This window comes from Dendrobates tinctorius, unplaced genomic scaffold, assembly GCF_039654945.1.
Source record: "Dendrobates tinctorius isolate UK_male_01 unplaced genomic scaffold, ASM3965494v1 ptg000347l, whole genome shotgun sequence".
NCBI lineage: Eukaryota > Metazoa > Chordata > Amphibia > Anura > Dendrobatidae > Dendrobates > Dendrobates tinctorius.
Genome location: NW_027362013.1, coordinates 99,007 through 166,577, shown reverse-complemented (window position 1 = coordinate 166,577; position 67,571 = coordinate 99,007). Strand labels below are relative to the sequence as shown.

Genomic DNA, 67,571 nt, shown 5'->3' with positions numbered 1-67,571 from the left:
GAAGTCATCTTGCGAATTTGTTTTCTTCCGGCGCCGCTCTGCAATCCTGGACACTTGCCGGAGCTTTTTAGTGGTGTTGTTATGCCAGGGTTGTCTGTTGATACGTCGCATTCTGCCATGAACGAGAGGGGCAACCGCGTCAATAGCTGATGCGAGAGTGGCATTGTAGAAAGCAGTGGCACTGTGTGTCATGGAGTGAGGATATAGATGCCAGTGGTAGAATAGAGTCAGCACGTGGGTATCTAGGTGCGCAAGGTTTCAGCGGGGGTGCGCAGGTTGCTGGACCTAGGTGCCTGGTGAGGAGGACAGGGATGAGAAAGTGAGTAGATGGTGGTCAGATAGAGGGAGAGGGGAGGTGGTGAAGTTAGAAAGAGAGCAGAGATGGGTGAAGACCAGGTCTAATGTGTGTCCGTCTGTGTGGGTGGCTGAGAAGGACCACTGAGTAAGTCCAAAGGATGAAGTAAGGGACAGGAGTTTGGAGGCTGCTGACTGAAGGGTATCAGTTGGGATGTTGAAGTCACCCATGATGATAGTGTGGGTGTCAGTTGAAAGAAAATGAAGAAGCCAGGTAGAGAATTGGTCAATGAAGGCAGTGGTCGGGCCTGGAGGTCGGTATATGACAGTCACTTGGAGGTTGGAGGGAGAGTAGATGCGGACAGAGTGGACTTCAAAAGAGGGGAGGATTAGGGAGGGAAGAGGTGGGATTGGGTTGAAGGTGCAGTTGGAAGAAAGGAGAAGACCCACTCCTCCACCGTGTCTGTTGGCAGGGCGAGGAGTGTGGGTGAAGTGGAGGCCGCCGTAACACAGCGCAGCAGCGGAGGCGGTGTCAGAGGATGTCAGCCATGTTTCTGTGAGGCCGAGGAAGGCAAGATTGCAAGAGAGAAAGAAGTCATGAATCACATGGAGCTTATTGCAGATGGAGCGGGCATTCCAAAGTGCTCCCGAGAGAGGGAGCAGGGGGTTGAGTGTCAATGGCACAGGTTTTAAGTTGGAAAGATTGCGTTAGTTCTTATTAGATAGGGAGTGATAGGAAGGGGTAGTAATGGGGGGTATGAGCTGTGGGGGTCCAGGATTGGGAGATATGTCACCAGCAGTGAGGAGAAGCAGAGAAAGGGAGAGCAGATGGGAGAAGGAGAGTGGGCAGCTTGTTTTATGTTTCATTCAGACAGATTTGAGATTGAGTAGCAGTTCAGCAGAGGAGGTCAGGTGGGGAGGGAAGAGGGAAGGGGAGATGATTATTTGGTTAGAGGGTGCTGGGGTTTGGGGATAGTGAAGGAGAGTGAGGATTAAAGGAGCAGACAATGTGAGGGCATATGTAAACATGGTGATGAAATAAGATAGGTTAAGAAAAGCTAAGTCCAAGTAATAAGAAGGGCTTACTCAGCAGACATACCCAAAAGGGACAGGTAGTGTGGGGTCCTGACTCCTGCCGAGAATAGCTGCCGTAGTAATAACTGCATGTTCAGATACTTATGCTCCAGGGAGACACACATGCCTGACCCGCACACATGCCCCCCTAGGCGGCATCTGAATATATAGGACTGAGTAGAGGATCAGGTGAGAGTGAGAATCAAAGGCACAGGGCCTGGCTACATCCATATGCTAGTAACACCTTACACCTGATAACATCTCTACTGGCCCCAACATGGCTGGACAGCAGTAAGTATTGAGTTCAATGCAACAAATGAATTTAGCAAACATTCAGTAGGCACTGTTAGATACCATTAAATGAAAGGTTGCACTAGATGACAGCAAACAGGGAATGTAGCAGGAGCAGAGATTGTACCATTAAATGAAAGGATTACATAGAAGCCACTTGTAGTTGGAGGCAGGACTATAACTTGTTCTTCTTGTTTGGGGGAAAGAATAGAGAGAAGAAAAACTGGGCATGTGCAGTAGTTCTCTGCGGCTCCCATGCCCAAGATACTCAGCCCCGCAGTGTGAATAAATCATAAGCGACTGTGGGGCGGGATCTCTGGCAGCACGTCCACCTCAGGTGCGATAGCCAGGCCATGAAGTGATGTGAGAGAACAGGCAGCGCTAACTGCGCATGCCCAAGAAAATATATTACAGCGCAGGCGCCAGCATTTGAATTTAACACAGAGGAGGCGGAGCAAAGACATAAGGAGGAAATGAATGATGGATGCGAGGCATCGGTGTCAGAGGGGGAAAGACCTGCCCCCTGGTCAAAATTCTGGTATGTCTGACTAATTTTAAAAACTCTTATTTCGGCGGTGGAAGGGACGCTAAATAAAAGAGCCACCTTGACATAATGCAGCATTAGTGCTGCACAAGGTGGCTCTTTTACTTAAAAACGCCTGGGGGGGTGACAGGTTCCCTTTAAGAGCCCACTCGGCTAGAGTGGTATCAACCTCCTGGGCCAAGAGGGTTGGGGGCATCAGTAGACCAAATTTTTAAGGCTTCAACTTGGGCTAGGCTTAATACATTTTGCAGTCATTACAAATTAGACATGTTATCTAGCTAACAGACTGCTTTTGGGAGAAAAGTTCTCCAGGCAGTAATCCCACCCTGAGGAGGTACTTTGGTATTCTCCATGGTGCTGTCAGGAGGGACGTCCTGGAAAATAGGTATTAGACCTACCGGCAATTATGTTTCCAGGACAACGACGGTAAACACACCAGTAAACAAGCAAAATCTTGGTTCCAGTCCAACAAAATTGAGGTTTTGGAGCGGCCAGCCCAATTCCCAGACCTTAATCTGATAGAACATTTGTGGGGTGACATCAAAAATGCCGTTTCTGAGGCAAAGCCAACAAATACCAAAAAATTGTGGGACGTAGTCCAAGCATCCTGGGCTGGAATAACAGCTGTCAGGGGCCAGAAGTTGGTTGACTCTATGCAACATAGATGTGAAGCAGGTGTATAAAAGTGTGAGTATACAACTAAATATTAGGTTACTGATTCACAGGAATGCTAAATCCACAAAAACAATACATATTGTGACTTTGTAAAGACAATTGCAGACGCTGCTATTTTTTAGAACAGCACAATGTTCATTTTTTTGCTATTTTCAGTAAAGTTGTTAAAATTATCTACATTTCTCTTCATGTTTTAAATTCGAAAACAATGTGCAATATTCCCAATGCTGGAAATAAAAACTAGTATGAAGATTTTGTGCATAACTCATGTTTTTGAACACACTGCTATTATTTTGAACACTACTGTATTGGGGTCGCTGACTTGGTGCAAATCTGCCCCTCTGGGAACGTTTTATACACATATTTTTTATATGGTCGAGATTGTAAGATTCATTTAAGAAATTATTAGTTTTAATACAAATTAATTTTAACTACAATTTACATAAACATATAGTTATCAGAAAGTTTTTTTTAGATATACTGTCACTATTCAAATGGAAAAAATACTATTGATAAAATCTTACCATAAGACCTACAGACCCATCCTTATGAATGCCTGTCACCTGCCCGTTTGGTAGAATATCCCATGGGATCAATTTATGCTATTAAATCCATTACACTAAAGGGAATCCTACCTGATAGACCCCTTTTGACTTCTAGAAGGGGAAGAAATTTAAAAGACCATCTCGTGAGAAGTCACTATGTGGCTAAATCCACTAACCCTTTTTGTGCCAGGCCCCAGAGGTGGGGATGTTATCCATGTGGCTCATGTCTGGCCTGCCAAAATATTGTTAGGGCAACCACCTTTAAGGCGGCCGATGGTGGTATGGAATACCATATCACAAATTATATCTCTTGCAGTACCACACATGTGGTATATTATGCCACATGTGCATGTGACTTGATCTATGTGGGACTCACCTCTAGGGAGCTTCGCATGAGGGTTAGGGAGCATGTAAGGGACATAAGGGTGGCAAAGGAGATCTCAGATATTGCAATATTGAAGACTATCCCTCGGCACTTTAAGCAAGTCCATAATTGCAATCCACGGACATTTAAAGTGAAAGGGATTGACAAAGTACATCTTGGGACTAGGGGTGGAGATTATAAGAAGATCTTAGCCCAGCTGGAGTGTCGGTGGATAGTCACTTTAGGGTCCATGACACCTCATGGACTCAATGAGAAATTATCCTTTGCCCCCTTTTTGTAGTGTTAATATGTCTTTCTGGCTTTTTATATATGTATATATAAGGTGTTTTTCGTTCTTGTTTTTAATTGCTGTTTTTATTTTAATTTTTTTAGTGTACAATTAATATGAATCCTTGTACGTATTGCGGGGTTTATCCTGGGTGCACGAATCGGAATCGTGGAGTGGAGGGTGGAGAAACTCTTATGTGGAACCCTTTTGTATGCTGGATATGGAGTTTAAGAAGAGGGAAGAAAGTTCTCTCAGGTTTTATACTGACCTTTTTCCATGCAGACCTTGCAGAGCCATTTGTGTGTTGTTTATTATTTTTTGTGTTTTAATTTAATGTTTGGATATATAGCATATTAAATGGTATCTTGATTAGATGAGATGACATGTTGCACTCTTTTGATATAAAGATCAGTAATGAAATTGATTATGGGCTATGCCCTAATTGATGTTATACTATTTATGAGTAAATATGTGCTTTGGTCACATTTGGATATCAATGTATGGTGCTTTTTATATTAATAGTTATAATTGCATATATCTAGACTTTTCTGTCATATGTTTAATATTGTTTTGTTGTTTTTTTCTTTCGTAAATCACAATGGCTGTTAAACATATTTTACGTGGGTTCGGTGAATCACGTTAATTTTGTTTGTGGAAGATTGTGGTTTTGTATGGCCATTGGTATCAGTGTTGAACTCTCCTCCTTTTTTCCTTCCTTCCCTCTCTCCTGTTTCCCTTCCTTTTCCCTTTTGTGCCTCCTTGTAGGCCGTGTTATTCTATTCTGCCCTTCCCTCTGCCAATATCAGAGATGGCCGCCGCGGGGTTGCGCATGCGCGGCTTGTCCTGTCTTGAGCGGGCGTCCCGGAAGGCGTCAGTATATCTGGGCTGGGACAATGACGTCAGGAGAGTGGCACCTCTCCTTGTCCCTCCCACAGATTATGACGGCCGGAAGTGACGTTCCGCGATTGGGGCCGGCCTCTCATGCGCTCACATCCTCCCGCGGCGATGCTAATTCCGGACACCTGTGCCATACATATTTTATCCCCCGCACACGCAACAGCACCACATATGCCCCCCGATGAAGCCCAGTGCGAAACGTGCGTAGGGGCTCTGGGGACTGGACACCCCGCACACATACCTCCCTTATGGGTAAGTTTGGTGACTAACTTTTTCTCTGTCCATTTTCCTTGCACACAGCATGTTGATGGAAGCCTCTGTATGAATTCCCTATGCCTTTTGGTAGTAACTTTGCTTTAATAGATGGCCATATGTGAGACTTTGCGGCATGGGCATGGGTCTTTAGGCAGTTTTTGGACAATTCTTTGTACCATTGTACTCACCATATATGTGCGGCGATTCCATTCCTCTGTGTCATTCACTTTCCCTGATCATTTTTGATTGTACTTTTTAATGTACTTGTTTTGCTATTGTACTAATAAAGAGTTAATATTTTTGATACTATAATATAACTGCCTTGTTGAATTTTTTGGCGTTACACTCCATTTCTATATAGGTTCATATACTTCCATGGGAGTTGCCTCCTTATTTAGCCATTCTTGAACGTTCTTTTTTCTAGATAGAAAAAGTATTATGTTCATTGATATGTTGGATTGTGTCAAATTTAAATCCATAGACAGCCTCTTCTGACCTTAGCACTCCGGTATCTCTAGTATTAGATCAGATAGACATGGTGGACAGCAGTGTGAGCAGTCTCCTCTTTCTGAATGAACCCTGGTATCTCCAGTGTAAGATCACATAGATAGGACACACACAAGTTTTAGTGGCCTTTTCTTACCGCAGCACCTCTGGGATCTCCAGTAGTATTAGTGGAGCACATCTTCCTATACATGAAGGAGGGCGCAGCGTCCTGCTGCACATGCTCGCAGGTACCTGTCCTCACATTCTAGGACAGGTTTCTGTCAGTTTAAGAGGATGGCAGCCATTTTAATTTTGTAGTGATTACCTCCTTAGACAAAATTATTATGATTTGATAATTAAAGGGAACCTGTCACCTCTTTTTGCCTCTATAAAAATGTGGCCACCGCCATTCAGGGCTTAGGCTGGGTTCACATTGCGTTAGGGTCAATCCGCTAGCGCTTTCCGTTAGCGTCGCAAACACTATCTAACGCATCCGTTAGCACAGCCATTGACCGCAATGTTAATAACGCATACTAACGCATGCCGAAATCGGCATGCATTAGCAAGTATGCGTTATTTCCTAACGCACCCTCGAACGCTGCTTGCAGCGTTTTTGGGTGCATTGGCATTAACACACAGCGAATGGACCCTTTCACTGTGCATAGGAATGTATGGGCTAACGCATGGTAGCGCTAGGTACCGGAGCGTTACCATGCGTTAATGCATACAGTTAGCGCTATGGCGCTAAAGATTCCAAAAATGACATAAGCATTAGCGCATCCATTTAACGGATTTGTTAAACGGATGCCCTAACGCAATGTGAACCTAGCCTTATCTGCAGTATTCTATAATGCTGTAGATAAGCTCTCAGTCCGACCTGAAAGATAAGAAAAATAAGTTTTACTATACTCATCCGGGGAGGCGGTCCATTGCAGGCCGGTCTAATGGGTGTCGCAGGTCTAGGTCCGGCACCTCCCATCTTCATGCGATGTCGTCCTCCTGCTTGCTTTGTGTCGCACTCCTGCGCAGGTGTAACTCTCTGCCCTGTTGAGGGCAGAGCAAAGTACTGCAGTGCGCAGGCGCTGGGCCTCTCTGACCTTTCCCGGTGCCTGTGCACTGCAGTACTTTGCTCTGCCCTTAGCAGGGCAGAGAAGTACGCCTGTGCTGGAGCTCAATGCCGGGGAGCTAAGAATCAAGCAGGAGGGCGGCGTCACAAGAAGATGGGAGGCGCCGGACCCGGACTGCGACACCCATAAGACCAGACCGCATCGGACAGACCCACTGTAAGTATAATAAAACTTATTTTTCTTATCTTGCAGGTCGGACCGGGGGCTTATCTACAGCATTATAGAATGCAATTTTCAAACTTTGAATTTTAATGCCCTTAGATCACAGAGATATATCACACAAAATAGTTAACGGATAACATTTCCCACATGTCTACTTTACATCAGCACAATATTGGAGCCAAAAAAATTTTATCTTAAGAAGTTATAAGGGTTAAAAGTTCACCAGCGATTTCTCATTTTTACAGCAAAATTTGCAAAACCATTTTTTTAGGGACCATATCTGATTTGAAGTCCCTTTAGGGGCCTATACGATAGAAGATACCCAAAAGTGACATCATTCTAAAAACTGTATACCTCAATGTGCTTAAAGCCACATTCAAGAAGTTTATTAACCCTTCAGATGCTTCACAGGAATTTGTGGAATGTGGAAAAAAAATGAACATTTAACTTTTTTCACAAAAAACTTTTTTATTTTTACAAGGGTAGCAGGAAAAACTGGACCCCAACATTTGTTGTGTAATTCCTCCTGAACATGCTGATACCCCATATGAGGGAGAAAACTACTCTCTGCGTGCATGGCAGAGATCGGAAGGGAAGGAGCGTCATTTGACTTTTTGAAAGTAAAATTTCTTGGAATCCTTAACAGACATCATGTTTCATTTAGAAAGCCCCTGATGTGCCTAAACAGTGGAAACCCCCCACAATTGACCACATTTTGGAAAGTAGACCCCTCAAGGAATGTATTTAGCTGTGTGGTGAGCATATTGAAGACCAGGTACTTCACAGAAGCTAATAACCTTGAGCCATGAAAATAAAAAAAAATCACATTTTCCCCACAAAAATGTTATTTTGGCCACAAATTTAGCATTTTCATAAGGGTAACAGGAGAGATTGCACCATACAATTTGTTGTGTAATTGCTCCTGAGTACGCCCATACCCCAAATGTGGGGGAATACTATGTTTGAGGCACAGTGCAAAGCTCAGAAGGGAAGAAGCGCCATATTGGAGTTCAGATTTTGCTGGAATGGTTTGAGGGTGCCATGTCACATTGGCAGAGCGTAAGTACTGTGAAGGATAAATTTCAGCTCACCTTTAGTAAGTTCATGAGAACTGATTGAAAGCTCCGAGCACGGACACGTCTCTGCCAAGACGTATATGGAAGTCCAGAAAAGAAAAGAAAGGTCCAGCTCCAGGAGATAAAATCCAGAAATTTTGATTGAATCATGAATAAAAACAGATTCATGGCTGCTGTGATCAAATATCGGCAAACAAATTGAGTTACCGCGTGGGGATATTTCCAAAGATCTCTGTACGTGTATTGTAACTACACAATAGGTGGTTACTGTCCTCCCAGCAGGCTGCTTAACACCACTATTCATTTGAGTATTGGCGCCAGTGGACTCCTTTTCTTTCTGATATCTTATTCCATTTGCCTATATATTTCTCACATCTTTCAGCTAACTTGGCTTTTACCAACTATGTACAAGTTACTTGCTCCTGCCCATAGAGCTTCATGTATAATGATCTTTGTGATACACTTTATTCAAAATCAATTTGGCGATGTCCCTTGATCTATTACTTTACAGGTGCATCTCACAAAATTAGAATATCATCAAAAAGTTAATTTATTTCAGTTCTTCAATACAAAAAGTGAAACTCATATATTATATAGAGTCATTACACACAGAGTGATCTATTTCACGTGTTTATTTCTGTTAATGTTGATGATGATGGCTTACAGCCAGTGAAAACCCAAAAGTCATTATCTCAGGAAATTAGAATACTTTATAACACCAGCTTCAAAAAATTATTTTAAAATCCAAAATGTTGGCCTACTGAAGTGTACTGTATGTATACTACATGCACTGAATATTTGGTCGGGGCTCCTGTGGCATCAATTACTGCATCAATAACAATAATAATCTTTATTTATATAGCGCCAACATATTCCGCAGCGCTTTGCAGCTTAACAGTTTCAAAACACAAGTCATAAATAATGCGGCGTGGTATGGATGTGATCAGCCTGTGGCACTGCTGAGGTGTTATGGAAGCCCAGGTTGCTTTGATAGCAGCCTTCAGCTCATCTGCATTGTTGGGTCTGGTGTCTCTCATCTTCCTCTTGATAATACCCCATAGGTCAGGCGAGTTTGCTGGCCAACCAAGCACAGTGATACTGTTGTTTATAAACCAGGTATTGGTACTGCTATCAAAGCAACCTGGGCTTCCATAACCCCTCAGCGGTGCCACAGGCTGATCGCTTCCATGCCACGCCGCATTGATGCAGTAATTGATGCAAAAGGAGCCCCGACCAAGTATTGAGTGCATTTACTGAACATACATTTCAGTAGGCCAACATTTTTGATTTTAAAATCATTTTTCAAGCTGGTGTTATAAAGTATTCTAATTTACTGAGATAATGACTTTTGGGTTTTCATTGGCTGTAAGCCATAATCATCAACACTAACAGAAATAAACACATGAAATAGATCACTCTGTGTGTAATGACTCTATATATGAGTTTAACTTTTTGTACTGAGGAACTGAAATAAATGAACTTTTTGATGATATTCTAATTTTGTGAGAAGCTCCTGTATATGCAGTCATGGATCATTGCAGCCATTATTGCCATCTATACCATCCTTTCTGTTTAGTTTTATTTTTTTGTCTGCTTGGGTCTCTTATTCCTTTTTTTAATGGCTTTTCAATAAAGTTTTCTAATATTTTATATGTATTCCCTATCTGGCATTTTTTATTTCCGTCATTTTCTATTTGCGTTATTATCTTAGGACAGGATATTTTGCTGCTTCTTCGCTCTGTAGGTTTAGCATTTTTTAATAGTAAACTTTGCAAACAGTGAAATAAATGATCTATGGTGAAAAAACACGTGAGGTGCAAAATATGTCCAATATTTCCCATAATATGACGCAGCGCATCATTAGGGTATGTTCACCATTGGCGTTAGTTCAGCACTAAGATTCTATCACAAGATTCCATTATGACATCACTGGTGATTCTTGGCCATTGTGACATCACAGCTCAGTCACTACTTCTAGAATGTACACTGGGTCACCGGCGCCATTTTTGGTTCTATAGTGACTGAGAGCATTTGTAATTTTTCACTATGGCTGAATTACTTTTGGAAAATCATCAGGTACAAGCACTGTGGGAGATTGTTATCAATAATCGCCCGGACATTGTGCTTCTACCACCCGATGGCGTCCTCAGCTTCACTCACCAGCTGGTGCTGGAGCTAGTAAGGGATTGCCTGAGGAAACACCGACAACGTCGTCTAACGTCAGAGTATCTGACGGATTTATGTCACAACATCAGGACATTACTTCTCCAGGTAAATGGCGGACGCTCCGCACAAAACTTCTCCATAATCACAGAGAATAATGGTGGGAGAGAAGCTTCTTCTTTCCTCCAATATAAAACACGACGAGTCCCCAGATATGGAGTCGTTGTATCTGCAGAGAGGAGCAGATGTCACATACAATGGCCGCCCCCATTATGTCCCTTCTCATAATCTCAGGATTTTATTTTTTCTTCTTTATAGGCTGAAATAAAATATCAAAATGGAGATTTGGCTTTTCTTAAAGAACTGGCCGAAGAAGTCCTGTGTGTAATAGAATGTCCGACCCGCCCATTGGATCAACCGGTAAGGACCCATCCAGGGTCATGCATAGAAATCATGGGCCCCATAGCAGAAGTCGACAAAGTTGCCCTCTAAACACAGTATGATACCCCGGGGATTTCTAAGATACCAACATCCAGACGCATAGTTTGATGACCCTACATTACCCCCCATTCCACAAAGTATAATACCCCACAGTGACCCCAGCACAGTATAATGGCCCTTACTCCTCTCCACACAGTATAATGGCCCCTGCAGAACCCTAATACACAGTATGATAGCCCCAACATAACCCTCCATATTGTATAATGGCCTCATCATAGACCTCTAAATAGTATAATGGCCAACGTATCGCCCCGTAAACTCTTTTAGGGCCCCGAAACAGGGCCCCCACTGTCAATTGACAGCTCCCACTTCCATCATTGCTTTCAACTGTATCCGAATCCAGGATGCGTAGTCTGCCACATTTACTGGTACGCCACTGGACTGGTACGCCACTGCACCTTCATCCTCTCTATCTTCTACGGATCACCAGTTACATATGGCAAGATCTGGTGTTACATTTTACAGGACTCCCTGTCAGTCCCTGGGCTTTTCTACCCAATCTAAGAGCATTCGTATGTATTGGGGCAGAGACCCTGATTCCAGCGATGTATCACTTACTTTATTGGGTGCAAAAATTGTGAGTCTTCTATGCTGCAGATCTAGCAGTGCTCTGAATGCTGATCTCTGCATAACACCGCACATACCACTGATTGGCAGCTTTCTGTGTACACTGTGTATAGACAGAAAGCTGCAAATCATTGATGGGGCAGGGTTACAGAGAACAATGGGACTACATGACACAATATAGCTAGTCCTTTTGTGACATTCTTCTGCTGATAAAACACTGATTTTATTGAAATACCAGCACATGGCATATTAAGTAACGCAGCTGGAATCAGGGTCTCTACTCCTACAACATGCTGCTCTTACATTACATAGAAAATCCTGCTGACAGATTTCTATTAAGTTCTTGCCTGTGTGATCTTTCGTATTATCCAGCACTTTACAATAATACCGGTGTATAGAGGATCTCCCTTATATTACATCCATGAGGAACGTCCGGCTTGTATCGTCCCCTACATCGCATCAGTGTAAATCGGCTGGGACATAATATAGGAGAAGATTTTACATCCTGAGATGTTTTCCTGCAGCTTCTATATCTTAATGTAATTTCTTATTCTTTTTTAGGACGTGATCAGATCATTGATCCCGGCAGGAGAGCCGCGTATGAGCGACTATGAGACATCTACACTGATCGGCAGTGGAGCTTTTGGGTGAGATTTCTGTTCCCATAATCCCCATTTCTCAGGGTTCCCTATGACAATGCTGCTGCCTCTGTGCTCTGCCATTTAGTGTTATCATAGGGAAACGATCAGAGTCCACATCACTGTCCACATCTCAATGTCACTATTCAGCTCAGTTATACACAGCTGAGCGACCAGATCTGTAACAAATCAGTCTGTAAGGAAAGGGATGATATAATACATTACACCCACCGGTCCTAGACCTCATCTGCTCTAATGCTGCCGCCTCCACCTCAGCTTCCCCGTCCTCCGCACCGATCTTCTGAGTTTTTTGGGTCCCATTATGAAGCTTAGAATAGTGATTGGCTGCACAGGGTCACGTGAGGGGTGACACGATACTGACGCCAATGACATCTGCACCCTCACCCTCCACCATGACCATGTGAGTCCGATCACTGACCTCAGCAGCAGAAGGGAGGACAACCAAAGACTGGCGCAGAGGACGGAGGACTTGACTCCTTCACTCCCATTTATTCTGCCTTAGGGTGTGGAGAACATAATAAGCGTCTTCTTCCAGCAAATAGAGAACTTTCAATTTACACCAATTTACAGTATATTTGGACTGAATCGTATCTACTGGTCGGTTATAGTGAATCTGCCCAAGATGAGTTTCAGTAGATTCTCTCATCTATAATGTGACCTGGGTGAGGGTCCGGCAGACGCGGCATTGTGCAGACCCCCATAGGTGATCTATGTAGTGTTAATTCATGGATTTCTAGTGATGGCCGGACTGCTGGTATTAAACATTAGTACAAAAGATCATATAATGACTTGTATATACAGACTGTTAATAAGGGTTCATTATAAACCATGGATTCTCTTTCTCTCCAGGTCCGTCCACTTAGTGCGCCATAAAGAATCACAACAGATCTTCGCTATGAAGAAAATGGCCAAGAGGAACCTGGATACTCCACAGAAAGTGGAATGGGCCTATCTGGAGAGGGACATCTTAGCAATCGCAGATTGTCCCTTTGTGGTCTCCATGCTCTGCTCCTTCCCCACTAAATCTCACCTGTGTATGGTCATGGAGTATGTAGGAGGTAGGACACGTACATTGTATTATATTCAGCCCAGTCTGCTGACATCTTATCACCTCTCATATCATTAAGACTTGTCCTCGTGGACGGTTACATCCCCACACAGCATTTACTCACTTCTCATCATACATCGTGGTGATCTGCTGTATAAACCCCTCACCGGTCATATTTCCTTTCTTCTATAGGTGGAGACTGTGGGACCCTTCTAAGCACCAGAGGTCCTTTATCTGTCCCGTTGGGCCGCTTGTACTTTGCAGAAGCGGTCCTTGGTGTGGAATACCTGCATAGTTGCGGTGTGGTGCACAGAGACCTGAAGCCGGATAAGTAAGTGAATACCTGTAGTGTAGTAAAGAGGGAGAGTTATCATTTATTATCTCACAGTCTGTGAGACTAAACCCATCTTCTCTTTCACAGCCTCCTGATAACGTCTTCCGGACACATAAAAATCACCGATTTCGGGCTGTCAAAATTTGGTCTAATGATATCAAACACCAACATCTACAAGGAATCAGCAGAGGACATCAGCAGAGAGTTCCAGGACCGTGAGGTTGGCGTTACTTACAAGAACTCAGCTAGTTCTTTATAAAACTCATCACAGTACTGTCTCTTCTCTACGTTCTTCATTTCTAGAGAACTTTTCCATTGATGCTATCTTCTTTCTTTGTGTTTTCATGGAGAGAACTTGTAATAACTACAGTATAGTTTCATCAATCTGATCTTTTTTTCCATTGGTTTCCAGGTCTGTGGCACCCTATATTACACAGCCCCCGAGGTCATCCTGAAACAAGGCTATGGAAGACCTGTTGACTGGTGGGCAATGGGGATCATCCTTCATGAATTTCTTCTGGGATGTGTACCATTTGATGAAGATTCCCTGAATAAGCTATATAAAAATGTTCTTCTTGGTAAGTAGAATAATGTAATAATTTTTGACTGTTTATATTGGTTTAGTTATTTCTTTTGCTTTATATTGCAGTTCATTAAAGAGGTTTTATTTTCTATAACTTTCCATACAACAGGAGACATAGTTTGGGATTGTGACGGCGCTCCTCCCCTGGATGCTCAGAACATCATCACTGAGCTGCTCAGAACAAATCCTGAGCATAGACTTGGGACAGGTAACAGAAATAATAGAGTTAATATTTAGTTGTTACACCAAGGACATATCGCTCATGTCTATGAGGATCAGCTCTTCTCTATCTGCTCTTCCAATTCTTCATCTCCACACTAAGACTTTCAGTCATTTTCCTTCATGTCGGCTCTGTTATATCATTAGGTCAGATTATGATATACTGCTCAGATATGGAGCAGTGGCTGACAATATCGGCATCACTTTTGTTTTTCATTTTCCAGGAGGAGCATTTCAGATCAAGGATCATCCATTCCTTAATGACTTAGACTTTGACAACCTCCTAAGTCAGAAGCCGGAGTATGTCCCTCAGCTTTTATCAGACATGGACACCAGCTGCTTCATCAGTAAGTAGAATGAGACATCATATAGACTACGTGTCTGATTGTCTCCTATTCCCTAATATGTGACCATTGGTTCCCTTCAATATTAGTGATAAATGGAGACTGTGTTATACTGACAACCTCTAATAACACTTCATTACTTATGTCTTGTAGATAACTCTGATATAAACAACCAGCTGGTCTCACAGGATGAGGAGGACACTAGTGTGGACAATGAGAGTCTTGACTTTCTAAATTTTATGTCATCTTCTGAAAGGCATGCTAAAGTAAGTGTGTGATCAATAAATCCAAGTTAGGTAAAAAAATATTTAAGAGTAAAAACAATATTTCATATCTTATTGTTGTCCTCATTTAGCTCTCTACCACCGATATCGGAATGAAGAATGATGAGGATCCCAAGTCCCCTCCAGAGTGTACCTCAACATCCAACACTGACATCTCAGAAATGTGAGTAGATTATGGGGTCATTACTGGGAACTCCAGGCTGATATATGTGCACAACACCAAATATAGGACATAAATACCGTAATATCACATGCAGCATCCACAGCCCCATTGTTAGCATCATTGAGCTTTTGGCTTTAGAAGCCACTGATGATAACAGCCCATGATTGCGGCCAGTCAAGCATTTTTAGTGCTGTCCCCCACACTGTAGGAGAGATGTAGTATTACATGCCAGACATTCTTGGTAGTTGTTTAACGCTCTGCTTTATAAAACGTAGTTTACTTGTGATTTACACATTTTTCTTCTTCCAAACAGGCAGAAAGAATCTGTTTCTGTATATGATAGAGGCGATGTTATTACCATCTTAACATCCTCGTCCTCACTATCAGGTATGTCTGCAGCACCAACAATGTGAATGTTGACTTCAAGATTCAAATATTTCCACATGGTTTTTCTGCGATTGTTCTCCTATGGTATCTATATTTCATGGATCCCAATTGTGTTGACCATGGGCCTATACTGAATCCCTATTTCTCTAATTTGTACAGGACTTTTTATGTTTTCCTTGAATGACTTTGTAGCATCCAGGAACCTAGAGATAAATAGCGACTGTGTTATACTGACAACCTCTAACAATACTTCCTTACCTATGTCTTGTAGATCACTCTGATAAGAGCAACCATCTGGTCTCAGAGGATGAGGAGGGCAAAAGTAAGAATGAGGAGAATGTTTTCTTCCTAAAAATAACATCTTCTGAAAGTCTTTCTAAAGTAAGTATGTGATCAGTAAATCCAAAATATATAAAAAAAAACCTCTAAAATAAAGGACCTCTAAGAGTGAAAAAAAATATTTAATATCTTTTTGTTATCCACATTTAGCACTCTACCACCACTAACGGGACGAAGAACGATGAGGATCCCAAGTCCCCTCCAGAGAGTAACGGGACGATGAACGATGAGGATCCCAAATCCCGTCCAGAGTGTACCCCAACATCCAACACCGACAGCTCAGAAATGTGAGTAGATTATGGGGTCATTACTGGGAGCTCCGGGCAGATATATGTGCACAACACCAAATATAGGACAGAAATACCATAATCTCACATGCAGCATCCACAGCCCCATGGTTAGCGGTCATTGTGCTTTTCCCCTTACAAAGTGCTTGTGATAACAGCCCATCATTATTGTAGCCGGTCATGCATTTTTCGTGCTGCCCCCCACACTGTAGGAGAGATGTAGTATTACATGTCAGACATTCTTGGTAGCTGTTTTCCTCTCTGCTCTATAAAAGTTAGTTTTGAGCATTAGACCTTCCCCACTATGACAGTCACATGTCCTATTAGGCCTTATAGTCGGTGTTCTTATAGTGAGACAACCCCTTATACTGGGTTTACCTGTGATTTACGTGCTTTTCTTCTTCCAAACAGGCAGAAAGAATCTGTCCCCGAACCTGATAGAGACAACGTTACTACCATCTTGCCATCCTCGTCCACACTGTCAGGTATGTCCATGTCTGCAGCACCAACAATGGGAATGTTGACTTCAAGGCTCAAATATTTCCAGATGGTTTTTATAGAATACTATAGGTTTCCTATGTCATCCATGTTATGACAAAGCAGATCCTATAAGGACAAATCGTTACTGACTTTTTTTTATTTTCTGATCAGAATTTCCAGCTCAGGAAGAAAGAAAATCTACAACAAATCTGAGTAATGATACAGAAAAACCAGAAAAGGGGAAAAAGAGACGAGGTAAGTGTGAGAATCAGCTCCATGTTATGTGATGTCTGTGAGAATCATTCGTGTGGAGCTGATGTCATCTGTCAGTGATGGGATTATCACATGTATGATGGCTGACAATGATCCCTGACCTCTGTGTGATAATATTCCTCTGCCATCTGGCCCCAGTGACCGCACAATAGTATCATGTCATATGGAGTCCCATCACTTACATTATATTTACTTCTCTTCTCATAGGTTCCATCTTCCGCCGGACATTAGCATCCTGCCGGCGCGGATTATCCAGGGCTGCTCGCATATTTGCTTGTTGTTACTGTTGCCCTAGAACCATCTAAAGGACAGGAAACCTAAGCATCCAGCGCCCTGAAGACCAGCAGATCCACCATCAGCGATGGAGTTGTATAGAAGGACCTTCACCAGCTACCTGTGACCACTGACTCTCATCCTTCTATCCTAATTTTCTTCTTTTCTTCTTTATTTATGCCAGAAATTATAATTTAACATCTTTGACATTGCAAACCATCATTTACAGCAATGAAATAAAACATCATATTAAATGACTTCTGGATATGGCACGGACCCTCATTTATTAGCACATAACCCAAACTACATAGCCCCATAATATAAAGTATACAATACGGTATTTTTTTAAGCACCGGAATGAGCTCTCCCACTAAATACAGAAAACCTATAAAGACAGATACAGGATCACTAGCCAAGGGGACTGGAAAGATTTTCTTTATTACACAAATATCAAAATCAAATTTAAAAGATTGTCAGACATAAACATACATACAATAACCATACATGAAGCCTCCAAATGTAGAGCTAAAATGGTGCACTCAAAATGTATCCCAATATGAAGGTGAGAATCTAATCTAATAGGTAATTCATATCACATCAATATGATGGTTATATATATATAGTGGAATAATAATCCTACATATAAACTATCAACCTCTTGATAATTATAAAATCTTATATAGACGAGTATCAATCAATAGAAGAATGTGTGCTGCATATTCCAGGGAAGTGATAAAAACATGTATAATGCAGCAAAGTGTGTACAGGACATATAGTAACAAGTGTTGAGCGAATGTGCTTGCCACTACTCGGTATTCGCCCGAGTATCACTTTACACGGTGAGCACCGAGCATTTCTGGGATTACTCGGCGGGAACTCGGGTCTCCACCCAGCACTTTTGGCGGACTTTAGAGACCCAATCACGCTGAAGGGATTGTCTGCCAGGCAATGAAGCGCCACAGCCATCTTTGTTATGGTCGTGCAGTGATTAGCTGGCCACACAGCATCATCAGGGGTTATAAAAGACCGGATGCCGTCTTGCTCAGCGCATTCAGCTCCAGATTGAGAGAGTGTAGGGAGAGCGGTTGCCTTGATAGGGTCAGAATTGGGGATTTCTTAGTGAGTGTGGGGTCTACCATCCTAAATAATCACATCCAGGTAAACCAACAGTCCTTCTAAGAATTGATTCCGGAGAATATAGGTTCCAGTGTTAGGCAGGCAGGGTAGTGTACGTCGCTGTATACGCATCAGTGCCAGGCCTGCAGGCACTTTATGTGTGTATATAGATCACTGCATATATCAAGAGGGTCCATTCCCTTCCTGTGTTCTGGTTCTGCTACTGCTACCTGTGGGATATCTTAGCCGTATATAGCTAGCCCCAGGTGTAATTAGAATACAGGCCACACATATTTTGGTGTGGCATCTCCGTTCCGGCTCATATCTGTGCGTGCTCGAAGTTTGGCCAGTTTAAGGCTGTTATCTTTTTATGGGCTGCCTGTCACTTTTGGTTAAATACAGCAGTATTTAGCCCAAAAAAAACCAGGCCTCACATTTATTGTAGTGGTATCTCCGTGTCAGCTCATATATTTGCGTGCTCAATAATTTGCCAGTGTAGGCGCTTTTCTTTATTTTTCCTGGGTTAAGCTGTACTTATATACAGCAGTAGTTAGGTAAAAAAAAAACAGGGCATACATTTGTCATAGTGGTATCTCCTTGGCAGCTCATATCTGTGTGTGCTCAAAGTTTTGCCAGTCTATCTCTGACACGCCTCATACATCCGTGTGCCAAAAATTGAGGCATTTTAGACCTAAATTCCCTTTTTTGGCAGTCTGTCACTCTCGTTATATCTAGCAGTCTTTTAAATCCACCAAAAAACAAAGAAACATATTTGACAGTGTGGTATATCTGTGACACGCCTCATACGTCCGTGTGATAAAAATTTGTGGAATTTTGGCCGGTGCTCCAGTGATTTCCTGTCTGGTACTCAACTTATATACAGCACTATGTTGCATTATTTTGAAAAACAGGCCACATTTTACAGCGGGGTCTATCTCTGACATGCCTCAAACATCCGTGAGCTAAAAATTGAGGCATTTTAGGCCTAAATTCCCTTTTTTGGCCAGTCTGTCACTCTCGTTATATACATGCAGTGCCTGGGCTGACAAACATTTCCCCATGGGGGCTACAGTTTTTAAAAATATACTATGGGCATCATAGACACCATTGCCAAAAATTGGACTGCCTGTAGCAGCACAGAAAACGTTAACCCTGGTGATTTAGTGGCAGAGAATGAGGAGACATAATGATAAATCATACTGAAATCAAACAAATAAAAAATGTGAATCCACCTATGAAAGAAAAAACAAAAGGGAGGGGCGAACACAGGTTCATAGATATGAAGCCAGAATGTGCCCAATGAGATATGTTTGTCCCTAGCAACAGCTCAGAGACAGGGATATAAATTAAAATATAATATAATAGTATTTCAATATTTTTATATTGTAGAGATATACACTAGGTCCTTAGAGGATGGTCCAGACATAGTAAAACTGGAAAATATAAGAATAAGTGGGAAGAATAAACGTACATCTCATTTTTATGACAGTCCCCCCTGGGGGAGTAACATTTGTTTTGGTTTCAAATTAGTAACGGGCATCATACAAACACCCTTGCTCAAAAATTGAGTGACTTTTGCATCACGGAATACGTTCACCCGGGTGTTCTACTGGTTGTGAATGATGAGAATGAGGATAAGGAGGAGGATAACACCAAGGAGACCAAATCATGAAGCGGATGTGTGGTTGTGAAGAGGTGCATGAGAATACACCTCCACAAAAAAGACAATGTATTTGAGGTTATGTTTCGCTGTTTTCATTCGGTGGTGTACAGAAGTCTTTCCCAATCCAGGCCTTGCTCATTTTTATAAAAGTCAGCCTGTCAGCATAGTCAGTTGACAGGCGGATGAGCTTATCTGTTATAATTCCACCAGCGGCACTAAAAACCCCTCTGACAGAACGCTAACAGCAGGGCAGGCCAGGACCTCTAAGGCGTAAAGAGCCTGTTCATGCCACATGTTCAGCTTGGATACCCAATAATTAAAAGGCACAGAGGAACCTCGGAGGATGTTTGTACAATCTGCAAGGTCCTCCCTCAGCATCTTCCCAAACATTGCACTTCTTGTGCCAGCACCCCTTGCCTCTGTGCCGGCACGATGGGAGGGTCTGAGAAAAGTGGCCCAGAACTTTGCCATTGTTCCCCTGCCTGAGCTGGATAGTACTTCTGTCTCTGTCGCTTGGACTCCTTGGTTGTACAACAAACTCTGACGTCTGCTGCCAGCGTTCTTACATGAGAATATTTTCAGTAATTCTGCTACAAGGGCCCTCTGGTACAGCAACATTTTTGTACACTTCTCTGCCTCTGGAAGAAGAGATTGAAAGTTCTCCTTGTAGCGTGGATCTAGTAGTGTCACCAACCAGTAATGAGTGTCACCGAAAATGTTTATAATGCGAGGGTCAAGGGAAACGCAGCGCAACATAAAGTCAGCCCAATGAGTCCCAGACTCTTAACAGGCAACACTTCCGTGTCCTCGCCCCAACAGAATGACTGATCATGCTGTCCTCCTCCTCCTTGTCCTCAGGCCTACAACACTTACAACGAACCTCAGTAAGATCAGAGTACAAACATTGCTGTAAATACCTTCTTGTAAATACACCACTGTAGTTTTAAGATCCCCCCACCTAATTTTAGATTGTAATTTGTCACGAGCAGGATTGTTCTGTTTGGGTTGAATTATTATCATCGTTGTTGCTTACTGTAGCTTGTAAGCTGTCATAAGCAGGGTAGTTTTATTTGGGTTTAATTATTTGATTATTGTTATCCTTGTTATTTAGGACTGTTGTGTTTGAAACTGTTAAGCTGTAAGTATGTTTTCGCTCTATAATAACTTTCAAGATTCAAATTAGAACACAGAAAAGCAGGATGGAGACATTAGTCATGTTGTCTTTGAAGCTCACCATCTTGGTGGATTTCTCAAAGTTTTGGAGGATGGCACACATGTCAGACATCCATGTCCACACCTCATATATTATGTGTGAAGACAGAATAGAATACCGACAACCTTATTGATGCTGGTAGATTAGTCACCAACTGCCCTTTTCTGCTCAGAAATCCTTTCCTACATCTGCAGTGTTGAGTTCCAAGACCTGGGGTCATCACACACCAGTCAGTGAGCCAGAAGTAGCAAGCGCTGATGAAATCACGGCAATGGCGGATGAAGCTGTAGCTGACTTTCTAAAATGGGTATTTAGAGCGTTGTATTTTTACCAGCAGATCTGCCAGCTCCATGTCGCTTTTCAAAAAACATTGACCAATTTGGTTAAGTGCATGAACCAGGCATGGCAAGTGTGTGAGCTCGCCTCGCCAAAGACTCGCCTCGCCTCGCCTCGCCAAAGACCAGCCACCAGGTTCCACCCATTGTCACACACAAACTGTCAGGAACACCGCACTGTACTTGCTCACTGAGCCAGTGCACGTGTCCTGAGTGTCAGCGCCGGCGTGCAGCCTCCGCTGAGCAGTGACTCACCCGCAATGTAGGGGTACCGGGGTCAGGTACAGCCAGAAAGTACCGATGCACAGGACCTGTGGATGCTGAAGTTTAGGAAGCCAGCATAGGACCTATGGTCATGTGAATGGTCATGTGACTGCAAGGGGGCGGGGCTTAGCGTCCTGCACACAGAGAAGGAAGAGAACTCAGAGTCCAAGCAAAGCAGAGGTTATGCACAGTACAGACCAGCGAGGTACAGGAGAGATAAACAGATGGGAGGTCAGACAAAGCCAAAGGTCATACACGGGATCACAGTACAGTACCAGGGAGGAGACAGAGCGGATAATCAGGGCCAAGCAGAGATCAAAACCAAACAGACATATAAGGTACCAGGCAGAATCCAAAGCGATATCCAGGGAACAGACCGAGTCATACACAGAGAATCAAGTAACCAGAACACAGCACTAACACACTCAGGGATCACCACACTATGCCAAGGGTGAAAGTATAACTGACAGGGATAGGAGCGTCCTGAGGCTATAAGAAGCCTCCCCCAGAACCAGGGAGAGGCCACAATCATAGCCCCAGGTGTGCAGGTAAGCCTGCACTGGGATCACAACCTTTAACCCCAGAAATGCCAGTCATCAGCACTGGTTCCAAACATTAACCCCACGTGTGCGAGTCAAACCCGCACTGAGATCATGACAGTACCCCCCTCTCAACGGGGGGCCTCTGGACCCCCAGGCTTGCCCGGGTACTTAGCATGGAAAGCCCGCACCAGGCGATCAGCATGCATCAACCGGGCTGGTACCCAGGACCTGTCCTCCGGTCCATACCCCTTCCAATGAACCAGGTACTGTACCGACCGCCGTACCAACCTGGAATCTACGATATGACCAACCTCGTACTCCACCTGCCCCTCGACCAAAACCGGAGGAGCAGCAGACTCGGAGTCTCCCCGTACTGCTTCAAAAGGTTTCAGTAGAGATTTGTGGAAGACGTTAGGGATCTTGAAAGAGGGTGGAAGGCACAGCCTATACGCCACTGGATTGATTTTTTCCACAATCTTGTACGGGCCAATGAATTTGGGTCCCAACTTGGCTGACGGAATCTTTAACTTAATGTTTCGCGTGGAGAGCCAAACTTTCTCTCCCACCCGAAACATGGGACCAGGTGTTCGTTTCCTGTCCGCGAAAAACTTATACCTGCCTTGAGACCTAGATATACGCCGCTGGACTTCTGCCCATGTATCTTTTAACCGCTGAACAGAATCCTCAGCCCCAGGACACCCCGAATCCAGACGAGAAAACTCACCAAAATGAGGACTGAACCCATAGTTAATCAAGAAAGGGGACCTACCAGTGGATTGACTCACCCGACTATTGAAGGCAAATTCAGCCAACGGCAGTGCATCGCACCAGTCATTCTGTCTAGCAGAGGTTAGACACCTGAGGATCTGTTCCAGGGACTGGTTAGTGCGCTCCGTCTGCCCATTGCTCTCAGGATGGTATGCAGACGAAAAGGACAGAGACATACCTAATTTTTTGCAGAAAGCACGCCAAAACTTAGCCACAAACTGCACACCACGATCAGACACCACATTCAGGGGTACCCCATGCAACCGGATCACATGCTGCACAAACAACCTGGACAACGTCTCAGCTGACGGTAGTGCGGACAGGGGTACGAAATGAGCCTGCTTAGAAAACCTGTCCACCACTACCCATACCACTGTATTACCCTTAGATGGAGGGAGATTGGTAACAAAATCCATGGATAAATGAGTCCATGGCCTTTCGGGCACTGCCAAGGGTATCAGCTCCCCTGCCGGCCGGCTATGAGAGCTTTTAGAACGAGCGCAGACCCCACAACCAGCAATGAATTTTTTTATGTCCGAACCAAGGGTAGGCCACCAAAAGATCCTAGCCACCGCCAGACGTGTGGCTGAAATACCAGGGTGAGCACTCAGCTTGGATTCATGGAACTCCTGCAAGAGTTTCAGGCGAAGTCGCTCTGGGACAAACAACTTCCCCTCCGGCTTGGCCGCCGAGGCCTGCGACTGGTCCCCCAGAATCTCCCGTTCCAATTCAGATGAGACCTCTGCTATCACAACCCCAGGGTGAAGAATGGAGGACGGTGGCTCAGGGGGCGACATCGGCTGAAAACTGCGTGATAAGGCGTCAGCCTTGACATTCTTAGACCCTGGACGAAATGTAATCGTAAACTGAAAACGGGAAAAAAAAAGTGACCAACGGGCCTGTCTGGGCGTTAGTCTTTTAGCAGACTCAATGTACGACAGATTTTTGTGATCCGTGATCACCGTAACCGGGTGACTGGCCCCCTCCAAAAAGTGCCTCCATTCTTCAAACGCCAATTTGACCGCAAGAAGCTCTCTATTGCCTACGTCGTAATTTCTTTCCGCAGCAGAGAACTTCTTGGAAAAGAAAGCACATGGCCTGAGGTTGGTTAGAGTGGCAGGCCCTTGGGACAACACCGCCCCCACCCCCACCTCAGAGGCGTCCACTTCCACGACGAATGGTTTGGACGGATTTGGCTGCGCTAACACAGGAGCAGACATAAAACATTTTTTCAGCGTTGCAAAGGCCTCTTTTGCGAGCGAGGACCAATTTCTCACATCCGCACCTTTGCATGTTAGATCCGTGAGAGGTTTGACCACTTGCGAAAACCCCCGGATAAATTTGCGGTAATAATTGGCGAACCCCAAGAAGCGCTGAAGACCCTTAAGATCTCGGGGTTGCACCCAATCCGCAATGGCCTGCACCTTCTTGGGGTCCATGCGAAAACCCTCACCGGATACAATTAACCCCAAAAAGGACAACTCTTGTACACAGAATACACATTTCTCCAATTTGGCATACAAATGATTTTCTCTAAGCCTTTGGAGCACAGTTCGTACATGTTCCAAATGAGAATACTTGTCGGGGGAATATATCAAAATATCATCTAAGTAGATAACGACAAAACGACCAAAGAGATCCGAGAATACCACGTTGATGAAATTCTGAAATATGGCAGGGGCGTTGGTAAGACCAAACGGCATGACTAAATTTTCAAATAGTCCCTCGGTCGTGAGGAACGCGGTTTTCCATTCATCCCCCTCCCGGACCCTTATCAAATTATATTCCCCCCGAAGGTCAAGTTTAGAAAACCACTTTGCCCCTGATAGCTGGTTACATAAATCGGGAATCAACGGAAGGGGGTACGTATTCCGTACAGTAATTTGATTAAGCTCCCGGAAGTCGAGACAGGGACGTAACCCGCCATCTTTTTTCTTTACAAAAAAGAAATCTGCCGCTACAGGTGAGACTGAAGGACGTATGTGTCCTTTGCGCAGACTTTCAGTAATGTACTCCTTCATAGCCAAGCGCTCAGGACCAGACAAATTAAACAGACGGGCTTTGGGTAATTTAGCCCCCGGGACCAGCTCAATAGCGCAGTCAAAGGGTCTATGTGGCGGTAACGTCTCGGCCTCGCTTTCGGAGAATACATCTTCGAAGTCCTTCAGGCATTCCGGAATACCTTCCAGCTCGACAGATGATACAGACACAGATTTAACTGGTTCAACCAGCAGTGCGGATTTATCACATAACTCAAAATCATTAAACCCCCATTGAACAATCTCCCCTGTTTTCCAGTTAATAACTGGGTTATGGCGTTGTAACCAGGGCATGCCCAACACCAACCCTGCAGGTAGATTGTCCAGCACAAAACAACTTATGTTTTCCACATGAATAGCGCCCACTCTGAGCGAAAACACATCAGACATAAAGCGAATTCCCTCCTTAGTGAGGGGAGATGAGTCAATGGCCATCACCTTGATCGGAACCTTGAGCCTAACTGTCCCTATCTTGCAGTGTGTGACCAATTGTGTGTCAATGAGGTTAATAGATGATCCGCAGTCGACGAAGGCTGTAGAGGAAAAAGAACTACCGTCCACAAATAGTTCCACAGGCAGTAATACTTTAGAAAATAAGGAAAATGGTACCTGAGGGTCTGAGCAGCCTCCCCGTTGACTACCCAGACCTAGTCGTTTCCCGCCGACCGGGTTTGAAGACGGGCAATTCGGGCACTCCCTTTTCCAATGTCCCGTTTTACCGCAGTAAAAGCATAACTGCTTGTCCTTCTGGCGTTTCCTTCAGGGAGAGGGCGCCTACATCCATGGGCTCAGGGGCAGTCTCTTTTCCACTGGGGAATAATGGAGTATCCACCTGCATCACCCCTCTGGCCCGCAGCCTGCGGTCCATCCGGACGGCCTGGGTCATGGCGTCCTCGAGAGAGTTAGGTGGGGGATGTAACGCCAAGGCATCCTGCAGCCGCTCGGACAAGCCTCTGCGAAAGAGTCCTTGGAGTGTGGCGTCGCTCCAAGAGACCTCTGCCGCCCAGCGGCGGAACTCAGAACAAAACCACTCAGCTGAATGTTTCCCCTGACAGACACTCATCAACATATCCTCTGCCAATCGCACTCGGTCAGGTTCATCATAAATGTGCCCGAGGGCCTCAAAGAATGCGTTCACTGACATACGTTCAGGAGCAGAGGAAGACAGAGAGAAAGCCCATGCTTGCGGAGCCCCCCGAAGTAGGGAAATAATGACCCCCACCCTCTGGAACTCATCCCCGGAGGAGCGGGGCCTTAGAGAAAAAAAAAACTTGCATCCTTCTCTGAAAGACCTGAACTCCTTTTTGTCCCCTGAGAAAAAGTCTGGCAATTTGACCGGAGATTCGGGGGACGCTAATGACACATCCCTACCCCCAGAACTAGAAGCCCCTGCATCGACAGCCTCCTGCACAGTAACTACCAACTGTTGCTGGGTCTGGGCCATCGTGCGTTGTTCCACATTGAGCTTATGGAACATTTGGGTCAGGTGCTTGACCTGATCAGACAAGGCTTGTATGGTATCCATGAGGATAACACACCTTTTTTTTTTTTTTATTTCTGAAGAAAAAAAAACTGAAATGGTCAGTTATAATGTCAGGAACACCGCACCGTACTTGCTCACTGAGCCAGTGCGCGTGTCCTGAGTGTCAGCGCCGGCGTGCAGCCTCCGATGAGCAGTGACTCACCCGCAATGTAGGGGTACCAGGGTCAGGTACAGCCAGAAAGTACCGATGCACAGGACCTGTGGATGCTGAAGTTTAGGAAGCCAGCATAGGACCTATGGTCATGTGACTGCAAGGGGGCGGGGCTTAGCGTCCTGCACACAGAGAAGGAAGAGAACTCAGAGTCCAAGCAAAGCAGAGGTTATGCACAGTACAGACCAGCGAGGTACAGGAGAGATAAACAGATGGGAGGTCAGACAAAGCCAAAGGTCATACACGGGATCACAGTACAGTACCAGGGAGGAGAAAGAGCGGATAATCAGGGCCAAGCAGAGATCAAAACCAAACAGACATATAAGGTACCAGGCAGAATCCAAAGCGATATCCAGGGAACAGACTGAGTCATACACAGAGAATCAAGTAACCAGAACACAGCACTAACACACTCAGGGGTCACCACACAATGCCAAGGGCGAAAGTATAACTGACAGGGATGGGAGCGTCCTGAGGCTATAAGAAGCCTCCCCCAGAACCAGGGAGAGGCCACAATCATAGCCCCAGGTGTGCAGGTAAGCCTGCACCGGGATCACAACCTTTAACCCCAGAAATGCCAGTCATCAGCACTGGTTCCAAACATTAACCCCACGTGTGCGAGTCAAACCCGCACTGAGATCATGACACAAACATGCCTGACTGTGGGTTCACCAGTCTCATCCACAAATATGCCTGCTGTTTCATAGCTGTCCACAACTTTACAGCATTGTGGTGTTTTCCACAGAAGCATATTAGCTTCAGCATAGCCTGTTCCCACTTTGATTAGGCAGTGCTGCAGTGTTCCAGCATGAGATTGATGTGCTACCTTTTTGAGCTGGAGGCTGAAGAGGAGACGAAGGGGGGCAGTGCACTATGCACCTAATGCGCCAACACTGTGTCAAAATGCAGCAGACAGACCCATTGACCTAGTGGCATGGGGCCAGCTTAAGATAAATCGGGCAAGACATCAAAGATTTTTGGCATGGACAAGCAGCGCATCGGAGGCTGAGTAGCATGCTCCGTCCTTACAGCAGTGGCTGTTATGATTGGGTCATCGAGGAGGAAAACAAGACCAAGCTAAGCCACAGAAAACCAGAGAGGTTGGTAACTAAGTGGATTGCAGACCCCTGATCCTATCCACACAACTAGCAGTAGCCGTGGAGCGTACCTACAATGATTCTAGATGCCTTGACACAGCCGGAGGACTAAATAAGCCTAAAGCAAGAAAAAGGGAAATTTAAACTGCCCCAGAGCAGACCCCAAAGGAATAGACAGCCCCCAAACATATATTGCCGGTGAGACAAGATGAAAACACAAACACAGGTAGGAAAATAGGCTGAGCAAACGATGAGGCCCACACTAACTAGAAAGGACAGGAAAGGAAAGATGCTGTCTGCAATCATGCCAAAAAACCCTGCAAAAATGTCCAACACATCTGATAGCAAAAAAACCCTGAAGTCACTAGACTTCACCCACTATATCAGCACTCTGGCATATTCTAAAAACAGAGCAAAAGAGGCCAATCTAATAAGGGCCAAAAAGCAACCTGGCACAAACAGTAACATAAGATTGGAAATTCAGCACAGCCCCAGACGGGCCTGGCTGAGCACACAAAACTGAATAGACAAAACCAAATCAAATGTGAACAATAGCAAAGAATACTTAGCTTGAGAATGCAGGGACTGAACTGGAAAGTAAGACCTCAGGAGGCAGGTAAAATCACCAGCATGGATAGAGGGAGTCGGCTGTCTTAAATCCAGTCAGAGACTCCAGATGTCCAATCGTCGTCCTCATTATCAGGTGGCTGGTCTCTGTTAATTAGATCAGCTTCATTACCTCCTGCAACCACCAGAGGGAGTCCGGAAAGAGAACTCACGACTCCTCTGTCAATACAATCAGCTCCACCACCCTCACCAAGCAACCAGAGGTAGACCAGAAAGTGAATTCACAACAGTACCCCCCTTTGAGGAGGGGTCACCAAACCCTCATCCACGCCACCAGGCCGATCAGGATGGGCACGGTAAAAAGCACGAACCAATCTATCGGCATGAATGTCAGAAGCAGAGACACAAGAATTATCCTCCTGGCCATATCCCCTCCATTTGACCAAGTACTGGAGTCTCCGTCTAGCCAAACAAGAATCCATTATTTTCTCTACCTCATATTCCACATTGCCTTTAACCAATATAGGGTCAGAAGGCGCCGCTATGGGAACTACTGGCTCAACAAACCTCTTCAACAGAGATTTATGAAACGTTATGGATAGTGTTGAGCATTCCGATACCACAAATATCGGGTATCGGCCGATATTTGCGGTATCGGAATTCCGATACTGAGTTCCCAAACTTTTTGCATATTGAATACCGGAATTGGAAGTTGCCATAATGCTATGAGCCAGTTTGATTTGATTCAGCCAATGAGGAATCCTCAGAAGTGTGGGCACATCCTGTTAGGCATGTAGGCATGTTAAATAATGTCATGGCTGTGATTGGCTGCTGAAATGATGTCATGATGCACTATAAAAGCCGCCGCCGCCATTTAGGGTTCACTCTGCTGTGAATTCAGTTAGGGACAGGCTGCTGTTCAAGACTCTGAGGGACAGTTAGAAATAGCGATTTGCTAAATAATATTGTGCTTTACCCAGGCTACATTATCAATCACTGTAGCTTTCTTTTGCCTTGCAGCGCTGTTCACAGCTGTCTGCAGGGTCTGTGTGAGTGCAGCTCATGCTGTAGTGTGTCCTGCAGCCATCTCTAGTTGTAGGCCGCTCATGGTTTGTCACTGCCTCATACATATTTTTGTTTTATTGCTGCTCATTTTTCATTAATTCTCCTATTAGTGTGCATCCATCCGTATCCATATACATTGGTTGCAAACACTTTAGGAGTAGACAGCGGAGCCTTTCTGCAGCCTTTCAGTGCTAGTGCCCAGTTCTCTGCACTGTTCACGGCTGTCTGTGAGGTCTCTGTGTGTGAGTGCAGCTCACGTTGTAGTGTGTTCTGCAGTCACCTCTGGTTGTAGTCCGCTCAGCGTGCGTCACTGCCTCATACATAATCCTTTTTTTGTTTTATTGCAGCTAATTTTTCCTGATTTTTTTCTCCTATTAGTGTGCTTCCATTCATATCCATCTACATTGGTTGGTTGCAAACACTATATAGGAGTAGATAGAGGAGCCTTTTTGCTGGCTTGTGCCCTGCAGCCGCAGCCAGATTAGTATTAGCCTATTTTTTGGAGCCTGATCTATTGCATTGTAGGTTACCTTCCTACATTGTAATAGCTCCAAAAAGTTTGTGATACTATCGCTTTCACATCTTTGGTCACATCCTTTTTGTTTTTTTGAAAAAAAAAACACGTAAATAAAGTTCACCAAACACTCCACTTTACAGTTGTGTAGGCCACATTAGCTCATATTAAAGTGTAGTCCACACACTTTATAAAATTAGTGTTTATTAAACCTGTTAGCAGCTGTTCAGGAATAAGCACACTAAGCCCCCCCTTTGTACTTTTCTGCCTATCTTTATCAGTCTACCAAGATGAAGAAGGCAGGGAGTAAGGCACGTGATCGTGGGCGTGGAGTTTCAGCAGGGAGAGGACGTGGGGATTCTGTGCCTGCTGCGGGCACCCGTGACTCAGCATCCCCCAGTTTTACCTGGCAACAGTCCTTTATGCGCAGCTTTGTAGGACCTCGCCGTACCCCACTGCTGCGGGACGAACAAATTGAAGCCATTGTCGGATGGATGGCAGCTAACGCATCGACTTCAATGACTTCCACATCCTCTCAGGGCCAGAGCACTGAAGAGCAACTGGGTTGCCCTCCCAGGGCTGTGGGGTACTCGGTACCGGGCCAGTGTCAGTGGGATGTGTCACAGCAGTGGTGACCCAGTCCGTGGCCCTGGGCGCCCATGTAACAGGGGAGATTGAATGGTGGAATGTAGTTAGATGAATAGTTCATGACGCCACCTGTGGTGCTCGGCAAGGGAGGTGTTGAGCCGACGCTGCATGCAGATCCGCTGGGACTGATGGTATGGTGCAGCAAAGATGTAAAAGCTCCCCACAGGTGAAGCTGTAGTCCCAGGGCAGTGTAGATGTGGTTGGCATGGGGATGTAGCGGTGCCGGAAAGGTAGGAAGCAGACAAGACACAGAGGGGTGCAATTTCTGTACTTTTACTTGATAACTGCAGTCCAGGGTCCTGATTACAGATGGTAACGGAGCAGGCTAGCCTGGAAGCAATTCAGGGATTCTCTCTCAGCAGAAGGGCTGTGCAGTCTCCTTTCCTAGCCCTTACTTAAGGGATCTCCAGTACTGAGTTACACTGAATTTCCTCCTGTCAGATGTTCTCAAGAACCTTTCTTGCACGGCAGACAGCTGTAGCCTATCTCGGGAACTCCTTTCTCCTGTGTCCCGGCTCGCTATCCAAGCTGATGTTGTGCCCTCAAGTCTTAGATGGGAATAGGGCATTTACAGCCTCCTACTCCTCTGGTGTCTGTTGCTGGACGGTTAGTATCCATACAACCGTGGAGACCAGGCTCCAGTTCATGCACTCTCACTTGAGATGAGCTCTTCCTCTCAGCTCTATCTCAGTGCTCCTTCCACACGTCTGCACACTTCACCCTCCGCAGACTAACTGACTCCTTCTTCCTCTTGGCCCTCAGAGAGCACTCCTCCCCTTAATTCTGGTTCAGAGTCCACCCTGCTGGCCTGGAGTGGAACCGTGTTGCATGCATAGATTGACTGTGAGAGAGACCCGTCATTGCCTCCAAGCCTGGCATTACCCTCCCCTGGAGGAAGGCAAAGCCAGTGTGGCGGCCATACTCCTGGGGGCGCCACATTCCCCCTAGTGAACAAAATATGAAAACATACAAACAGTTAAACAATAATAATTGCACAAGATTTAAAAAATGAAAAAGTTACAAAAACCAAGTGCTTCAAAAATGGTCCTATGATGATAAGTTCAAGCATCAATGTCCATGGTCCATTCCTGGCAAATGGTGAATTATATACAAGTAAAGTTTTTGACCACACAAGTCCTGTGGTACAATGTCCATAAAACAGAACGGGAAAATTTTTAAAGGAAAGTCTTAGGCTAAGTGCACACGTACCGGAACTCTCGCGGAAATTACCGCGAGAATTCCGGAATTCCAGTCCGCAGGAAAATCGCATTTTAAATTCCCGCGATTTTCCCGTGGAAAAACTAGCATTTTGCAAGCGTATTTAGCTTGCAAAATGCTAGCGTTCTCCAAGCGATCTGTAGCATCGCTTGGAGAACTGATTGACAGGTTGGTCACACTCGTCAAACATAGTGTTTGACAAGTGTGACCAACTTTTTACTACTGAGGCCGCCTATGCAGCATCAGTAGTAAAAGATAGAATGTAAAAAAAAAATAAAAAATGGTGTTATTCTTACCCTCCGACGTCCCGCGCATCCGTTCCCAGTAATCCTTTGCGAAAATGCCCGCGATGACGTCAGTTCTCGCGAGATCGCGACGTCTCGCGGTAATTCGCGATGACGTCGCGTGAATGACCGCGAGACTTCGCGATCCCGCGAGAACGGACGCCATCGCGGGCATTTTCACAAAGGACTACTGGGAACGAGAGCGTGAAGAGAAGCAGGAAGACTGCGCGGGACGCCGGAGGGTGAGAATAACAATATTTTTTATTTTTAAATTCTTTTTTTTACAGGGATATGGTACCCAAAGCCCGGAGGACAGTCTTCTCTCCTCCGGACCGTGGGTGCCATCCGCCAATGTTCTGCTTACTTTCCGCATGGTGTGCACAACCACATGCGGGAAGTAAGCGGAACAATGCATTCCTATGGGTGCGGGATCGCCGCGATTCCGCAAATTAATGAGCATGCTGCGGTTTTTACCGCGAAGCGATTCCGCCGCGGTAAAACCCGCAGCATTAGTACAGCATTGCGGAATCCCATAGGAATGCATGGGATGCTTATTTTTCGCGTTTTCGCGGCAAAATCGCGCGGTTAAAACCGCAGCGGAAATGCGAAAAAAACGCCACGTGTGAACTCAGCCTTACAGGTTACCTGTAGGCACAAAAAACTTGAGAATAGTTACATATATACATACAATTTCAACATTTACATTCACTTTGCTATATACGATATCTGATGGGTGGTATACCTTGTGTGGTGTGGGTAGACCTGCGTAACTCTGATGAGGGTAAACTGGGTAAACTAGGTAGTATTCTCCTATGGACTCTTAGACTCACCACGGGCATAACAGGTTCACCACTGGCAGGGCGAGGGTTCTCTGGCTCCACTGCTGGTGTGGCATCTGCTGCCTTATTTTCCTGATCCTCAGGGTTTTCTGGAGTTACGTCTCCTGTACTGCCAATTGAGGAAATGTCAACACTGGCACCACTATAGCATCGTTTACTTTAGTCCAATTCACAGGGAATTCTCCAAGTATTGTGCTGACCTTCTCTTCTCCCTCTATGGGTTGGATGTTATCTGGTTCTTCCACTCTTTCCCTTAACAAGTCAGGACACAGCTACAGATGATCTCTTGATATTGCTGCTGAGGTTTCTCCTCCATCTTTGCTAATAAGGCATACCTTGGTATTATCAAAGTTTGAGGGCATAATGGTATAAGGTTCAGCTTCTCATTGATCATCCAGCTTATGCAGTCTTCTTTTTCTCTTGAGAACTTGCTCTCCCGGTGACAAGGGAACTGCAGGTGCATTCTGATTGTAAAACTTCTCCTGCTTTTGTCTTGCCTGGGCCAAACTCTTTTCCAAACATTCTTGTACTCTTCTGTACTACTGTTGTCTTTCTGTATCCCATTCAGCATCTGGGTATGGCACCTCAGGCGTAAGGACTCCCATGTCCAAATCTATAGGCAATTTGCCAGGTCTCGCTCTCATCAGGTATGCTGGGGTACAGTTGGTGGAGTTCACTGGAATATGATTGTAAAGATCTACCAGATCTGGCAACTTCTCTGGCCACAGATTTCTCTCCTCCAAGGGCAAAGTCTTCAGGAGGTCAATCACTACCTGGTTCATGTTCTCGCACATGCCATTGGTCTGTGGGTGGTACAGAGTTGTCCGGATCTTCTTACAACCATACAGGTTACAGAATTCTTGGAACACTTCTGCCTCGAAAGCTGGACCTTGATTTGTAAGCACTCTTTCAGGATACCCATGTGGTCTACAGAAGTGCTGTTGGAATGCTCTGGCTGCTGTCCTGGCCATTGATCTTTGACAGGCACAACTACCAGGAATCTTGAGTAGTGGTCCACGATGGTAAGAGCATAGATGTAGCCAGACTGGCTTGGAACCAGCTTCACATGGTCCAGGGCCACCAACTCAAGGGGCTGTTTGGTGATGATTGGCTGTAGAGGAGCTCTCTGGCTGTTTCGATCCTTTCTGCGCAGGTTGCAATGTCCACACTCCCGGCACCACCTCTTAATGACTTTCCTCATACCAGCCCAATAGAACCTCTCCCGGAGCAATGCTTCCAACTTCTTCCTTCCGAAGTGTCCAGCTCCGTTGTGGTATGCTTCCAGGACCATTGATGCCTCTCTCTTTGGGACTATCACCTGCCAGACCAGCTCATGAGTGCAGGCATTGATACTCCTCCGACACAGCTTTCCTTCATAGATGAACAGCCGGCCTCTCTCCTTCCACAACTGCTGGGTTTCTTCAGGGGCATCCGACTCTGGGCGTGAGTCATCTTTTGCCAGCAGCTCTTTCACCAGGTGGACTGCAGGGTCACTATCTTGCATTTCTGCCCAGTCATGATGGGGCAATGGATTCAGGGTGACCTCCTTCAAGCCAGACCGTCTGTTTCTTACTCCTTGAGTACGTTGAGCCGCAATTGGCCGGTGGAAGGGAGGTAGCTCTATTTCTTCTAGAGCCTCAGGGTCTTCTCCAGCATCTGGCAGATTAGGAATCCTGGACAGCGCATCAGCGTTGGCATTCTTGTGCCCTGCCCGGTACTTGATGGTAAACTCATAGTTAGATAGCCGAGCCATCCATCGCTGTTCCAGTGCATCTAGTTTTGCAGTGTCCAAGTGTGTCAACTGGTTGTTGTCCGTGAAGATGGTAAACTTGGCGGAGGCTAGGTAATGTTTGAACCTTTCGGTGACAGCCCAGACTATGGCAAGGAACTCCAGCTTGAAAGAACTGTAGCTGTCAGGGTTCCTCTCGGTGGGACGCAGCTTCTTGCTGGCGTAGGAGATCACTCTTTCTTTTCCGTTCTGTACCTGCGACAGTACTGCTCCTACTCCCACATTGCTGGCATCAATGTACAGCACAAAGGGTTTGTCATAATCTGGGTAGGCCAGAACTTCGTCACCTGTGAGAGGCATCTTCAATCTGGTGAAGGACCTCTCCAACTCCTCCGACCATTCAATGGTGGAATTCTTCTGTTTGGTTTTCTTGGACTGCCCCACCAGGAGATTTTGCATAGGGGTGGCTATTTCAGTAAAGCCTTTGATGAATCTTCGGTAGTAACCTACCAGTCCAAGGAATTGTCGTACTTCATGGAGGCTGCTGGGCTTCGGCCAGTCCCGGATGACTGTGACCTTGTCAGGATCTGGTGCCACACCTGCACTGACCACATGACCGAGGTACTGTACCTTGGGCTTCAGGAGGTGGCATTTGGAAGGCTTCACCTTCCAAATGGACTCCAGTCACAGAACATCTTTCTTGCCAGTAGAGAAACAGAAATCGTTGAGGAGCAGAATGAGAGAGCTCCTGAAAGGTCACGTTTCCATCAGATCCGCAATGAGAGTTTTGGGCCTCATGATGGCTTGTATCCCCTGTGTTCTTTGGGCACAGTTTCACTCGAGCCCTGCAGAGAGAGGTCCTGTCAGCCTGGGATCGACGACAGTCTACCCTTGACAGAAGAATATCCTTATCCCCGGCAGGAAGTAGGTCACTACTTTGGTGGATTCAGCCAGTAAACCTAAAAGTGGGCATTCATTGGATTGCCTCTTCATGGGTGGTAATTACCACGGACTCCAGCAAATAGCGATGCGGAGCGCACCTGGTAGGAAGTATTCTCCAGGTAGAATGGCCATCGGACATGCGTTCCAGGTCTTCCAACTACAGAGAACTCTACGCTGTGTCGGAAGCCCTAAGATTTAATCGAGCACTGTTAAGGGGCCGGCACGTCAAGATTCTGTCGGACAATGTGACGGCGGTGTCCTTCCTGTGTCTCCAAGGGGGTCCCAGACATTGAATGCTCCAGGATCTGGCAAAAGAGATTTTTTTCATGGGCATAGAAGACAGTCCGACAGCAGTTCATCTCGAAGGGTCTCAAAATGTTGTGGCGAACTACCTGAGCAGACGAAAGGTTTAGCAACGAAATGGGAGCTAAATGAGGTGTTCCAGTACTTCTGTCATCTCTGGGGAAGGCTTCAGAGAGATCTGTTCGTGACCAGGAAAAATGCAAAGACAGACGGATTATACTCGCTGAACTCATCATACAATCCAGAAGCCGTCGGCTCATTAAGTCAGAGATGGAGACGGTCCCTGTCCTACGCTTTCCCCCCCCCCACAGCACTCATTCCAGCCATCCTCGAGAAGATACAGGAGGATCAGGCGAAGGTACTTCTGATCACTACGTACTGGCCAAAAAGAAGTTGGTTTTTGCTGCTGCTAACTATGGCATTAGAAGACTTGGTTCTGCTTCCATGGAGTAAAGACCTCATCCATCAGAGCCCAGTCTTCCATCAGGATCCGGAAAGGCTTCATTTTTCAGCTTGGATCCTGAGCAGGACATCCTGAGAGCTTGGAGGCTGTCAGACCAGGTTATAACCACAATCCAGGCCAGTAGGAAGCCAGTTACTTCTGCAATATATTATAAGATCTGGAAGAAGATATGTTTTTAGAGTGGCAGTTCTGACTTTATTGCGGGGAAGCCCGATATCCCAAGCGTCTTAGACTTCCTTCAGGCTGGTTTTAATAAGGGGCTTAGACCCAGTACCTTAAAAGTCGAGATAGCGATGTTAGGCCAGGGTCAGACTTGCGAGAAACTCGCACGAGTCTCGCATCTCAATACCCGGCACTGCTACCGGCACGTGGGACCAGAGTGCTCAGCTGCATGGAAATACATGCAGCTGAGCGCGCCGGTCCCGAATACTGGTGGCAGTGCCGGATATTGAGATGTGAGACTCATGCAAGTTTCTCGCAAGTCTGACCCCGACCTTAAGCACTTTCTTTGCCTACTCTCTGGCCACTCACCCATGGGTAATAAGGTTTGTCAGGGCAATCCAGTGTCTGTGCCCCACAATCAGGTGGTCAGTTCCCTCCTGGGATCTTGATTTGGTCCTTAGGTCCCCATGTTCGAAGCCTTATGTCCCTGGGGAAAAGATGTCCATTTCACAGCATACCGTAAAAACAGCATTTTTGGTAGCTGGTACTACAGGAAAACATGTAGGGGAGATTCAGGCCTTGTCCATTCGGGACCCATATCTTCAGATTTGGGATGACCGTATAATCCTAAAATTAGAACGCCTTTTGTACCAACCAAGAAATTCTTCTACCCTCATTCTGCGAAAACCCTTAAATGAGAAGGAGCCGGCCCTTCACAAGTTATATGTCAAACAGGTTGTCATCGATTATTATTATTTTTTTATTATTATTATTTATTTATATAGCACCATTGATTCCATGGTGCTGTACATGAGAAGGGGTTACATACAAATTAGAGATATCACTGACAGTAAACAAACTAACAATGACAGACTGATACAGAGGACCCTGCCCTTTCGGGCTTACATGCTACAGGATGGTGGGGAAGGAGACAGTAGGTTGGTGAGTTGCAGCAGTTTCGGTGTTGGTTGAGGTGAGATCACTGGTAGTGGTGAGAGAGAAGGAGGTAGCGGGGTCATTGCAGGCTGTAGGCTTTCTTGAAGAGGTGGGTTTTCAGGTTCCGTCTGAAGGATCCAAATGTGGTTGATAGTCGGACTTGTTGGGGCAAAGAATTCCAGAGAACTGGATACGCTGAGGGAATGGTAGCCAGTGAAGAGATTTGCAGAGGGGAGAAGCAGAGGAGTAGTGAGGAGAGAGATGAATTAGTCGGGCGGCAGAGTTAAGGATAGACTGGAGAGGTGTGAGGGTGTTAGCAGGGAGACCACAGAAAAGGATGTTGCAGTAGTCGAGGAGGGAGATGATGAGGGCATGCACAAGCATTTTAGTAGACTGAGGGTTGAGGAAAGGACGGATTCTGGAAATATTTTTAAGCTGGAGGCGACAGGAGGTAGAAAGAGCTTGGATGTGCGGTTTGAAGGACAGGGCAGAGTCAAAGGTTACTCCGAGGCAGCGGACTTCTGGTATTGGGGAAAGTGTGATGTCATTAATTTTTATAGCTAGGTCAGGTAAGGAAGATCTGAGAGATGGAGGAAAGATGATGAGTTCAGATTTGTCCACATTGAGCTTGAGGAAGCGAGAGGAGAAGAAGGAGGATATGGCTGATAGACACTCTGGGATTCTGGACAGCAGAGAGGTGACGTCTGGGCCAGAGAGGTAGATCTGGGTGTCATCAGCATGAAGATGGTAGTGGAATCTGTGGGACTCTATGAGTTGCCCCAGACAAAGTGTATAGACTGAGAAGAGTAGGGGTCCTAAAACAAAGCCTTGGGGGACTCCAACAGAGAGAGGATGGGATGAGGAGGTGGTGTGGGAGTGGGAGACGCTGAATGTGCGTCAACTGTGTCGAATGCAGAGGACAGGTCTAGAAGCAGGAGTATAGAGTATTGTCCATTTGATTTGGCTGTAAGTAGGTCGTTAGTAATTTTGGTCAGGGCTGTCTCAGTGGAGTGATGGGGCGGAAACCAGATTGTAGATTGTCAAAGAGCAAGATAGATGATAGGTGGGAGGAAAGTTCAGCATGGACGTGCTGCTCCAGGAATTTGAAAGCGAATGGGAGCAACGATATTGGGCGATAGCTGGACATATCGGTTGGGTCGAGGGTTGGCTTTTTAACCCCTTTCTGCCATAGGACGTACTATCCCATTCATGTGCCCTGTGACTTTATTCCCAGGGACGGGATAGTACGTCTAGCGCGATCAGCGGCGCCCATGTGGTGAGCGCCGCTGATCGCAGCCGGGTGTCAGCTGATTATCACAGCTGACACCCGGCACAATGTGTCAGGGGCGGTCACGGACCGCCCCCGAAACGTTAACCCCTTTTACACCGCGATCAAACACAATCGCGGTGTACCGGGGGTTATAGGGAAGCATCGGCAGGGAGGGGGCTCCCTCCGTGCTTCCCTGAGCCCCCCACGGCAGCGCAATGTACAGTGCTGCTGCGGGGGGCTCTTTCCCTACAGTTCCCCGGATCCAAGATGGCGACGGGGACCTTCTGGGGCCTGTAGGGAGCTGACTTCCTCACTGCCTGCAAAGCGCAGGCATGAGGAAGTCTGCAGCAGTGCCTGTGACAGATCGCTGATCTGTCACAGTGATCTGTGATGTGACAGATCAGCGATCCGTCACACGACAGTGATGTCCCACCTGGGACAATGTAATAAAGTTAAAAAAAAAAAAGTGTAAAAATAATTTTAAAAAAAATCGCTAAATAAATTATTAAAAAAAAAATATTCCCCAATAAATTCATTTTTTGAAAATAAAAAAAAAACAATAAAAGCATACATATTTGGTATCGCCGCGCCCGTAACGACCCGCCCTATAAAACTGTCCCATTAGTTAACCCCTTTACTGAACCCCTTAAAAAATAAAAATAAAAAACCAAGCAAAAAAATAATGATTTATTATCATACCGCCAAACAAAAAGTGCAATAACGCACGATCAAAAAGACGCATATAAATATCCATGGTACCGCTGAAGATGTCATCTTGTCCCGCAAAAAATGAGTCACGATACAGGATCATTAGCAAAAAAATAAAAAAGTTATAGCTCACAGAATAAAGCGATGCAAAAATAATTATTTTTTATATAAAATAGTTTTCATTGCATAAAACCACCAAAACATGAAAAAAGACCTAAATGAGGTATCACTGTAATCGTACTGACCCGAAGAATAAAACTGCTTCATCAATTTTACCGCACGCGGAACGGTGTAAACGCACCCCCCCAAAAGAAATTCATGAAACGTTGGTTTTTGTTCATTCTGCATCCCAAAAATCAGAATAAAAAGCGATCAAAAAATGTCACATGCCCGAAAATGGTACCAATAAAAACGACAACTCGGCCCGCAAAGAATATGACCTCACAAGACTCGGTGGGTCAAAATACGGAAAAATTATAGCTCTCAATATATGGTGATGCAAAAACTATTTTTACAATAAAAAGCGTCTTTTAGCGTGTGACAGCTGCCAAACATAAAAATCACCATAAATAGTAAATCAAACCCCCCGTTATCACCCCCTTAGTTAGGGAAAAATAATAAAATAAAAGAAATGTATTTATTTCCATTTTCCCATTAGGGTTAGGGTTAGTGCTAGGGTTAGGGCTAGGGCTAGGGTTAGGGCTAGGGTTAGGGTTAGGGCTAGGGTTAGGGCTAGGGCTGAGATTAGGGTTAGGGGTGTGTTGGGGTTCGGGTTGGAGTTATAATTCGGGGGTTTCCACTGTTTGGGCACATCAGGGGCTCTCAAAATACAACATGGCGTCTGATCTCTATTCCAGCCAATTCTGCGTTGAAAAAGTCAAATGGTGCTCCTACCCTTCCAAGCTCTGTCATGCACCCAAACAGTGTTTTTCCCCCACATAGAGGGTATCAGCATACTCAGGACAAATTGCAAAACAACTTTTGGGGTCCAATTTCTCCTGTTACCCTTAGGAAAATAAAAAATTGGGGGCAAAAATATCATTTTTCGGAAAAAAATGATTTTTTTATTTTCACGACCAGGCGTTATAAACTTCTGTGAAGCACTTGGGGGTTCAAAGTGCTCACCACACATCTAGATAAGTTCCGTGGGGGGGTCTAGTTTCCAAAATGGGGTCACTTGTGGGGAGTTTCAATAGTTTAGGTACATCAGGGGCTCTCCAAACGCACATGACATGTGCAGACCAATCCATCAAAGTCTGCATTCCAAAACGCCACTACTTCCCTTCCGAGCCCCGACTTGTCCCCATACAGTAGTTTTCTCCCACATATGAGGTATCAGGGTACTCAGGACAAACTGGACAACAACTTTTGGGGTCCAATTTCTCCTTTTACCCTTGGGAAAATAAAAAAATTGGAGACTAATTGATCACGTTTGAGGAAAAAATACGATTTTTTTATCTTCATGCCTGGGCATTATAAACTTCTGTGAAGCCCTTGGGGGTTCGAAGTGCTCACCACACACCTAGATAAGTTCCTTAGGGGGGTCTAGTTTCCAAAATGGGGTCATTTGTAGGGGGTTTCCACTGTTTAAGTACATTAGGGGCTCTCCAAAGGCAACATGACACCTGCAGACCATTCCATCAAAGTCTGCATTCCAAAACGTCACTCCTTCCCTTTCAAGTCCCGACGTGTGCCCATACAGTAGTTTTCTCCCACATATAGGGTGTCAGCGTACTCAGGACAAATTGGACAACAACTTTTGGGGTCCAATTTCTCCTGATACCCTTGGGAAAATAAAAAAAATGGGGACTAAAAGATGATGTTTATGGAAAAAATACGATTTTTTTATTTTCACGCCCGGGCGTTATAAACTTCTGTGAAGCACCGGGGGGTTCAAAGTGCTCACCACACATCTAGATAAGTTCCTTGTGGGGTCTAGTTTCCAAAATGGTGTCATTTATGGGGGGTTTCTACTGTTTTGGTACATCAGGGGCTTTCCAAACGCGACATGGTGTCCGATCTCAATTCCAGCCAAAAACGTCAAATGGCGCTGCTTCCCTTCCGAGCTCTGCCATGCGCCCAAATAGTGGTTTACCCCCACATGTGGGTTAGGGATGGGATAAGTGTGGTGGTGAGGTTGGAGAGGAGGTGGGATGGGATAGGGTCGAGTGCACAGGTTGTGAGGTGCGATTTGGAGAAGAGATGACTAAGCTCCCCTTCAGTGATGTTGGAGAGTGAGGTTATGGGGTTTGGGCATTGGTTTGGTATACAAAGGGGTTGTGGTGGTTGAGTGATGAAGACTTGCCTTGTTTGGTCAATCTTGTTTTTGAAGTGTGTGGCAAAGTCCTCGGCAGAGATGAGGGAGGTTGGAGGAGGTAGTGGTGGGCAGAGGAGGGAGTTAAAAGTTTTGAATAGCTGTTTGGGGTTGTAAGAAAGGGAAGATACGAGGGTTCTGAAGTAGGCCTGTTTAGCAGAGGTGAGGGCAGATTTGAAATCGAGTGTTGCCTGTTTGAATGTGGTGAAGTCATCTTGCGAATTTGTTTTATTCCAGCACCGCTCTGCAATCCTGGACACTTGCTGGAGCTTTTTAGTGGTGTTGTTGTGCCAGGATTGTCTGTTGATACGTCGCATTCTGCCATGAACGAGAGGGGCAACGGCGTCAATAGCTGATGCGAGAGTGGCATTGTAGAAAGCAGTGGCACTGTGTGTCATGGAGTGAGGATATGGTTGCCAGTGGTAGAATAGAGTCAGAGAGCACGTGGGTGTCTTGGTGCGCAAGGTTTCTGCGGGGGTGCGTATGTTGCTGGACCTGGGTGCCTGGTGAGGAGGACAGGGATGAGAAAGTGAGTAGATGGTGGTCAGCTAGAGGGAGAGGGGAGGTGGTGAAGTTAGAAAGAGAGCAGAGACGGGTGAAGACCAGGTCTAATGTGTGTCCGTCTGTGTGGGTGGCTGAGGAGGACCACTGAGTAAGTCCAAAGGATGAAGTAAGGGACAGGAGTTTGGAGGCTGCTGACTGAAGGGTATCAGTGGGGATGTTGAAGTCGCCCATGATGATAGTGGGGGTGTCAGTTGAAAGAAAATGAAGAAGCCAGGTAGACAATTGGTCAATGAAGACAGTGGTCGGGCCTGGAGGTCGGTATTGATAAAATCTTACCATAAGACCTACAGACCCATCCTTATGAATGCCTGTCACCTGCCCGTTTGGTAGAATATCTCCTGGACTCGGAGGTGTGCAGACGTGCCTGTCTGCTCTCTGCCAGACTGTGGAGACAATAGGGCGCCTTGCTAGTGGCAGCCCATTGCAGCAGCTATTATTTTATCTTATTTTGTTTGTTACAGTCTTTTATACCTTTCCTGATGTCTTTTTGGACCTCTAATTTCAACTTTGGATCTATGCAACGTTTTCATCTCGTGGATTGCGACGTTCCTGCACGCTGGTCTGCTGTGGGATGGAAAATGCAGCACACCCCCACACTTTCTACTGCTGCCGGGCACACTGCATATGGTTTTTACCCGGATCCTCCACTACCACCCACAAGTCCCCTGCTGGCATGGCCACTTTGGGGTACGCAATATGGTCCATCTCAGCTAATACTACCGACGGATGTATGCTGCTGCCCACAGCCTGTGTCAGTGATACAGCCATATGTGCTCAGCGGAGAGCACCGTATACAGTATGCCACGGAGAGGTCTCCCGGGATGGATGGAATCACTGATCGGATGGTTGTCCCTAGGTCTGTCGCTAATCGAGTAGTGTATTCAAGGAGTCGTCTTCTGGAAATGCGCAGGACAAAGTCTTCTCCAGCAGTTGCAATACCACATGTTCCACGGGAAATGAGGAGACCTTTCAGAGGTTGCAGAGCAGGCAAGAAGACCAAGTCCTGGAGGAGAAGGTTTAAACCTGCAGTCCCATCCATCATCATGGGTAATGTACGATCGCTTGGTAACAAGTCGGATGAACTGCTGGCTCTGAGTAAGACCCAGAAGGAGTTCAGGGAATGCAGTCTCATGTGCTTTACAGAAACCTGGTTGCATGAGGACGTCCCGGATTCAAGTATATCGGTACCGGGGTTTCAAATGGTTCGGGCTGACAGGGACAGAGTGAAGTGCGGTAAGAAGAAGGGTGGAGGAGTGATACTGTACATTAACAACAGATGGTGTAATCAGGGGCATGTAACAGTAAAGGAGAGACATTGTTGCCCAAACATTGAACTATTAGCAGTGGGCCTCAGGCCTTACTATCTGCCTAGAGAATTCTCTCTTGTTATTGCAGTGGTGTCGTATATACCACCATCTGCAAATCCAGAGGCAGCTGGGGATGTACTGTCTGGGGTGATTGCCCGGCTTCAGACGAAACACCCTAACTCTCTAACTGTCATTTCTGGGGATTTTAATAGAGCCAAGATCTCATTACCAAAATTCTATCAATATGTCAAATGTTCTACAAGGGACAATTATATATTGGATCTCCTCTATGCCAGTGTTAAGGATGCTTACTCATCATCTGCATTGCCCCCCCTGGGGAAATCTGACCACAATCTCATACTATTGTCTCCAGCTTATCAACCAGTTGTCTGCAAACAACCAGCGACAATTAAACGGATAAGGAAATGGTCTCCGGCAGCTGAAAAGACTTTACAAGACTGCTTTGAATGCACAGACTGGGAGGTGTTATGTGCCAGGGAACCTAATGATGATGTTAATGAGGTTACCAGGAGAGTTACTGATTACATCAACTTTTGTACTGACAATATTGTACCTATTCATGAGGTTCGGTGTTTTGCAAACAATAAGCCTTGGATTACAAAAGAATTGAAACATCTACTAAACAGGAAAAAAAAGCTTTTGAAAGGAAGGACAAGGAGGAAATGAAAATTGTTCAGAGAGACTTAAAGGGGAAAATTAGGATTGCCCGTGAAGCATTCAGAATTAAATTGGAAAATAAATTGTCACATAACAACTCCAGAGAAGTGTGGGCTGGAATGAAGCTTTTGACTGGGTTTAAGGCAAGGTCAGATCAGGGGGGTGGGGGGCTGATCATGGCTAATGAAATGAATGTTTTTTTCAACAGATTCAACAATAATTGTGCCATGTCAACAGAGGAGAGGGCCGGGGAGAGACGAGCAATATCTACTGGGGGGAGGAAGTCGGAGTCTTTCTTGATCTCCGAAAATGATGTGAGGGAACAGTTTAGTAAGCTGGTCATGGGTAAAGCAGCAGGGCCTGATGGTATCTGTCCACGTGTCCTCAGAGTGTGTGCGAATCAGTTGTGCACTGTCTTCCAGCACCTGTTTAACTGGAGCTTACAATCACAGAGAGTACCAGTTCTATGGAAGACTTCTTGCCTGGTGCCGGTTCCCAAGACTACCTTCCCGAGCTCCCATAATGACTATAGACCGGTGGCCTTAACATCGCATGTGATGAAGTCCTTGGAGAGAATTGTACTTGCCTACTTGTGTCCGAGGGTGTCTGCTTTTACGGACCCCCTTCAGTTTGCGTATCGGCAGAGTCTGGGGGTGGACGATGCTGTAGCGTATCTACTACAAACAGTACATTCCTTTTTGGACAATGATAGAACCACTGTGCGTGCCATGTTCTTCGATTTCTCCAGTGCATTCAACACCTTACAGCCACTATTATTACGTAAAAAGCTGGTTGAAATGGCGGTTGATGAGGGACTAGTGAATTGGATCATTGATTATCTGTCGGACAGGCCACAGTTTGTGAGGTTGGGGGCGGCCGTATCGGATAGTGTGCGGAGTAGTGTTGGAGCCCCTCAGGGAACGGTGCTGTCGCCATTCCTTTTTACGTTATACACAGCTGATTTTCAGTATAAATCAGACCTTTGTCACCTTCAGAAGTACTCTGATGACTCAGTGATAGTCGGAGGTATTGAGAGAGACCGGGGGGAGGAGGAATACAGAAGGGTGGTTTTGGACTTTGTTGACTGGTGCCAGGCTAACCATTTAGAACTCAACGTAAAGAAAACCAGGGAGCTGGTGTTGAGTTATGGAAGGTGCATGAAGGATTGCTTACCTATCACTATTGATGGTCAGGATGTGGAGATGGTGGAGAATTTCAAATATTTGGGGGTTCACCTGGACAGCAAGCTTGATTGGAGGTGCCATATGGAGAAGGTTTGCAAGAAAGGGATGAGTAGACTTTACTTCCTAAGGAAGTTAAGGTCGTTTAATGTGTGTAGCAAAATGCTTGAAATGTTCTACCAATCCATTGTGGCGAGTGCAATCTTTGATGCAATTATATGCTGGGGTAGTAGTGTGCGCACAGCTGACGCGAATAAGCTGAATAAACTTATCAAGAAGGCTAGTGCGGCGGTGGGTCTACAACTCAGGACTTTCGAGGAGGTATTAGAGGATAGAATTACTAAGAAATGCAAGGCTATAATGAGCAACAATACACACCCGCTCTATGAACTGTTTGCGAAGCAAAAGAGCACATTCAGCAAGCGTCTACTCCAACTAATGTGTAAAAAGGAAAGATATAGAAAATCGTTTGTTCCGACAGCTGTGGGGATGTTTAACAAATGTATAAGTGTAAAGCATCCCAAGACTAAATGAAGTTCAAAGTGTATGGGGGGGAATTGGTGAGTTACAAGTACCAGTCTATCCGCATCTGCTGTCCATATAGACTTATTTTGTAAAGTGTGTATTGTTCTTGTAATGTTCTTGATCTTTGTTCTGCTGCTGTAATACTGTAATTTCCTCCGGGATCAATAAAGTTTATCTAATCTAATCTAATCTAATCTAATATCCCATGGCATCAATTTATGCTATTAAATCCATAGACAGCCTCTTCTGACCTTAGCACTCCGGTATCTTTAGTATTAGATCAGATAGACATGGTGGACAGCAGTGTGAGCAGTCTCCTCTTTCTGAATGAACCCTGGTATCTCCAGTGTAAGATCACATAGATAGGACACACACAAGTTTTAGTGGCCTTTTCTTACCGCAGCACCTCTGGGATCTCCAGTAGTATTAGTGGAGCACATCTTCCTATACATGAAGGAGGGCGCAGCGTCCTGCTGCACATGCTCGCAGGTACCTGTCCTCACATTCTAGGACAGGTTTCTGTCAGTTTAAGAGGATGGCAGCCATTTTAATTTTGGAGTGATTACCTCCTTAGACAAAATTATTATGATTTGATAATTAAAGGGAACCTGTCACCTCTTTTTGCCTCTATAAAAATGTGGCCACCGCCTTTCAGGGCTTAGGCTGGGTTCACATTGCGTTAGGGTCAATCCGCTAGCGCTATCCGTTAGATAGCGGCGCAAACACTATCTAACGCATCTGTTAGCACAGCCATTGACCGCAATGTTAATAACGCATACTAACGCATGCCGAAATCGGCATGCGTTAGCAAGTATGCGTTATTTCCTAACGCACCCTCGAACGCTGCTTGCAGCGTTTTTGGGTGCGTTGGCATTAACACACAGCGAATGGACCCTTTCACTGTGCATAGGAATGTATGGGCTAACGCATGGTAGCGCTAGGTACCGGAGCGTTACCATGTGTTAACGCATACAGTTAGCGTTATGGCGCTAAAGATTCCAAAAATGACATTAGCGTTAGCGCATCAGTTTAACGGATTCGTTAAATGGATGCCCTAAAGTCCCCGTTACACACTGCGATATCGCTAGCAATATCGCTGTAAAGTCACCGATTTTGTGACGTTGCAGCGATATTGCTAGCGATATCGCTGCATGTGATACTTACCTCCGACCGGCTCCCCCGCTGGTTATCGCTGATCGCGCGAGAAGCTCCTAGACCATTCCTCGTCGGTCACTTCGTGCGGCGCTTCCTGTGGTGCCGACGAGCGACGCATGGAGCCGGGTGGGAGGACGCAGGATCGCCGCGTCTGACAGGTAAGTAGCGATCCCCGTCCCCAACGATGTCGCTGGTGAGATCTGCCTGTGTGGCAGCTCACTAGCGACCACCTAGCGATTCACCAGCGATGCTGACCGCGTCATATCGCTGGTCGGGATCGCTGGTGAGTCGCTAGGTGTAACGGTACCCTAACGCAATGTGAACCTAGCCTTATCTACAGTATTCTATAATGCTGTAGATAAGCTCCCGCTCCGACCTGAAAGATAAGAAAAATAAGTTTTACTATACTCATCCGGGGAGGCGGTCCGTTGCAGGCCGGTCTAATGGGTGTCGCAGGACTAGGTCCGGCACATCCCATCTTCATGCAATGTCGTCCTCCTGCTTGCTTTGTGTCGCACTTCTGTGCAGGTGTAACTCTCTGCACTGTTGAGGGCAGAGCAAAGTACTGCAGTGCGCAGGCGCTGGGCCTCTCTGACCTTTCCCGGTGCCTGTGCACTGCAGTACTTTGCTCTGCCCTTAACAGGGCAGAGAAGTACGCCTGTGCTGGAGCTCAATGCCGGGGAGCTATGAATCAAGCAGGAGGGCGGCGTCACAAGAAGATGGGAGGTGCCGGACCCGGACTGCGACACCCTTAAGACCAGACCGCATCGGACAGCCCCCCCCCCCTCGGTGAGTATAATAAAACTTTTTTTTCTTATCTTGCAGGTCAGAGCGGGGCTTATCTACAGCATTATAGAATGCAATTTTCAAACTTTGAATTTTCATGCCCTTAGATCACAGAGATATATCACACAAAATAGTTAACGGATAACATTTCCCACATGTCTACTTTACATCAGCACAATCTTGGAGCCAAAAATTTTTTATCTTAGGAAGTTATAAGGGTTAAAAGTTGACCAGCGATTTCTAATTTTTACAACAAAATTTGCAAAACCATTTTTTTAGGGACCACATCACATTTGGAGTCCCTTTAGGGGTCTATACGTTAGAAAATGCCCAAAAGTGACATCATTCTAAAAGCTGTATACCTCAATGTGCTTAAAGCCATATTCAAGAAGTTTGTTAACCCTTCAGATGCTTCACAGGAATTTTTGGAATGTGGAAAAAAAAGAACATTTAACTTTTTCCACAAAAAAATTGCTTGAAACTTTTTTATTTTTACAAGGGTAGCAGGAAAAACTGGACCCCAACATTTGTTGTGTAATTCCTCTTGAACATGGTGATACCCCATATGAGGGAGAAAACTACTCTTTGCGTGCACGGCAGAGATCGGAAGGGAAGGAGCGTCATTTGACTTTTTGAAAGTAATAATTCTTGGAATCCTTAACAGACGTCATGTTTCATTTAGAAAGCCCCTGATGTGCCTAAACAGTGGAAACCCCCCACAATTGACCACATTTTGGAAAGTAGACCCCTCAGGGAATGTATTTAGCTGTGTGGTGAGCATATTGAAGACCAGGTACTTCACAGAAGCTTATAACCTTGAGCCATGAAAATAAAAAATAAAAAATCACATTTTCCCCACAAAAATGTTATTTTGGCCACAAATTTAGCATTTTCATAAGGGTAACAGGAGAGATTGCACCATACAATTTGTTGTGTAATTGCTCCTGAGTACGCCCATACCCCAAATGTGGGGGAATACTATGTTTGAGGCACAGTGCAAAGCTCAGAAGGGAAGAAGCGCCATATTGGAGTTCAGATTTTGCTGGAATGGTTTGAGGGTGCCATGTCACATTGGCAGAGCGTAAGTACTGTGAAGGATAAATTTCAGCTCACCTTTAGTAAGTTCATGAGAACTGATTGAAAGCTCCGAGCACGGACACGTCTCTGCCAAGACGTATATGGAAGTCCAGAAAAGAGAAGAAAGGTCCAGCTCCAGGAGATAAAATCCAGAAATTTTGATTGAATCATGAATAAAAACAGATTCATGGCTGCTGTGATCAAATATCGGCAAACAAATTGAGTTACCGCGTGGGGATATTTCCAAAGATCTCTGTACGTGTATTGTAACTACACAATAGGTGATTATTGTCCTCCCAGCAGGCTGCTTAACACCACTATTCATTTGAGTATTGGCGCCAGTGGACTCCTTTTCTTTCTGATATCTTATTCCATTTGCCTATATATTTCTCACATCTTTCAGCTACCTTGGCTTTTACCAACTATGTACAAGTTACTTGCTCCTGCCCATAGAGCTTCATGTATAATGATCTTTGTGATACACTTTATTCAAAATCAATTTGGCGATGTCCCTTGATCTATTACTTTACAGGTGCATCTCACAAAATTAGAATATCATCAAAAAGTTAATTTATTTCAGTTCTTCAATACAAAAAGTGAAACTCATATATTATATAGAGTCATTACACGCAGAGTGATCTATTTCACGTGTTTATTTCTGTTAATGTTGATGATGATGGCTTACAGCCAATGAAAACCCAAAAGTCATTATCTCAGGAAATTAGAATACTTTATAACCCCAGCTTCAAAAAATTATTTTAAAATCAAAAATGTTGGCCTACTGAAGTGTACTGTATGTATACTACATGCACTGAATACTTGGTCGGGGCTCCTGTGGCATCAATTACTGCATCAATAACAATAATAATCTTTATTTATATAGCGCCAACATATTCCGCAGCGCTTTGCAGTTTAACAGTTTCAAAACACAAGTCATAAGTAATGTGGCGTGGTATGGATGTGATCAGCCTGTGGCACTGCTGAGGTGTTATGGAAGCCCAGGTTGCTTTGATAGCAGCCTTCAGCTCATCTGCATTGTTGGGTCTTGTGTCTCTCATCTTCCTCTTGATAACACCCCATAGATTCTCTATGGGGTTAAGGTCAGGCGAGTTTGCTGGCCAACCAAGGACAGTGATACTGTTGTTTATAAACCAGGTATTGGTACTGCTATCAAAGCAACCTGTGCTTCCATAACACCTCAGCAGTGCCACAGGCTGATCGCCTCCATGCCACGCCACATTGATGCAGTAATTGATGCAAATGGAGTCCCGACCAAATATTGAGTGCATTTACTGAACATACATTTCAGTAGGCAAACATTTTGGATTTTAAAATAATTTTTCAAGCTGGTGTTATAAAGTATTCTAATTTCCTGAGATAATGACTTTTGGGTTTTCATTGGCTGTAAGCCATAATCATCAACACCAACAGAAATAAACACATGAAATAGATCACTCTGTGTGTAATGACTCTATATAATATAGGAGTTTCACTTTTTGTATTGAAGAACTGAAATAAATGAACTTTTTGATGATATTTTAATTTTGTGAGAAGCAGCTCATTCATGGATCACTGCAGCCATTATTGCCATCTATACCATCCTTTCTGTTTAGTTTTATTTTTTGTCGGCTTGGGTCTCTTATTTCTTTTTTTAATGGTTTTTCAATAACGCTTTCTAATATTTTATATGTATTCCCTATCTGGCATTTTTTATTTCCGTCATTTTCTATTTGCGTTAATATCTTAGGACAGGATATTTTGCTGCTTCTTCGCTCTGTAGGTTTAGCAGTTTTTAATAGTAAACTTTGCAAACAGTGAAATAAATGATCTATGGTGAAAAAAACACGTGAGGTGCAAAATATGTCCAATATTTCCCATAATATGACGTAGCGCATCATTAGGGTATGTTCACCATTGGCGTTAGTTCAGCACTAAGATTCTATCACAAGATTCCATTATGACATCACTGGTGATTCTTGGCCATTGTGACATCACAGCTCAGTCACTACTTCTAGAATGTACACTGGGTCACCGGCGCCATTTTTGGTTCTATAGTGACTGAGAGCATTTGCAATTTTTCACTATGGCTGAATTACTTTTGGAAAATCATCAGGTACAAGCACTGTGGGAGATTGTTATCAATAATCGCCCGGACATTGTGCTTCTACCACCCGATGGCGTCCTCAGCTTCACTCACCAGCTGGTGCTGGAGCTAGTAAGGGATTGCCTGAGGAAACACCGACAACGTCGTCTAACGTCAGAGTATCTGACGGATTTATGTCACAACATCAGGACATTACTTCTCCAGGTAAATGGCGGACGCTCCGCACAAAACTTCTCCATAATCACAGAGAATAATGGTGGGAGAGAAGCTTCTTCTTTCCTCCAATATAAAACACGACGAGTCCCCAGATATGGAGTCGTTGTATCTGCAGAGAGGAGCAGATGTCACATACAATGGCCGCCCCCATTATGTCCCTTCTCATAATCTCAGGATTTTATTTTTTCTTCTTTATAGGCTGAAATAAAATATCAAAATGGAGATTTGGCTTTTCTTAAAGAACTGGCTGAAGAAGTCCTGTCTGTAATAGAATGTCCGACCCGCCCATTGGATCAACCGGTAAGGACCCATCCAGGGTCATGCATAGAAATCATGGGCCCCATAGCAGAAGTCGACAAAATTGCCCTCTAAACACAGTATGATACCCCGGGGATTTCTAAGATACCAACATCCAGACGCATAGTTTGATGACCCTACATTACCCCCCATTCCACAAAGTATAATACCCCACAGTGACCCCAGCACAGTATAATGGCCCTTACTCCTCTCCACACAGTATAATGGCCCCTGCAGAACCCTAATACACAGTATGATAGCCCCAACATAACCCTCCATATTGTATAATGGCCTCATCATAGACCTCTAAATAGTATAATGGCCAACGTATCGCCCCGTAAACTCTTTTAGGGCCCCGAAACAGGGCCCCCACTGTATCTGAATCCAGGATGCGTAGTCTGCCACATTTACTGGTACGCCACTGGACTGGTACGCCACTGCACCTTCATCCTCTCTATCTTCTACAGATCACCAGTTACATATGGCAAGATCTGGTGTTACATTTTACAGGACTCCCTGTCAGTCCCTGGGTTTTGCTACCCAATCTAAGAGCATTATTATGTTTTGGGCAGAGACCCTGAATCCAGCGATGTATCACTTACTTTATTGGGTACAAAAATTGTGATAAAATCACTGTCTTCTATGCTGCAGATCTAGCAGTGCTCTGAATGCTGATCTCTGCATAACACCGCACACACCATTGATTGGCAGCTTTCTGTGTACACTGTGTATAGACAGAAAGCTGCAAATCATTGATGGGGGCAGGGTTACAGAGAGCAATGGGACTACATGACACAATATAGCTAGTCCTTTTGTGACATTCTTCTGCTGATAAAACACTGATTTTATTGAAATACCAGCACATGGCATATTAAGTAACATAGCTGGAATCAGGGTCTCTACTCCTACAACATGCTGCTCTTACATTACATAGAAAAACCTGCTGACAGATTTCTATTAAGTTCTTGCCTGTGTGATCTTTCGTATTATCCAGCACTTTACAATAATACCGGTGTATAGAGGATCTCCCTTATATTACATCCATGAGGAACGTCCGGCTTGTATCGTCCCCTACATCGCATCAGTGTAAATCAGCTGGGACATAATATAGGAGAAGATTTTACATCCTGAGATGTTTTCCTGCAGCTTCTATATCTTAATATAATTTCTTATTCTTTTTTAGGACGTGATCAGATCATTGATCCCGGCACGAGAGCCGCGTATGAGCGACTATGAGACATCTAAACTGATCGGCAGTGGAGCTTTTGGGTGAGATTTCTGTTCCCATAATCCCCATTTCTCAGGGTTCCCTATGACAATGCTTCTGCCTCTATGCTCTGCCATTCAGTGTTATCATAGGGAAACGATCAGAGTCCACATCACTGTCCACATCTCAATGTCACTATTCAGCTCAGTTATATACAGCTGAGCGACCAGATCTGTAACAAATCAGCCTGTAAGGAAAGGGATGATATAATACATTACACCCACCGGTCCTAGACCTCATCTGCTCTAATGCTGCCACCTCCACCTCAGCTTCCCCGTCCTCCGAACCGATCTTCTGAGTTTCTTGGCTCCCATTATGAAGCTTAGAATAATGATTGGCTGCACACGGTCACGTGAGGGGTGACACGATACTGACGCCAATGACATCTGCACCCCCACCCTCCACCATGACCATGTGAGTCCGATCACTGGCCTCAGCAGCAGAAGGGAGGACAACCAAAGACGGGCGCAGAGGATGGAGGACTTGACTCCTTCACTCCCATTTATTCTGCCTTAGGGTGTGGAGAACATAATAAGCGTCTTCTTCCAGCAAATAGAGAACTTTCAATTTACACCAATTTACAGTATATTTTGACTGAATCGTATCTACTGGTCGGTTATAGTGAATCTGCCCAAGATGAGTTTCGGTAGATTCTCTCATCTATAATGTGACCTGGGTGAGGGTCCGGCAGACGTGGCATTGTGCAGACCCCCATAGGTGATCTATGTAGTGTTATTTCATGGATTTCTAGTGATGGCCGGACTGCTGGTATTAAACATTAGTGCAAAAGATCATATAATGACTTGTATATACAGACTGTTAATAAGGGTTCATTATAAACCATGGATTCTCCTTCTCTCCAGGTCCGTCCACTTAGTGCGCCATAAAGAATCACAACAGATCTTCGCTATGAAGAAAATGGCCAAGCGGAACCTGGATACTCCACAGAAAGTGGAATGGGCCTATCTGGAGAGGGACATCTTAGCAATCGCAGATTGTCCCTTCGTGGTCTCCATGCTCTGCTCCTTCCCCACTAAATCTCACCTGTGTATGGTCATGGAGTATGTAGGAGGTAGGACACGTACATTGTATTATATTCAGCCCAGTCTGCTGACATCTTATCACCTCTCATATCATTAAGACTTGTCCTCGTGGACGGTTACATCCCCACACAGCATTTACTCACTTCTCATCATACATCGTGGTGATCTGCTGTAGAAACCCCTCACTGGTCATATTTCCTTTCTTCTATAGGTGGAGACTGTGGGACCCTTCTAAGCACCAGAGGTCCTTTATCTGTCCCGTTGGCCCGCTTGTACTTTGCAGAAGCGGTCCTTGGTGTGGAATACCTGCATAGTTGCGGTGTGGTGCACAGAGACCTGAAGCCGGATAAGTAAGTGAATACCTGTAGTGTAGTAAAGAGGGAGAGTTATCATTTATTATCTCACAGTCTGTGAGACTAAACCCATCTTCTCTTTCACAGCCTCCTGATAACGTCTTCTGGACACATAAAAATCACCGATTTCGGGCTGTCAAAATTTGGTCTAATGATATCAAACACCAACATCTACAAGGAATCAGCAGAGGACATCAGCAGAGAGTTCCAGGACCGTGAGGTTGGCGTTACTTACAAGAACTCAGCTAGTTCTTTATAAAACTCATCACAGTACTGTCTCTTCTCTACGTTCTTCATTTCTAGAGAACTTTTCTATTGATGCTATCTTCTTTCTTTGTGTTTTCATGGAGAGAACTTGTAATAACTACAGTATAGTTTCATCAATCTGATCTTTTTTTCCGTTGGTTTCCAGGTCTGTGGCACCCTATATTACACAGCCCCCGAGGTCATTCTGAAACAAGGCTATGGAAGACCTGTTGACTGGTGGGCAATGGGGATCATCCTTCATGAATTTCTTCTGGGATGTGTACCATTTGATGAAGATTCCCTGAATAAGCTATATAAAAATGGTCTTCTTGGTAAGTAGAATAATGTAATAATTTTTGACTGGTTATATTGGTTTAGTTATTTCTTTTGCTTTATATTGCAGTTCATTAAAGAGGTTTTATTTTCTATAATTTTCCATACAACAGGAGACATAGTTTGGGATTGTGACGGCGCTCCTCCCCTGGATGCTCAGAACATCATCACTGAGCTGCTCAGAACAAATCCTGAGCATAGACTTGGGACAGGTAACAGAAATAATAGAGTTAATATTTAGTTGTTACACCAAGGACATATCGCTCATGTCTATGAGGATCAGCTCTTCTCTATCTGCTCTTCCAATTCTTGATCTCCGCACTAAGACTTTCAGCCATTTTCCTTCATGTCGGCTCAGTTATATCATTAGGTCAGATTATGATATACTGCTCAGATATGGAGCAGTGGCTGACAATATCGGCATCACTTTTGTTTTTCATTTTCCAGGAGGAGCATTTCAGATCAAGGATCATCCATTCCTTAATGACTTAGACTTTGACAACCTCCTAAGTCAGAAGCCGGAGTATGTCCCTCAGCTTTTATCAGGCATGGACACCAGCTGCTTCATCAGTAAGTAGAATGAGACGTCATATAGACTACGTGTCTGATTGTCTCCTATTCCCTAATATGTAACCATTGGTTCCCTTCAATATTAGTGATAAATGGAGACTGTGTTATACTGACAACCTCTAATAACACTTTATTACTTATGTCTTGTAGATAACTCTGATATAAACAACCAGCTGGTCTCACAGGATGAGGAGGACACTAGTGTGGACAATGAGAGTCTTGACTTTCTAAATTTTATGTCATCTTCTGAAAGGCATGCTAAAGTAAGTGTGTGATCAATAAATCCAAGTTAGGTAAAAAAATATTTAAGAGTGAAAACAATATTTCATATCTTATTGTTGTCCTCATTTAGCTCTCTACCACCGATATCGGGATGAAGAATGATGAGGAACCCAAGTCCCCTCCAGAGTGTACCTCAACATCCAACACTGACATCTCAGAAATGTGAGTAGATTATGGGGTCATTACTGGGAGCTCCAGGCTGATATATGTGCACAACACCAAATATAGGACATAAATACCGTAATATCACATGCAGCATCCACCACCCCATTGTTAGCATCATTGAGCTTTTGGCTTTAGAAGCCACTGGTGATAACAGCCCATGATTGCGGCCAGTCAAGCATTTTTAGTGCTGTCCCCCACACTGTAGGAGAGATGTAGTATTACATGCCAGACATTCTTGGTAGTTGTTTAACGCTCTGCTTTTTAAAACGTAGTTTACTTGTGATTTACACATTTTTCTTCTTCCAAACAGGCAGAAAGAATCTGTTTCTGCATATGATAGAGGTGATGATATTACCATCTTGACATCCTCGTCCTCACTATCAGGTATGTCCATGTCTGCAGCACCAACAATGTGAATGTTGACTTCAAGATTCAAATATTTCCACATGGTTTTTCTGCGATTGTTCTCCTATGGTATCTATATTTCATGGATCCCAATTGTGTTGACCATGGGCCCATACTGAATCCCTATTTCTCTAATTTGTACAGGACTTTTTATGTTTTCCTTGAATGACTTTGTAGCATCCAGGAAACTAGAGATAAATAGCGACTGTGTTATACTGACAACCTCTAACAATACTTCCTTACCTATGTCTTGTAGATCACTCTGATAAGAGCAACCATCTGGTCACAGAGGATGAGGAGGGCAAAAGTAAGAATGAGGAGAATGTTTTCTTCCTAAAAATAACATCTTCTGAAAGTCTTTCTAAAGTAAGTATGTGATCAGTAAATCCAAAATATATAAAAAAACCTCTAAAATAAAGGACCTCTAAGAGTGAAAAAAAATATTTAATATCTTTTTGTTATCCACATTTAGCACTCTACCACCACTAACGGGACGAAGAACGATGAGGATCCCAAGTCCCCTCCTGAGAGTAACGGGACGATGAGCGATGAGGATCCCAAGTCCCCTCCAGAGAGTAACGGGACGATGAACGATGAGGATCCCAAGTCCCCTCCAGAGATTAACGGGACGATGAACGATGAGGATCCCAAATCTCCTCCAGAGTGTACCCAAACATCCAACACCGACAGCTCAGAAATGTGAGTAGATTATGGGGTCATTACTGGGAGCTCCGGGCAGATATATGTGCACAACACCAAATATAGGACAGAAATACCATAATCTCACATGCAGCATCCACAGCCCCATGGTTAGCGGTCATTGTGCTTTTGCCCTTACAAAGTGCTTGTGATAACAGCCCATCATTATTGCAGCCGGTCATGCATTTTTCATGCTGCCCCCCACACTGTAGGAGAGATGTAGTATTACATGTCAGACATTCTTGGTAGCTGTTTTCCTCTCTGCTCTATAAAAGTTAGTTTTGAGCATTAGACCTTCCCCACTATGACAGTCACATGTCCTATTAGGCCTTATAGTCGGTGTTCTTATAGTGAGACAACCCCTTATACTGGGTTTACCTGTGATTTACGTGCTTTTCTTTTTCCAAACAGGCAGAAAGAATCTGTCCCCGAACCTGATAGAGACAAGGTTACTACCATCTTGCCATCCTCGTCCACACTGTCAGGTATGTCCATGTCTGCAGCACCAACAATGGGAATGTTGACTTCAAGGCTCAAATATTTCCAGATGGTTTTTCTAGAATACTATAGGTTTCCTATGTCATCCATGTTATGACAAAGCAGATCCTATAAGGACAAATCGTTACTGACTTTTTTTATTTTCTGATCAGAATTTCCAGCTCAGGAAGAAAGAAAATCTGCAACAAATCTGAGTAATGATACAGAAAAACCAGAAAAGGGGAAAAAGAGACGAGGTAAGTGTGAGAATCAGCTCCATGTTATGTGATGTCAGTGAGAATCATTCGTGTGGAGCAGATGTCATCTGTCAGTGATGGGATTGTCACATGTATGATGGCTGACAATGACCCCGGACCTCTGTGTGATAATATTCCTCTGCCGTCCGGTTACAGTGACCGCACAGTAGTATCATGTCATATGGAGTCCCATCACTTACATTATATTTACTTCTCTTCTCATAGGTTCCATCTTCCGCCGGACATTAGCATCCTGCCGGCGCGGATTATCCAGGGCTGCTCGCATATTTGCTTGTTGTTACTGTTGCCCTAGAACCATCTAAAGGACAGGAAACCTAAGCATCCAGCGCCCTGAAGACCAGCAGATCCACCATCAGCACTGGAGTTGTATAGAAGGACCTTCACCAGCTACCTGTGACCACTGACTCTTATCCTTCTATCCTAATTTTCTTCTTTTATTCTTTATTTATGCCAGAAATTATAATTTAACATCTTTGACATTGCAAACCATCATTTACAGCAATGAAATAAAACATCATATTAAATGACTTCTGGATATGGCACGGACCCTCATTTATTGCACATAACCCAAACTACATAGCCCCATAATATAAAACAATGTAGGATAGATCTTCAGCTCACCTGGTTCAGCCTGCCCAGTCCTCCTTTCCATAATCTCGGTGCACGGAGTGTATCCATCCCCATCTGGGAGAAATGCTCAATGAAAAAAAGTTTTTTATAGTTCCAGCACACGATGTGAAAAAATTAAGAAAAGCCTTTATTTAATCCATAATTAAAAAATGCAATTCCAGTGATGATAAAAGCATGTGTAGGCTTGCGCGTTTCGGATCATATTTGACCCTTAATCATAGCATAAAATACTGAATAAATGTTGCACTTATCAAGGAAAAGCAACCAGAGAAGGCTGCCTTGGGTAACACCCACCAAAATCAGCTGTGAAACTGACATCACTAATTCAAAGTTAACAATAGTACGTCACTGGTTTAACCCTATGATGCATTCATCTTATGCAAACATATTACAATGTGAATTCTCACTTAATAATAATCTGATGATTAAACCAAAAACAAACAAACTTCAGCCTCCCAAGTAGCTGGGATTAAAGGCACATACCACCGCACCCGGCAAAAGAAAAAAAAAAAACAAAAACATATTAATATAGATACATCAATTCATGCTTCAAATTTAATCCTGCTGGATATCTAGTATTAAGTTTTAGTATCCATCGAGCTTCAATCATCTGGAGTAATTTAATTCTATCGCCACCACGCCGAGGAGCAGGAACAAATTCCAAAGCACTTACTCGCAGGCTATTCAATTCTCCCTTATGTTCATGCAAAAAATGTTTAGAAGCCCCCGAAAGACTACGGGTAGTAATATTATTGATGTCATAAATGTGTTCTGACAATCTTTTTCTTATGCTACGACTTGTGGATCCTACATTCTGTTTTCTGCATGTCGTGCAAAAGATGATATAAACACAGTAATCAGTGGCACAATTCATAAAAGTTTTGAGCTTAAATACTTGACCCTCATTACTTATAACAGACTTATTATTATTTATCATGAATTTACATAAACCACATAACTTCTGCCCGCATCTAAATGAACCTTTAGTAGATAACCATGTACAACCTATTTTATCTGTGTTCTCACTGAGTTCACTAGGAGAGATTATATTTCCTATCGTCAAAGATTTTTTGGGGACAAATTTGCAACCATTTTTCAAAATTTCCCTAAGGCCGGAGTCACACTGGCGAGGAATACGGGAGAGTGAGAGGCGCAAAAAGCACGCATTAGACACGGACAAATGATTTTCTATGCGGTCACTCGCACCAGGCGTATATTTCTCCTCAGTATCCTACGCTCCGTGCCACTCGCAGCATGCTGCGATTGTCAGCGTACTACGCCCGTAGTACACCAATGCAAGTCTATGGGTGCGCAAAAAATACGGATTACACACGGACCACACATGTGACTTGCGAGAAATACGCACCAGGTGTCTTTTAGAAACCCTGTCATAGGGCTCCATTATATGTCCATTTTGCAATGTCCATTCCCTACCAAGTTTGGTCGGCATGTAACTGATTTTTTTTTACTTTACCCATTCTAACCTGTACTATTTCTGTTGTTCGACAGCTTCCTGTCCACTGGCCTGTCTTATGCCGCCCTCCACCATGAGTTTCTCATTGGAAAGTCAACCATTTCAGGCATAGTGAGGTCTACATGTGCAGAAATCTGGACAAAACTCCATCAGGTGGTCCTACCCGAGCCCAGGATGGAAGACTGGTTAAGGATTTCAAGGGACTTTGAGGAGGACTGCCAGTTTCCAAATTGTATTGGGGCCCTGGATGGCAAACATATCAGGGTGCGTAAGCCGCCGAACTCAGGCTCCCAATTCTTCAATTATAAGCAATACTTTTCTGTTGTATTGTTGGCTCTGGTAGACCCTCAATACAAGTTTATAATTGTTGACATTGGGGCCTATGGAAGGACGGGAGACTCTAGAGTCTTCAATACTTCCATAATGGGTCGGCGGCTACGCACCAACCAGTTGGATCTCCCACCACCACGCCAGCTACCAGGCTCCCCCGAACAATCAGTCCCTTATGTCCTTGTGGCAGATGAGGCCTTTCAGTTATCACGTAATGTCATGAGGCCATATCCCCGGCGCAACCTTGACCACAGGCGCAGAATTTTTAACTTGCGCCTATCACGTGCTAGGCGACTGGTGGAGTGTTCCTTTGGGATTCTTTGTGCCAAATGGCGGGTACTCCAGTCTGCCATTCAGTTGAGTGAGCAAAATGTGAATGAAGTTGTCAAAGCCTGTGTTGTTCTGCATAACTTCACCAGGATACATGATTGTTCCTCCTCTGATGGTGTTGTGCGTAGGCCGGACAATGTGCGCAGGGTGAGACCACATATCATCCCTCAACATAGACCGCTCTCTGGCCTCAAAGTGCGTGATATATTCACGAATTACATTATCTCACCTGAGGGGGCAACTTCTTGGCAAGAGAATGCTGTGTCTATGTTATAATTTTTTTGTTTCAAAGTGGGTCTAAATATATATTACTCAAGCCCTTATGATTCTATGACTGTTTCATTGCATTGGTTGGTGTCTGTTAGTATGTTGTGAGGGATAGTGAGAAATCACACAGAGACGTTAACTAGAGTAGACAAATTTTTAGTTTTGCCTTTTTTTTTTTTTGGGTTTTGTTTAAAGGCAAACATAATTTTGCCATAACACAAATTTGGCAATGGCCAAAATGCCCCTTTGGGCCTTCTTTAACTTGGTGTAACATTAACATTACAGAAAAAAACTGCAACAACCATTATGCAATAACAACATTGCTGCATGCCTACATTAACCTTGATTAGGCAACAAAGGGTGAGCTCCATCACCAAAATAAAGTCAATAAGATAACACTCACATTTCCTCATAATGTTTTCCAATCATAGAAAGCTTCCACCATGACAGGCAAGGCTACCTCACATCTTTCACACAGATATTACCTGTCTGTAGAACAGACAATATTTAAGCATGCTATACTGGAAAGGATGAAAATACAAAACTCACTTGTTAAGACATAGAGAGAGCGTGATATTGTGAATACTGGTCGCCTCAAATTGGTTTACTAGAGAATGCTAATAACAAAGTTGACTACTTAACTAAAGGCAAGCACGCCTTTCCTATGCAATAGCAAGTGAATAGTGTATTTTCATCCTTTCATGTAACAGTATAGCGCATTTAAATCTTCTCTTTTATACACACATGTAATATCTGTGTGAAAGGCGTGAGGTAGCGTTGCCTGTCATGATGGATTGTTTCATATGTTTGGAAAACATTGTTTAAAAATGTGTGTTAAATTATGTTCCAAATGTTGGTGAAGGAGAACACCTGTTTTTTTGTCTAGATTAGAAGCACCAGTTACCTGTTACTGGACATCTCCAAAATTTTGAATCATAAATCCTCATATGTAGGGGAAGGGGAACGGGGAGGAACAGCCTGTGGGTGCTGCTGGACATTGTGGGCAACATCGCCCTGTGTGGGGCCATACTGTTGCCCATGATGCTGTTGTTGTCCAGCCTCCTGGGCCTGTTGGTGATACTGGCCAGAGTAATAATGATGATGGTGAGGGGCTTCTTGTTGGCTCTGGTAGGCCCGTGGCTCATACCCACCAAGATAGCCAGATCGTCCCCAACCAGGTTGGGACCAGCCTCCAACACTGGGTGGGTACAAGTGGCCATATTGGTGGGGTTGGCTTGATGAAGACATTTGGGGCTGCGGAATAGAAGGATGGGTAGGGGGAGGAAGGGGTTGAGGTGTTGGCCCACGTATTAGGGGCTGCTCAGACCCTGCTTGAGCAAGCATCTGTGTGGATGGTCTCATGCGCATTAAATTTCTTGGTGAGAGCTGCCACCTCTCCAGAAATTCAAACACCTCATATGGGGTATTGGGGGGGTGCTTGCATCAAGCAGGATCTGAATACACCCCCCTAATATGGAGCCTGACCTCACGGGTAACGGCACGGAGATAAAGGGTGAGGCTACGTGCATAGGCCTCCTCACCATCATCTGTAGTGACTCTGGACAAGTAATTCAGCACCCCAGTGTCCACATTGGTCCTGCTCTCTTGAATGGTGACCTGGCGCCTTCTTCTTATTCGCCTTGATGCTAGAGCAGCCTGTGGGGAGGGCCTGATCTGGGCAGTTGGGCTGCTGCTCAAGTTGCCCATCTCTTCCAGGATGGGTGAGGTTGCAGCTGCAGACCGTCCTGGTGGTGTGTTGTGTAGGGCAGCCATTGTGTGTTCTGGTGAAGCCTCCTCTTCAGCCATCCTTCTTGTAGGGGGAGAAGATGGCCAGCCACCTCATCCCCTACAGGATCTATAATGGGCTCTGCCTCTGAGGCCGTTCCTCGATCCGTAAGGTTGGATTGAGTTCTGTTATGAAATAGAACAGAGGCAAAAATACATCAATATTTTTGTCCCTGTAAAGTATTTGTGTAATGTTTTTGTGTCATGTGGTGTGAGGTATGTACTTACGGTCTCAGAGCCAGAATTGGGGCGAGGAAGTTCAGCCGGTCATAGTATATATATTTGCGCTTGACATGGCCAGCATCCCCACTCCTGGACCGCTGCTGGCGTTCCCGCCGGTACTGGTCCCGGATGCTTCTCCACCGTTTCATCACATCTTCCACTGCAATGTGACAGGAAAGATTGTCAAAATCAGATATTTGAGAGGTCACATTTTCAAACAGTAGTCTAGGCATGGGGCCTTCTGGGGTGTGCGTTCTACCCATGGTGGCATATGTAATTGTGCCGATACCCAGGGTCTCATTAGCTCCCCTGAAACTAAGTTTAGTGGCTAGGAGGATGAGGAGCTTGTGGCCTAACCCCTAATTATGGCTGTGTGAAGCCACGTGTCACATCCTAATGTAACGGCCTCATGAGGCTAATAAAAGTACATGCACAGGAAGGGGGGAGCTGATTGTAGATTCCTTTTATAGTGCGCGCTAAGGTTAATTATATTTTTATGGTTGCACTTACGAATTTTATGCTGCTCATCACGTGGTCTGTCACCAAAGTCATGGTACATCTGGCGACAGATGCGCCTCCATGACGCCTCCTTTCTTGTGCGGTTCGCATAGTTTGCGTCGCGTGGGTCCCATATTTCTGGACGCTCCTGCACCAGCACAATTATCATCTCTACATTAATATATGTGGACGCCATGCTGCTGCTGTACTCCGTGGAGGCGTACTTCCTGGATGTCTGGTGCGCTTTTTGACCTCATTTGCATGTCTAGGCTTCCTGATGATGGATTGGCCCATTTCCTGTTCACCAGCCAAAAGACCTGCGTATTGCTCGCAGGTCACACGTGTGTTCCGTGTGTAATGCGTATTTTTTGCGCACCCATAGACTTGCATTGGCGTACTACGGGCGTAGTACGCTGACAATCGCAGCATGCTGCGAGTGGCACGCAGCGTAGGATACGGAGGAGAAATATACGCCTGGTGCGAGTGACCCCATAGAAAATCATTTGTCCGTGTCTAATGCGTGCTTTTTGCACCTCTCACTCTCCCGTATTCCTCGCCAGTGTGACTCCGGCCTAATCCCTGTGTTGTAACCTTTTTTTTATTATGACATCAATAATATTACTACCCGTAGTCTTTCGGGGGCTTCTAAACATTTTTTGCATGAACATAAGGGAGAATTGAATAGCCTGCGAGTAAGTGCTTTGGAATTTGTTCCTGCTCCTCGGCGTGGTGGCGATAGAATTAAATTACTCCAGATGATTGAAGCTCAATGGATACTAAAACTTAATACTAGATATCCAGCATGATTAAATTTGAAGCATGAATTGATGTATCTATATTAATATGGTTTTTTGTTTTTTTTTGGAGTTTTTTTTTTTATTTTTTTTCTTTTGCCGGGTGCGGTGGTATGTGCCTTTAATCCCAGCTACTTGGGAGGCTGAAGTTTGTTTGTTTTTGGTTTAATCATCAGATTATTATTAAGTGAGAATTCACATTGTAATATGTTTGTATAAGATGAATGCATCATAGGGTTAAACCAGTGAGGTACTATTGTTAACTTTGAATTAGTGATGTCAGTTTCACAGCTGATTTTGGTGGGTGTTACCCAAGGCAGCCTTCTCTGGTTGCTTTTCCTTGATAAGTGCAACATTTATTCAGTATTTTATGCTATGATTAAGGGTCAAATATGATCCGAAACGCGTAAGCCTACACATGCTTTTATCATCACTGGAATTGCATTTTTTAATTATGGATTAAATAAAGGCTTTTCTTAATTTTTTAACATCGTGTGCTGGAACTATAAAAAACTTTTTTTCATTGAGCATTTCTCCCAGATGGGGATGGATCCACTCCGTGCACCGAGATTATGGAAAGGAGGACTGGGCAGGCTGAACCAGGTGAGCTGAAGATCTATCCTACATTGTTTGATATTGTTACTGTCTGAACTTTTTTCGTGCTCCCTGGTTTATTAACGCTGAAGGAATTTTTTATCCTTCATCAATAACAGCGTTACAGCTGCCCATAGGAGTTATAAGTGTTTGTTGCACTCTCCTAATTCCCCTTTCATTTGAATTATATATTTTCTGATAAAATGGAAGTCACTTTCAAGGACACTTTATTCCTGAGTTTAAATGACAAATCCAAATTGGAAAAAGTGGCAAATATAGTCTCCAAAAATAAGGGAAATCCCAATATGGAAGGTCAGGCAGATTTAAGACATAACATGCAACAATTGGAAAAATTCTTGTCTACACGCCTGAGAACCTGGTGGGATCATATCATGCTTGAAAAGTATGTAGAAAATTTGATGATTCCCAGAGGACTGAGAATAAAAAAACAGTCTACTGTTCGATTTGATGAAGTTTTCCAAAAAGAATGGAATGACATTTTGACGGGATGTTCCCTTAAGCTTATGGAGCTTCTTATAGATTATGAACAAAAAAAAGTGAAAGATCTTGATTTAAAAATTAAAGAAATTGAAAATTCTTTGACAGAATCTTTTGATAATGCCACATATAAGAAACTGAGATCTGACATTATGGATAGATTGGATAAATTAGAGGACATTATTGTTGAAAATAAACAGAAAAAATATGAAAGAGATGTCAAAGATTTTGAGACCGGACATGTGTATGACTGGCGACCCCCGCAAAGACCTTATAGAAATTTTAGGTTTTCTAAGAAACCAAAATCTATTTTGAAAGGTCAAAGAGTTAATAGGATTTCAGAAGGTGGAGGAACATCACGAGTTACTTTCAGCTCCTCTGAACTTGAAACGACTGATGGAGAAATGGAAGAAGATGAAAATGATCGCTATAGTTCAGGGGAAGGATCTAGTGGGGCAAAAAACGGTGTAACCCCAAATAGAGATCCAAATCAAAATCCTATAGAAGAGCGGGGCGTAAGCACAGAGTTAAAACACAGAAAATACAATTACAGAACGAGGTATCGCAAATAAATCAGTTTACAGTCCTAAATCAATCTGCATGTATCCTTACTAATAATGAATTGAAAGTACTGCGCAAAGGGCTCAATTTTGTGCCTAAGAATAATGGAGATTTTTTTTCTACAATTTTGGATGTCAACAAATTTGTGAGAAGATTAACTATCAAGAAACATTTTTTTGATCAGGATCAATCAGCTGCTGAAATCAACACTCCTCTCTTACCAGTTAATGAATATGCAGGACTTACCTTCAGAGAACAATTTGCCTTGACTGAACTTAATTCCTTATCTGATTCTTCACAAAGGGACAATTTTGTCAGTGACAATAGTGTGGTCTCTAGAGTGCCAAATGTGGATTTTTATCCCTTACAATCAAGAGTCCCCATTATCGATGAATTTCAGCTCTCTGTGGAACGGGAATTAAAATCTGTATTTTCTGATAATAACAAGGGGGATAATTTATCTAAGGGAGAAAGAAAAGCTCTAAAAAACATACAAAATAATCCAAACATTGTAGTGAAGAATGCTGATAAGGGGGGGGATCAGTGGTAATATTGGATAAGACCCTATATGTAAGAGAGGTTAATAGTATTTTAAATGAAAGTCATGCTTACAAGAAAATAGATGGAGATCCAACGGAAACTATAAAAATTAAATTGGAAAAAATTTTACAAGAAGGATTTGATCTAGGCATTCTTAATTTAAAACAAAAAGAATTCTTATTACCAGTAAATCCCAAAATTCCCATTTTTCATGCCCTACCTAAAACCCATAAAGGGCTTTTTCCTCCTTTCAGACCTATAGTGTCAGGTGTGGATTCATTATTGGAAAGACTAGGTTCTTGGTTAGATGAGAGATTGCAACCATTGGTAGTTATGTCACCTAGTTATTTGAAAGACAGCAAACATGTGCTATCAGTAATGTCAAATCAGAATTGGGATGAGAATTTCATGTGGATGACTTGTGATGTTAAAACACTGTATTCTTGCATTCCACATAATTTAGCTATGCAAGCATTGACAGATCAACTAAATATATATTCCAATTATTCTGATGTAATGAAAGAATATATTTTAGATGTTACTCTATTTTTGCTTCAAAACAACTACTTTAGATTCTCCCGCCAGTTCTATGTGCAGTGTCAGGGTTGTTCCATGGGAGCTAAATTCTCCCCATCCCTGGCTAATCTGTACATGAACTGGTGGGAGTCGAAATTTATTTATTCTGAATTTAATCCTTATTCAGATTATATAGAACAATATTTACGATTCATAGATGATATTTTGATAGTGTGGAAAGGATCAGTTGACCTAGTGTCCAGCTTTAAAGATTATATTAATGATAATAATCTAAATCTGTCTTTCATAGTAGATACCAATAGGGATATGATTTCCTTTCTCGACATACAATTGGGTGGTGATAGTCTGAAGAAAAAAGTAGATTGTCAGCTTTTTCGTAAAAAAATTTCAGGAAATTCCATTTTGCATGCTTTTAGTCAACATCCACAACACGTGATTAGGAATATCCCCACAGGGGAATTTATCAGAGCCCGTAGGTGTTGTACCGATGAAAGCAAGTATAAGGAAGAATGTGATAATATTAAAAAAAGGTTACAACACAAGGGTTATAATCTTAAAATGGTTAAAAAAAGCTGAAACTAAAGCCAATGAAAAAAGCAGAGATCAGTATTTATTCCAGTCGAAAAAATCAGATAAGAAAGATTTTTCTAATGAAATGATTTTTTCTACTACATATCATAGTAATTATTACAAAGTAATTAATGTTGTTCGTAAACATCTACCATTATTAACTACTGATAGTACACTTAGGGAAATTTTGAAAAATGGTTGCAAATTTGTCCCCAAAAAATCTTTGACGATAGGAAATATAATCTCTCCTAGTGAAC

General features: G+C 44.2%; 1 protein-coding gene and 3 long non-coding RNA genes across 4 annotated transcripts; all 4 read left to right on the top strand.

Moving 5' to 3' along the window:
- The first annotated feature begins 12,828 nt into the window (after window positions 1-12,828).
- On the top strand, window positions 12,829-16,076 carry LOC141075009 (uncharacterized). Its single transcript, XM_073562326.1, has 8 exons — window positions 12,829-13,027; window positions 13,210-13,348; window positions 13,439-13,599; window positions 14,651-14,763; window positions 14,853-14,944; window positions 15,258-15,331; window positions 15,603-15,712; window positions 15,821-16,076. Exons 1-8 carry the CDS (start codon window positions 12,865-12,867, stop codon window positions 15,959-15,961), a joined length of 993 nt encoding a protein of 330 aa, XP_073418427.1. The 5' UTR covers window positions 12,829-12,864; the 3' UTR covers window positions 15,962-16,076.
- Window positions 16,077-16,361: 285 nt separating this feature from the next.
- LOC141074990 (uncharacterized) lies at window positions 16,362-17,241 on the top strand. The gene is made up of 3 exons (XR_012227250.1): window positions 16,362-16,442; window positions 16,609-16,692; window positions 16,918-17,241. It is a non-coding gene; the product is annotated as an uncharacterized lncRNA (long non-coding RNA).
- Window positions 17,242-54,322: 37,081 nt separating this feature from the next.
- LOC141074989 (uncharacterized) lies at window positions 54,323-55,021 on the top strand. Its single transcript, XR_012227249.1, has 3 exons — window positions 54,323-54,449; window positions 54,642-54,807; window positions 54,922-55,021. It is a non-coding gene; the product is annotated as an uncharacterized lncRNA (long non-coding RNA).
- Window positions 55,022-57,333: 2,312 nt separating this feature from the next.
- LOC141074988 (uncharacterized) lies at window positions 57,334-58,468 on the top strand. Its single transcript, XR_012227248.1, has 3 exons — window positions 57,334-57,414; window positions 57,580-57,663; window positions 57,889-58,468. It is a non-coding gene; the product is annotated as an uncharacterized lncRNA (long non-coding RNA).
- The last annotated feature ends 9,103 nt before the right edge of the window (window positions 58,469-67,571 follow it).

Excerpts from the sequence above, each read along its gene's own strand:
- LOC141075009 (XM_073562326.1), top strand. The coding sequence starts at position 12,865 with ATGAAGAAAATGGCCAAGAGGAACCTGGATACTCCACAGAAAGTGGAA. Across the intron at positions 13,600-14,650 it reads TACTTACAAGAACTCAGCTA|ATAACTCTGATATAAACAAC; the intron begins GTTCTTTATAAA and ends TATGTCTTGTAG. Across the intron at positions 14,945-15,257 it reads AACACTGACATCTCAGAAAT|GCAGAAAGAATCTGTTTCTG; the intron begins GTGAGTAGATTA and ends TCTTCCAAACAG.